We start from the raw sequence: 72,089 nt of genomic DNA on the forward strand, positions 1-72,089 counted from the left end.
AATAATTAATAAATAAAATGGTTAAGGCATTGCCCTGAAAAAGACATGTGTCACACGCCAATCACTATGCTTGCATTGTGATTGGCGTGTAATAGAGTCCCAGACTCAGTTTTTGATATTTTAGTTATTTAATAAATTTAATAATCAAAATTGTTTAATGTTTTGAATTTTGAATTTAATGCAATTATAAAACAATCTGGTAGAAATTGTTTCTAAAGACATCCAAGTTGAGACTCATATTTTTCACAGAGAGAAATTTTATCGTATCTTTTTTCCAAGCCTGAAAACCAATCTCTTAGAACTAATTCCAAGATCTCATATATTAAGTACATCTTGTAAATCACTAAAAATCCCACCATTACTCTACGTGCCCACACATATCTTGAGGTGTAGAGAACATGTTGGAAGATTTTGTTTTGAGTACCTGCAGGTTGCTAGGATTATATGTTTGTTATTTAATACTAACAGATTGCAAGAACTCTTTATAGACTTCAACTGGTATGTTCTTCTTCTTTACATGTGTTTTGATTAATGTATGTATATTAACGGATCTCTTATTTAAAGTTTTTTTTTTTTTTTAAATCTCCTTGGCCCATCACCCCGTGCATTTTGCTATGCACATGCTAACACATGTTACCAATAAGCAATAGCTAATGGTCACGTCGCTCGCCAGTGGCTCTCGCCGCCTGAGCCACTCTTAGCATAAATATGTAACCATCCTACTCACCCAAAGGACATGCTGTATTTCCCTATTTGAAGGGTACAAAATCCCTGAAATCCTTCTAGTTTATAGGGAATTATCCATCGAGTGTATGAAGTATTAGCCTTCGAGTGTATCTGGAATTAGGCAGATCAAGAAACGACATGCCACCATCAGCACTTCCCATCTCTGTAGCTATATATACTACAATTCAAAATGAAAAAAAGGGTTAGAAGTTGTTCACCCTCAGGAAAGCCTTCACTCTCCATTATTGCAACTACCTCAAGTACATAAACTTATTTAAGTGTAAATATTCTAGTTGATTCAAAGTTTATCATCAATACAACTGACTAAAGTGGACGTATGCCATAATTTTGGGGTCGAACCACTAAAAATATGTAACGCCCTGGATAACCAAGACTGTTACACTATGTATTTTAAAATAGTGCAAGACTTGCTAATCAAGTCGTTTGAACATAAATGTGATTCTAAAGTCAACTAAAAGGTTAGGGTTAAAATATTTTGATCATAAATGGTTAAATTTCATTATTACAAATGTTTTCTACATGGGACACAAAAAAACAGGGTTTATGTGGTAAATACAACTCTTAAAACCTGATACAACAAAAGCTAGTCCAATGGAAAAATAAAATTTAGAGCTCTATCCCTGTAACTTTCCCTCGGCCGTGGCGGTCGAGCAGCTGACGATGTACACTACGCCCCCAGAGCTCTCCAACTCATGGTTGGTCCAGTTTCCCTTTACCTTTACCTGCACCACGTAGCACCTGTGAGCCAAGGCTCAGCAAGGAAACCATACACAACAAACACATATAGCAGCAGTAGCATTCAATCAACTTTAATTCAACTAATTCAATTATTCAGCAGAGTACAAGCATTAAGCTAAACAATAGTAAACAAGTATTTTCAAGCATACATCTCAATCAATAATACAATTGTTTAGGTGTCGGCGCCCTTAGGCCTAGTCCTCTGTTTGCCTAGCTGACCCAGACTCGCTTAGGTTGATTTGTGTTCAGTACGCTTATCATCAACCCCGGCACCCTTAGGTCGTACTTTCATATAATGCATAACAACCATATAATCACATAATACATACATTCAATTACATGGAAACTCAGTCCCATTCACAACCACATGGGTGCAGTTTTCTTACCTCGAATCATGAACGATAAAGAAAGAGCAGTCTCGAGCACGATCCTTAGTTCTGAGCCTTAACAATAATCTTAGTCACAAATAACTATGGATAATTATCAATCCCTAATTCAAATATATGTTTTGTAAACAAATACTAGCCTTCGGGACCTCGAATTCTACTAAACCGGGTAGTAGAATTCGTCCTGAGCGCTTAGGTTGAATCCCCGAGCCTCCTCGAGCCTAAACCTTGGTTTCCCTTAATTTCCCATTTAGGGTTGTGACTTGCCCTTAAGAGTCACGACCTACCCCTTAAATAGAGGCCAGGCACTCCCCACTGGAGGACACGGGCCGTGACTAATACCCCCTGGGTTGCGGTGCGCTTGGTGCATCAAAGGCACTCCAATCTCTTCAAGCATGCAGGCCGCAACACTTGAAGAATAGGGCCGCGACTCGAGGCCCCAAACCCAGAAATTCCACCTTTTTCTTCCAGCGTTTCCCTCGAGTCCAAGCCTTAAAATTCAACCCAAACCTTAGCTAAACTCATAATTCAACCCAGAATTCTTATCCCTATATCCTAAACATCATATCCATTCTTATAAACAATTCTTACTCTCCTTAACACCCAAAATCAGCCTTAAAAATCATTCTCATGCAGGCTCTAAGCCCATCATTATTTCAACAGAATTCAATCATCATAGGTTATATTTTTACCTGAATCAATAGCTTGAATTCCCCAGCTAAACTCTGTCCACTTCTAGCCTTAACTCCTTAGGTTTTCCCAGCCCAAACTCAGCTCAATTCCCAGCTTGGTCTCCTTCAATTCTCCAAAATTACTTAGGTTTTAGAGAGAGTGGGAGTGAGAACGTGTTGGGGAAAAGGAGAGGGGAAGAGAGTGTTATGAGAGTTAGGAAATTTCTTGTGAGTTTTGTCATTCTTAGTTACAACTAGGTGCATTACCCTTAACCCAAAAAGACTAATTTGCCCCTTGAACTTACTCAGCCATCTAATGATTTCTAAGGGTAAGACAGTCATTTTCCCAATTCCCGCTAATTCCTCAAGTGTTCCTACCATTTACCAATTAATCCTGTCGTGTCCAAATAATTACGAAATACTTATTCATTATTAAATAAATCCCAAAATATTCTCTAAATTTCCAAAATACCACTAGGCTCCCCTAAGCCGGGTATTAAACCCCACTGTGACTATTTCGCTAATCTGCTCACTAGGATCGTCTCGAGCCATAAACTATAAATATATCCACATAATAATGTGGTCTCAACCATTTATCACATATAGTCACATTTATGCCCTTAACGGGCCAAAATTATGGATATGCCCTTATAAATAGTAAAGGGCCCACATGCATATTTAATAATCATAAACATGCATATAATATATTCACATAATCATATAAATCATTCATGTCACATACTCACGCATTTAACTAATTAAACACACATATATCCAATTATGCCCTCCCGGCACGCTATTAAAATTTTTTGGTCATTACAACTATCCCCTCCTACTGAGAATTTCGTCCTCGAAATTTACCTGAATAAATCAGGATACTAATCTCGCATCGCTGACTCAAGCTCCTAGGATACTCATAAACATGCATATAATATATTCACATAATCATATAAATCATGCATGTCACATACTCATGCATTTAACTAATTAAGCACACATATATCCAATTATGCCCACCCGGCACGCTAATCAAGGCAATAAACCCTATTAGAATTTTTGGGTCATTACAACCATCCCCTCCTACTGAGAATTTCATCCTTGAAATTTACCTGAATAAATCAGGATACTAATCTCGCATCGCTGACTCAAGCTCCTAGGTCGCTTCCTCGACCTTGCTATTCCTCCACAATATTTTGACTAGAGGAATCGTCTTGTTCCTCAGAACCTTATCTTTTCTATCTAGAATCTGTACTGGTCGCTCCTCATACGATACATCTATATGTAATTCCAGATCCTCATATCTCAACACACGAGTCGTATCTGTGACGTAATTCTAAAGCATAGAGATGTGGAAGACATCGTGAAATCCTGATAACGATTGTGGCAGGGCCAATCTATAGGCTACCTGCCTGATCCTCTCTAGGATCTCAAAAGGTCCTTTAAATCTAGGGCTCAGCTTGGCATTTTCCCCAAACCTCTTCACCTTTCGCAATGGTGAAACTCGCAGAAACACATGGTCCCCTACCTGAAACTCCACGTGCCTACGCTTAGGATTAGCGTAGCTTTTCTGTCTGCTCTGCGAAGCGAGCATTCGAGCTCGGATCTTCTCAATAGCTTCATTTGTCTTTTGAACCATCTCCAGTCACAAATACTTTCTCTCACCCATCTCATCCCAATGAATGGGCGATCTACATCTCCTTCCATACAACATCTCGTATGGAGCTACTCCAATCGTTGATTGATAACTATTGTTGTATCAAAACTCAATCAATGGAAGATACTTACTCCAAGACCCCTCAAAGTCTATCACAAATGCTCTAAGCACGTCTTCCAATACCTGAATTGTTCTCTTAGACTACCCATCTGTCTGAGGATGAAAGGTTGTATTGAACTTCAACTCAGTCCCCATAGCCTTCTGCAAACCACCCCAAAACTTGGAGGTAAAAGATGGGATCCCGGTCCGATACTATACATTTAGGAACCCCATGGAAACGTACAATCTCCCTCACATACAACTCTAGGTACTGGTCCACAGTATAGGTCATCCTCATAGGTAGAAAGTGAGCTGACTTGGTGTATCTGTCTACTATAACCAAACCCAGTCATGCAACCCCACTGTCCTCAGTAAACCTCCTATGAAATCTATGGTAATGTCTTCCCATTTCCACTAGGGAATAGTTAAAGGCTATAGCATCCCCGCTTGTCGCTGATGCTTAGCCTTCACCTGCTGACAGGTTAAACTCTTGGCCACGTATTCAACTACGTCCGTCTTCATCCCATGCCACCAATATAAAGTCTGTAGATCTTGATACATCTCCATGGTGTCTTGATGAAATGAGTATGGTGTAGTATGGGATTCATTAAGTATATCTTATCTAATACCCATATCCATTAGAACACAGATCCGATCTTTGTACCGTAATACACCTATCTCTAAAATCGAATAACCCTTAGCCACTCCAGCTAGGACATTCCCTCTAACCTCCTGCAACTGCACATCATCAAACTGACCCTCTCTTATCCTCTCTAGGATGGTAGATTGTAAAGTAATATTGGCCAATCGGCCCACAACTAGTTCTATCCACGCCCTGGTCATCTTTTCTGCCAATTCCTTCAATAACTGGTTCGAACTAAATAGCTGTCCTGGGCCTCTCCGGCTCAACGCATCTGCCACTACATTGACTTTCCCTGGGTGGTAAAGGATGTCATAGTCATAGTCCTTCACCAATTATAGCCAACGTCTCTATCTCATGTTCAAGTCCTTTTGGGTGAAGAAATACTTTAAACTCTTATGATCGGTGTATATCTCTCACTTCTCTCCATACAAGTAATGTCGCCAAACTTTCAGTGTGAATACCACCGCTGCCAATTCCAATTAAGGGGTAGGATACCACTGCTCATACTCCTTCAGTTGTCGCAACGCATAAGCAATAACTTTCTCATTCTTCATCAACATGCATCCCAATCCCAGTCTCGATGTGTCACACTACACTACAAACTTCCCTCCCTTCGAAGGAAGACTCAACACAGGAGCAATAATCAGTCCCCTCTTCACTTTCTAGAAGCTACTCTCACACTGGTCTGACCAGGTGAACTTCAAATTCTTCTGTGTCAATTTTGTCATCGATGTGCAATCTTCAAAAACCCTTCCACGAACTACCTGTAATAACCTGCTAATCCAAGGAAGCTTCTAACTTTCGAAGCGTTCCTTGGCCTCGGCCAATCCCTAACTTCCTTTACCTTGGCTGGTTCTACCTTAATCCCATCTCCACTAACAATATGTCCAAGTAATGTCACTTCTGGTAGCTAGAACTCACACTTTTTAAACTTGTCATACAACTAATGCTCACTCAATCTCTATAATACTTGTCGGAGATGTTGTTCATTCTCTACGTCTAAACTAGAGTAAACTAAGATGTCGTCGATAAAGATAATCACAAACTGATCCAAGAAGTTCTTGAACATCATGTTCATTAGATCCATAAATGCTGCTAGGGCATTGGTCAAACCTAACGACATGACCAAGAACTCATAATGCCCATACTTTGTATGGAAGGCCATCTTCGGAATATCCTCATCCTTGATCCTCAGCTGGTATTAATAAGAATGAAGATCAATCTTCGAGAATATCGTCTTTCCCTATAGTTGATCGAACAGGTCATTGATCCTTGGTAAGGGGTACTTGTTCTTGGTGGTTAACTTGTTCAACTCCCTATAGTTTATACACATTCCCAGGGTCCCATCCTTCTTCTTCACAAATAAAACTGGAGCACCCCATGGCGAGAAGCTAGGTATGATAAACCCCAAATCTAGAAGCTCTTGCAACTATGTCTTCAACTCTTTTAGGTCTGCCAGAGCCATTCTCTATGGCACCCTCGACACTGGCTCCATACCCGATGCTAACTCGATGACGAACTGAATCTCCCTGTGTGGCGATAGTCCTGGTAAATCCTTAGGAAACACATCCAAGAACTCACATACCAATCTAGTTTCTTCTGGCCTCGCTAGCATAACTCTAGTGGTATCCACCACACTAGCTAGAAAACCTATACAACCTCCTTGTAATAGGTCCCTAGCCCTCAGTGTTGATATCATAGGAATACAGGGTCCATGCATAGCAACCACAAAGACAAGGGGGTCCTCACCCTCAGGCTTAAAAGTTATCATCTTCTTCCTGCAATCTGTAGCGGCCCAATATCTGACTAATAAATCAATTCCAAAAATCATATCAAAATCATCCATACTTAACTCAATCAAATCTACTAATAGTTCCCTACTATCTATCATCACTGGCAGTGGTCTAATCAATCTCCTAGAAACTACCAGCTCCCCAATAGGTAGTATACTCCCAAATCTCGCGGTATAGTACTCACTAGGTCTACACAATCTATCAATAGCTTTACTTGACACAAAGGAATGTGTAGCACCAGAGTCAATCAGTATAATATATGAAAAGCCAGCGCTAGAAAGCTGACCTGTCACTACTAAGGGACTAGCCTCAGCCCTTGCTTGCGTCAAGGTGAACACTCGAGCTGGAGTCAAGTTGTCCACCTTCCCTGGTTCCTCCTTCTTCAGTGTCGGGCAATATTTCTTGAGGTGTCCAACCACCCCGCACAGGTAACAAGCCTTGGCCCAGCATTCGCCCAAATGGCGCTTCCTGCACCTCGTCCACTGTGGATAACTCCTCCATGCCTCACTGCCTCCCTGGTGGCCACCCTGGAAACCCCGACCCCTCCTATCATGACCACCAGTGGTCGAGGTGTCAAGGGTCTTCCTCTTGTGTTCACTGGGTCCTCTGCCCTTACCTAACCCTGTATATGGAGGCACTGCCCTACAAACATCCCGTCTCATAGTGTTGTCCCTCCAGAACTTGTTCTCTGGCTCCTCAGCATTAAGAGCCTTCTCATTAGCCTGAGCACAAGTCATCTCTCTGGATACTGATGTGATCCTCACATCTCGGGCTATCATAGCATAAAGGCCATGAACGAACCTGTCCTCTCTGGCTACATCTATAGGCACTAAGTCCGGTTCAAACTTTGCTAGCCCATCAAACTTCAAGGCATACTCAGTAAATGCCATGCTGCCCTATACCAATCCCATGAACTCATTCACCTTTCCTGCCCTAATGGCAATGTTGTAATACTTTTAGTTGAACAAATCTCTGAACCCATCCCAGCTCAAAGTAGAAACATCTCGAGTCTGTGATGCCACCTCCCACCAAATATGGGCATCCTCTTTAAGCATATAGGTGGCACAGGCCACCCTGTCATTACCTTCCGCCATCATAAAGTCCAGGATGGAGGTGTTCATACTCATCCACTATTCAGCCTTCAGTGGATCTGGACCTCCTTCAAAGATTGGAGGATGTTGTCTCCTGAATCATTCATGAAGCAACTCCCTCCTGTTCCCAACCTCAGGTGGCTATACAGCTGGTGGCACAACAGGTGGCACAATAGGCGCAGCACTCCTTGACGGAACCTGCTGTCTCAAAAGATGAATATGCTCTTCCTGACTCTGTAGCTTGGCTTGCATATCAGTAAGTATCTACTGTCAGTTCTCAGGGACTGGCGGAGGGTTCTGACCCTGCTCATCATCTCTAGACTTAACTCCTGTGCCGGCTTGTAACGACCCAAAATCGCTAATAAGGCTTAAGGGCCTTGATTAGTGTGCCTGGAGGGCATAATGGAAATTATGTGTGATTTTATGAGTTTAATGCATGGTTATGATTTAAAGCATGTTATATGACTAATTGAACACTGAGATGCATGACTACGTGGTTAGTATGCATGTTAGGTGAAATAATTACGCATGTGGACCCCGTTTGCTTGATAGGGGTAAATTGGTAATTTTAGCCCGCTGAGGGCATATATGTGATAATTATATTTTGTGAATTGTACCACGTGAGTGTGGTGTTATTATTGTGATGCACGTCCCGAGACGGTCCTAGAGAGCTAGTTAACTCAAGAGTCGCAATGGGATTTCTATACCCGGCTCGGGAGGAGCCCAGGGGTACCTCGGGAATTTTATGGCTAAGTTGAGATTTAGCGGGTAATGGTTATTGGAGATTTAGTAACCTGGGTAACCATTAGTTACTGCTGAGAGTAACAAGTTCTAGGTAGAAAATGGTAGAAATGAAATAGAAGTAAAAGGACTTAAGTGCCCTTGAGGTTTAGTTGGGAAATGATAGGCAAGGAGGGGTAAAATGGTCATTTGGCTGGGAATTTGATTTATGGCAGCTGGGTTATATGGGGTACACGGTTTGGGGCTTGGTCATTGATTGGTTTTGCTAAAAATAAAGAGAAGAAAAGCTAAAGAGAAGGAAAGTTAGGGCAATGAGAAGAAGAAGAAGAAGAAGAGAAGTGAAGGAGCTGAAATTTGGAGACTTAGGAGATGAATCAAGGGAGCTTAGGATGGGATTCTCTACTTAAGGTAAGGATTTATGCATATTTAAGTTTGATTATGTTTAGAATTGTGAAACTTAAAGCTTGAGTTAAGTTTTTTAAAGTTTGAGTTTGAAGTTGCTGATTTTTACAATCTAAGGGTGGATTGTTGGATATGTTTGTGTTTTGAGCTTGAATCTAGTGTTTATGGGTTGTTAGATGGTTTATATGAGGTTTTGATTTGATTTTGGGGTTGAGGTATTTTTTTGGGGTGATTTGGAGAGGTTGAAGCTCGGGAAAAACGCATGGGAAAACCCAGAAAATCTGGGTTCGCGTATGAGCGTCGCGGCCCTGTTCTTGGGCGCCGCGGTGCGAGGTTGCATCAGGAGGATGTCAGGCTGCTGGGCACCGCGGCCCTTGAGGGGAGTGCCGCGGCCCTAGGCCATTTTGGCAGGCAAAAATTCTGGTTTTTAGGGCTTTTGCCCGGGGACTCAGGGGATGGTTCCGATGTATCGTTTTAGGGAAATAGAGGTTCCGAGAGTGCGGGATTGGTCCCGAGAAGTGGTTTTGGGTTGATTAGTATTGAGGGATGTTTCTTGTGTGTTGTGACAAGGTTATTGGTGAGGCTCGTGCTAGAAGACCGTGCTCGCGGCTTTAGTGCATCAGGAGGCTCGGAATACAGGTAAGAAAATCGTAACACCCGAGATTAGGGCATGGCCCCACTGTGTGATTGCAGGGCATGGCCCCATATTGTATTATGGGCATATGTTTAACCTTAAATGAATCATGATGTGTGTGAATGATTATTCGAATGTAATTTATGTGTGATTATAATGAAATGAACGGCAAGGGCCGAGTGCGGCGTAGGCCGGGTACGGCCGTGGGGCCGAAAGGAACACACAGCACATGGGATGCTTATATTCAGGGTGGGACCCAAGGGATACATGGGTTATCCTCGCGGTGAGAACCGAAACCCCAGGCTTTGGTAAGGCCTCTGGGGCGGCATGGCCGTGCTTGTTTATTATGATGGTTTTCCTATTTATCAGTGAATTATGCCAGGTATATGAATTGCATATGTTATGTATTATTTGGGTTTTCTTGCTGGGCTTCGGCTCACGGGTGCTCCGTGTGGCAGGTAGAAGCAAGGACTGAGTCAACCAACCATGAGTACGGAGAGCGTGAAGCGACGCGTACATGTTTGGCTTGCCCGACTGCTTTGGTTGGGGGTTTATTCGAAAATGGCTGTAATAATCTATGACTTTATGATTTCTCAACTGTAACCTTATTTCAAGATGTAATTAGTTTTCAAACCTTATTTTGGGATCCCAATTGTTTAATAATAGAAGTTTTAATGAAACGACGCATTTTCAAAGATTACAGCCTTAACTTTTAATTAGTCACACTTTTGCTTCAAAACCTCGGTTAGCGAGTTCATTGCACACTGTTTTGTCTTAAAAACTCACTTTGTAACGGCTCTAAGGAAGTAGGGCGTTACAACTTGGTATCAGAGCGAGCCAAGGTTTATTGGTTCTAGAGATCGACCGAACATGTACGCTCGTTGTCAGTGACAAGCTCGACTCAGGGTTGGTTGGTATGATTGATTAACATGTCTGAATGTATGTTTGAATGCCCTGCTTGCCTGCTTATCTATTTGGAGCATGATGAATGAAATGACATATGCATGAGATGCTGTTGGGCTGGGCCCTTGATTATTGCATGTTGGGATTGATGCATGCTGAATAATATTATTATGCATATGGATGAATATTGGCATAATGGTTTACATATTGAGTTTATGTGGCTGATTGTCTGAATTGAATTCGTTTGTTATATCCGTATATTTGCTTGTCTGAAGCATGTTGAGATTTGGGTATGCTTGGTGATGATAAAATTTGGTAGCTAAATGTATATCATTGTGGATTTGACCTAGTATATGCTTGTGGGTGCATTTTATTGGTGGATATTTGGATCTAGTTGTGGGTTGGTTCAGGGTATGAACCACAGAGTTCAGGAGTTGGTCAGTTTTGACAGATGAACTCGAGTTGTTTGTTCCTAGAAGGGTTTGGGGACCCGATATTGTGTTGAGAGGGGGATTCTAGATATAAGTTGGAGTTGAGATCTCTAGTTATCCCTGAAAGCAGCAGCAAAGGGGTCACTAGTGTGTGAGTAAGCTGTGCAGTTTGTTAGTTGAGATGGGATAGAAGAACAGCGGATTCTCTGGGGAGATGGCTGATTTAGATGTTTTAACAGTAAGGTTACCAGTGATGGTTTACTGTGAGGTATGGACAGAAAGGGGCATTAAATGAAAGGCTTAAAGGGTGTTAACCTCGGGTTTTGATGAGAGTTTGAGTTGACAAGGAATTTATCAATAGATGAGCAGAGTTAATTCCACCCTGGTTAAGAGGATGAGAGATCCTGATTAGAGGGTTGTGTTAAATGTTGAGGCAGGGAGATGCCTGGAAAGGGGTACTCAGGCTGAGGTACTGGCTTAATGGGTTGGGAAGAACCTAGATGATGAATTGTTAGAGGTTATAAAGACGTGATTTGAACTGTGGAGACTGGTGGACTTATAAGTTCAGTTTGGACTGATAAAGTAACAACAGTGTAGAGCAATGGGTTTGGTGAATTGGATAATTCATTTTGGGAATTTATACTGACGGATGTATCCGTAAATGGTGGCGACCCGTTTAAGGATGGAACTCGGGGATAGTCCAGGGCATTTGGGCCGCTCTGATGTAAGGACTTATCGTCTGCATGTGGATGGCGGAGAGGGCCATATTGTTCGAGGAACTGATGGTTGAGGTATAGAGCATGAGTGCTAGAGCCGCAAGGGCAGTGTTTCCTTTGACGGAGTTAGTAAAGAGAGAATTGTGATAGTCAAGTTGATAGAACCCCGGATAGTTCTTTGGCTTCTGGTTTTGCCAGAAAGGGGAAAAGGTCTGGCCGATAAGATGGTACTCGTGTTGATAGAACGCAGCGAGGTCAGATTCTCAATTTTGAGGTAGAAGGACCCCAGACAGTGCTTGGGCACCTGATTTGAGATTGGAAAGAAGCCTGATGGAAGAGGTAGTTATCAAGTTGGTGACAGGAACTATGGAGGTTATTGTGTATGCATAAGGGAAAGGATGCCACCTGGGAGGAGGTCAGGTGGGGGCGTGACTTCTGCGTAGAATGACTTGAGATGTTAGGATGGATTTCCCATGGTGAGGGAAACAGAGAACTGGAATGCGTCGATACATTACAAGTTCGAGGCTGAGTCCTCAAGGATGAGTATTTAACTGACGAGCTTATGCTTTGGGCATGTAACGAACTGGAAGGGCACGGTGTTGAGAATGTTCCGAGAGGGAGATGGACATAGAGAGGTTGCCTCAAAGGTGCTATTCGGGAGGCTGATGATAGTAATACTTATTAAGAAGAAATTTGAAACTCTGGCAGATGGATTGTAGAGGATATCATCTGGAGTATGTGAATGAGACTGAGTGGAGCAGAGCTGACCAGTGGGAAAGCTATGTGGGTATGTAAAGAGAGATTCGGGGGTACTTCAAGGTCGGACTACAGATAGGATTGGTTTAAGGAATGTTGTAAAAGACGGTTTTGGCTGACAGAAAATCTATTGAAGCAACGAGGGAATTCAACCTTGGGGTAGCCAGAGTGTTATACTGCGGGGATTGTTAGCATCGTCGGGTTAGAACGAAAAGTACAATGTTGGATACAAGATAGGACGATGTCTCCAAGAGTTGATCTATGACCTGGTTATTACCGGTTGGAAACCGAGGATAGAGACATTTCGGGGAATTGTCTAGTTTGCACCGGGTAGGGTGTGAGGAGTTGGTAACAAAGATTCTAGAATGGTTCAAGCTACAACAGCACAGGTAAGTTCTTTAGGCAGAGAATGCATGAACGGTATGGACAAGTCCCCTTCAAGCTCACGAGCAGTGCATGTGGATTACTCCCAGATGGAAATGGTGAGCAACTGATTATTATGCTGAAGACATTTGTACCCAGAAGGCAGAGTCTCAGGTAAGGTTCTACGGAGTGTTAGATGGGTGTCGTCAGGAGTTCTCAGATTAGAGCTACAAGAAGAAAGGACAGGTAAGAGAAGAATTGATCTGAAGCCGCAAAGAAGCTAATGAAGAACGTCTGAAGAATTGAAGGCATAACAAGACTGGTAAGCGCGTCATCTATTGCACAAGCATCTCCGGGGACAACTACATCAGAGACGAGGAGAACAGTAAAACTTGAGGTTAGACGGACTGAGTGGTGTCACATCAGAAAGAAATTCAGAGGATAAGGTAAGAGTTGATTGATACCTAGTGAGGCCGGATTATGTGTGTGTTATGGTTAAGTAAAGAGTGATTACATAAAGGACCTGATCTATGATGAGGGTATGGAAATGTGGGAGTGCATCACGATTGGGCACGCCCAAGAATAATTGACGCGAGGATGGGTTGAACCTTGCAGGAGGCGACTGAATGGATCATGGTTGATACTCTTAGAACGTTAAGTCGACTGTTGTGCATGGCATAAGGTACTTAAGTCTTGGGTATTAGTAAGAAAGGTTAACGTTGAGACACAGATGTGGTGAAAAGTAATAGAAGGATGATCAGTGTTTGAAATCCTCGATTGAAAGAGGGGAGATATAATTGGAGGCGGGACTCCTAACTGAGGGGCATGTGTAAGTCAAGGAATAACGCCACAGATTGTAATGGAGGATACAAGGCAACGACTGAGAATTAGCGTAACATTGGCAGGTATGGTTAGCTGGTGGGTGTCACTGAGCTATGGAATCCGAAGCGTCGGCTTTGGTTGAAGCAGGGAAGAACCCTGCTAAGGTGGTACAAGTTAGGATACCAAGAATGGATGAAGGATCCAATTAGATTTGGTTCGTGAATGAGAATTCTGAATGGATATCATTCCACCTCCTAGGGTACGTTGTACCGGGAGGGTCGAGCGGGTGACAGAACCTAGTGTTTTCCTTTGGACCCTGAGGGGTTAGGTGATGTGGTGGTGCATCGTGGGGATAGACCACAATAGACCTTAAGTAAGGTGGTTGGACATGAAAAGTTTTAATTCAGTTGTTTGAGTTAGTGTTGTTGGGGCAAGTGAACTGGTTTCGGGATAGAACATCGATGACATTTAATTGAGACCCTATAATATTGTAAATGATTGGAATGGATTTAGAGAACGAAAAGAACAGAGTGGGAACCTGGAACTACCAGTTGATTGCAAGTGGGGTGGCAGTCTAAAAGTTTATCGGATATCTTAAAGAATTGAGTGCTGAGTAGGCGAATACTTGGGGTATTAAGGGAAGTGTAATCCCTGGTAAGTTAGTCGTGGTGGCAGTTGCTGGCGTCTTGTTAAAGTAACACGACATAGGACATGGTAAGAGACAAAAGATAATGAATACTACAGTTTGGCTTTAGTTCAGAGAGAAAGCCAAGAAGGTCGTCGAAACTTCTTAAGGCAGGAGTGTTTGCCTATTTGAAAGAATAAAGAGCTGGTAAATTGCTAAGTTATGAGGAAATAAAGTTCCGGGAAGAAAGAGTTGCATCTCTGCGTGGTAACAGACGAGGATCTGTAAGGTGTTCAGAGAAAGAAGGGAGAGTTCTGACTCTTAATTCAGCGTAAGCTGAAGTTGTACTAAGGGTTAGGCCAGCGGGGCCTACAAGTTGATCCCACCTAGTAGAGGTGATGACTTTTGAGTATCTCTGGAATCAGGAATAAGACAATGAATTGGTCATTGTAATCTAGGCAGACCCTGGGCTTCGGCAGGGTTGCAGGGTTAACAAGGGGCTATCGAGAGCATGGCTATTGGACAAGATCTTGAGGGGCAAGATTGTTACTCTTGTGAGAGGGTCATTGAAAAGTAAAGTAAAGGCGGTGGGCCTTGGAAATTATGGTCAAAGTTGCGGGTTACTGACTGATGGGTTTGGATAAATTTCGAGGACGAAATTTTTATGAGGAGGGGATAGTTGTAACGACCCAAAATCGCTAATAAGGCTTAAGGGCCTTGATTAGTGTGCCTGGAGGGCATAATGGAAATTATGTGTGATTTTATGAGTTTAATGCATGGTTATGATTTAAAGCATGTTATATGACTAATTGAACATTGAGATGCATGACTACGTGGTTAGTATGCATGTTAGGTGAAATAATTACGCATGTGGACCCCGTTTGCTTGATAGGGGTAAATTGGTAATTTTAGCCCGCTGAGGGCATATATGTGATAATTGTATTTTGTGAATTGTACCACGTGAGTGCGGTGTTATTATTGTGATGCACGTGCCGAGACGGTCCTAGAGAGCTAGTTAACTCAAGAGTCGCAATGGGATTTCTATACCCGGCTCGGGAGGAGCCCAGGGGTACCTCGGGAATTTTATGGCTAAGTTGAGATTTAGCGGGTAATGGTTATTGGAGATTTAGTAACCTGGGTAACCATTAGTTACTGCTGAGAGTAACAAGTTCTAGGTAGAAAATGGTAGAAATGAAATAGAAGTAAAAGGACTTAAGTGCCCTTGAGGTTTAGTTGGGAAAGGATAGGCAAGGAGGGGTAAAATGGTCATTTGGCTGGGAATTTGATTTATGGAAGCTGGGTTATATGGGGTACACGGTTTGGGGCTTGGTCATTGATTGGTTTTGCTAAAAATAAATAGAAGAAAAGCTAAAGAGAAGGAAAGTTAGGGCAATGAGACGAAGAAGAAGAAGAAGAGAAGTGAAGGAGCTGAAATTTGGAGACTTAGGAGATGGATCAAGGGAGCTTAGGATGGGATTCTCTACTTAAGGTAAGGATTTATGCATATTTAAGTTTGATTATGTTTAGAATTGTGAAACTTAAAGCTTGAGTTAAGTTTTTTAAAGTTTGAGTTTGAAGTTGCTGATTTTTACAATCTAAGGGTGGATTGTTGGATATGTTTGTGTTTTGAGCTTGAATCTAGTGTTTATAGGTTGTTAGATGGTTTATATGAGGTTTTGATTTGATTTTGGGGTTGAGGTATTTGTTTGGGGTGATTTGGAGAGGTTGAAGCTCGGGAAAAACGCATGGGAAAACCCAGAAAATCTGGGTTCGCGTATGAGCGCCGCGACCCTGTTCTTGGGCGCTGCGGCGCGAGGTTGCATCAGGAGGAGGTCAGGCTGCTGGGCGCCGCAACCCTTGAGGGGAGTTCCGCAGCCCTAGGCCATTTTGGCAGGCAAAAATTCTGGTTTTTAGGGCTTTTGCCCGGGGACTCAGGGGATGGTTCCGATGTATCGTTTTAGGGAAATAGAGGTTCCGAGAGTGCGGGATTGGTCCCGAGAAATGGTTTTGGGTTGATTAGTATTGAGGGATGTTTCTTGTGTGTTGTAACTAGGTTATTGGTGAGGCTCGTGCTAGAAGACCGTGCTCGCGGCTTTAGTGCATCAGGAGGCTCGGAATACAGGTAAGAAAACCGTAACACCCGAGATTAGGGCATGGCCCCATTGTGTGATTGCAGGGCATGGCCCCATATTGTATTATGTGCATATGTTTAACCTTAAATGAATCATGATGTGTGTGAATGATTATTCGAATGTACTATATGTGTGATTATAATGAAATGAACGGCAAGGGCCGAGTGCGGCGTAGGCTGGGTACGGCCGTGGGGCCGAAAGGAACACACAGCACATGGGATGCTTATATTCAGGGTGGGACCCAAGGGATACATGAGTTATCCTCGCGGTGAGAACCGAAACCCCAGGCTTTGGTAAGGCCTCTGGGGCGGCATGGCCGTGCTTGTTTATTATGATGGTTTTCCTATTTATCAGTGAATTATGCCAGCTATATGAATTGCATATGTTATGTATTATTTGGGTTTTCTTGCTGGGCTTCGGCTCACGGGTGCTCCGTGTGGCAGGTAGAAGCAAGGACTGAGTCAACCAACCATGAGTACGGAGAGCGTGAAGCGACGCGTACATGTTTGGCCTGCCCGACTGCTTTGGTTGGGGGTTTATTCGAAAATGGCTGTAATAATCTATGACTTTATGATTTCTCAACTGTAACCTTATTTCAAGATGTAATTAGTTTTCAAACCTTATTTTGGGATCCCAATTGTTTAATAATAGAAGTTTTAATGAAACGACGCATTTTCAAAGATTACAGCCTTAACTTTTAATTAGTCACACTTTTGTTTCAAAACCTCGGTTAGCGAGTTCATTGCACACTGTTTTGTCTTAAAAACTCACTTTGTAACGGCTCTAAGGAAGTAGGGCGTTACACGGCTAGTCGTATTGATCACCTTGGACACATATCTATCCAAGTTTATCTGCGATCAATGACTCGGTAGTCAGGCAATGATGATAGGTTAACATTCTTTCCATGGTCCAATATTGAAACTCAACCAACAATATGCAGTCAAGATGCAAACAAGCATTTAAACATTTGTTCACATGCAATAGCAATGCTACTAAGCATGCCTTAACATATTCCCAATAGTAGTCAAGGGCCAGGCCCTATCAGTATATCTCATGCTGCCTATTAATCATACAAATAAAGCATTTATATTTCATTTCAACATTCAAGCATATAATCACATATATGGTTACCAAACCGTGAGTCGAGCTTTTCTTTAGCAGTGAGTGTACATGCCTAGCCAGTCTTCAGGAACTCTTAAACCTAGACCTCTCTGATACCAAGTTGTAATGCCCTCGATAACCAAGATTGTTAAACTATGTATTTTAAAATAGGGCAAGACTTGCTAATCAAGTCATTTGAACATAAATGTGATTCTAAAGTCAACTAATAGGTTAGGGTTAAAAGATTTTGATCATAAATGATTAATTTTATTAAAACAAATGTTTGCTACATGGGATCCAAAAAAAAACAAGGTTTATGTGGTAAACACAACTCTTAAAAACTCATACAACAAAAGCCAGTCTAATGGAAAAATACAATTTAGAGCTCTGTCCCTAAAACTTTCCTCGGCTGTGGCGATTGAGGAGCTGACAATGTACACTCCACCCCCAAAGCTCTCTAACTCATGGTTGGTCCAGTTTCCCTTTGCCTTTACCTGCAAAACGTAGTACCCGTGAGCCAATGATCAACAAGGAAACCATAAACAACAAACACATATAGTAGCAGTAGCATTCAATCAACTTTAATCCAACTAATTCAATTATTCAGCAAAGTACAAGCATTAAGCTAAACAACGGTAAACAAGTATTTTCAAGCATACATCTCAATCAGTAATACAACTGTTTAGGTATCGCTACCCTTAGGCCGAGTCCTCTATCTATTTATCTAGCTGACCCTGGCTCGCTTAAGTTGAGCTACGTTCAGTACGCTTATCATCAGCCCCGACACCCTTTGGCCATACTTTCATATAATGCATAACAACCATGTAATCATAGAATACATACGTTCAATTATAGGGAAACTCAGTCCCGTTCACAACCACATGGGTGCAGTTTTCTTACCTTGAATCCCGAGCAATAAATAAAGAGCGGTCCCGAGCATGATCCTCAGTCTTGAGCCTTAACGACAATCCTAGTCACAAATAACCATGGATAATTATTAATCCCTAATTCAAATAAATTTTTTGGAAACAAATGCTAGCATCCGGGACCTCGAATTCTACTCATCCGGGTAGTAATTCATCCTAAGCACTTAGGTTGAATCCCCAAGCCTACTCGAGCCTAAAACCTTTGTTTTCCTTAATTTCCCATTTAGGGATGCGACATGCCCTAAATGTCTACGTCCCACCTCTTAAACAGAGGCCAGGCCCACCCTGCTGGAGTACACGGGCCGCAACTTTCACCCCTAGGTCGTGGCGTGCCTAGTCAAATAGAGGCACCCCAGCCTTTTCAAGCACGCAGGCCGCGACGCCTAAAGAATAGGGCCGCGACCCGAGGCCCCAAACCCTGAAATTCCACCATTTTTCCATCGCTTCTCTCGAGTCCAAGCCTTAAAATTCAACCCAAATGATAAGGGTATTTTGGATATTATATATTTTATCCTTTCACATTTAAATAATGTTCCTTTAAAGTGTTTTTAGGTGTTCTTAGCTTTGTTTTCCGAGTTTTTTTATTTTTAAGTCATAAAATATTTTATAAGGTATTATTGATGAATTTTATACAATTTTGTGGTTAAAAATGAAGGTGCAATGATAGGACTTGAGAAAATGAAGTTTTGAACGAGATTGAAGTGTTTTCAAAGTCCCTAAACCCTAGGATTGAGCCTAAGTTGGAGATTATGAAGAAAAAAATATGAGCAGAAAATGACCAGTGGCCGCGCCCACCAGCATTTACTAGCCACGGCCTGGGAGACAGGGAGTATTGGCTGCGGCAATCATGATCTCCTGGTCGCGGCCACTGCGCGAACATGGCCCAGAATATGACCCGTGGCCGCGGCCATCAAGAATCACTGGCCGCAGCCGTGCGATGAATTTTTCTTTAAAAATTAATTTTTAAATAAAATTTTTAAGGGGCTATAAAAGGGATTAGGGTTAACTTATATGATAACTTTGGGATTGCAATTTTTAGAGGCTAGAGCAGCAGAGGAGGAGGAAAAAAACATCATCATCTATATTCTTCAAGCTAGTTTTTTTTTCTTCTCAAAACTCTTTTATTTTCATTGAATATTTATGTTTATGAATATCAATATGATTATGGAGTAGTTTTCTTTATAGTTTAGGGTTATTTCAAAACCTTAGACATGAGATCTTGAATGCATTGATGAATTTTATTCCTTTTATTCCCTTATATTAAATTGCTTCTATTTTTCTATTTGAATGTCATGGATCTTGTAAAATCTTGTTTAGATGGCCACTAATTAAGGTTTTGCATTGTTCTACTATCATCTTAGGATTTCTATTCACCTAATAGTTTAGGATTCTAAGTAAAGTGATAAATTGCAATTAAGGTATTGCGATGGGTATTTTAATTGTGATGATAAATAGAACCTAGGTTAAATGAATTGCATGCTTAATGAATTTTTTGCCTAGATTAACCTGTTTCCACAAAGTGTAATGCTTTTACTAGGTTAAATAGATTGCATGCTTAATGGGTTTATTGCTGGGTAAAAAGGGTTAATTAAGAGCGCTTAGCTTTAATTAATTATATTAGGGAAACTGGGATAATTGGCTGCTTAAGTGTTATCTGTGGGGTTAATAGTTTAATTGGGAATGGGGAATATTATTCATCATTGTTGATAGATTTATTGTTGAAGGTGGAGAGTAATTCTTGACTATTTCTTTAATATCGTTATATCCTTAGTTAGTCAATCATTGATATTTATTTCATTTTATGTTTTCAGCTATTAAAACTAAAACCCCTTTTTAATTTCAATCTACTATTATTTTGAATAATATTTGATCATAGCCCTCGTGGGTTCGACCCTTATTTACCGCTATACTGAAGTAGCTGGTGTAAGTTAATAATAAAAAATATATATTTAAATTTGATACGGCATACGACGCGCATCAAATTTTTGGCACTGTTGCCGGGGAATATTGTAAGTCATTTTTATTATTCGATTTAATTAACTACATACTCACTAGTTTGATTTTTTTGATTGTAGGTGTATATGTCTGACAACGATACTCAAGAAAGACTACAAGCCATAAAAAATTATCTTGAGACATCGTCGTCCCGCTCTTCAAGGACTATCACTGACAATCCACTCTTTCAACCTTCAAAGAGAGTCAATCCAGTACAAATACCATTACCATCTAACGACGATTCTGACTCGGAAACATCAGTTAAGTTTCAGATGGCGCAAGAAAGGACGTTGAAAGAGTTGGCAGCGCCGAATCTAGACCATCTGTAACGCCCTGGATAACCAAGACCGTTACACTGTGTGTTTGAAATAGTGCAAGACTTGCTAATCAAGTCATTTGAATCAAAATGTATAACTAATGACATAAACAAGTTAGGTTAAAAAGAATTTTGGTTATAAACGATTGAATTTTACTAAAATACATGTTTGATACATGGGATCCCAAAACAGGGTTTAAATAATGTAAATACAAAATTCTTGCTAACAAATAGATAACCAAGCCACTCTAATGGAAAAATTTACGATTTAGGTTCTCGTCCCTGTACAATCCCTTGACCGTGGTGGCCGAGTAGCTGACAATGTACACCTCGCCCCCAGAGCTCTCCAACCCATGGCCAACTAGCATTACCTGCACCACGTAGCACCCGTGAGCCGAGGCCCAGCAAGAAAACATAACATCATAACATAACAGTAATAGTAGCTAAACAGTTTGTTGAGCATAATCCAAATAATTACAAGGCATTAATTAGTTACCAGCAAATCATAAAATACACTCAAGGCAGCACACTGGTCAATAACCAATAATTCAACTTTAGATACTCATCAAGTCATACACCATAATCAACAGTAGAGCCTATGTCAAGCAATAACTAGGGTTAATGCCCGCAGGCCGCACCCTCTGTTTAATTCACTGTCTTTGGCTCGCTTAGGCCAAGCCCAGTGACATACTCACTGACTTCGGCCAGCTTAACCGAGCTCAGTTATTAATAAGCTGTCCTCAGATACCAGTGTCCGAGCCACGCCATGTCCGCAAGTATTGATTTCGGCACCCTTAGGCCGCTTATCACATGTCTCAGTGCCATAATACCACCCCATGACATTCATATAATTATAGGGAACTCTTAGTCCCAACATATTCACATAGCAACATAATCAAATATAGGGAACACTTAGTCCCATCCTATCCACCTACATAGGTGCAGTTTTCTTACCTTAATTCCAAATGCTTTAATTAAGAAGGACGACCCCCGAGCACGATCCGTTCCCCGAGCCCTAGCTTATCACCAAGTCACAACCAAGATAATGGATTCCATTAATATTCAAATAAAGATCGCCGAGTATAACACTAACTTTCGAGACATCAAATTCCACCAAGCACGGTGGGGAATTCGTTCCCGAGCACTCAGGCTAGATTCCTGAGCTGAAAAACCCCAAATGTTCAAGTACACACCTAAGGGCTGCGGCCCCTGAAGCCTAGCCGCAGCCCTACCCTAAAATAGAACCAAGGCCACCCCTGGAAGAAGACACGCACCGCGGCCCTTGCCTTAGGCGCCGCGGCGCTCACCCTTAGTCGAGCCCTCCTGGCTCATCTTCATCCTAAGGCCGCAGCGCTCTAGAACAGAGCCGCGGCCCTTTCATTCCAGCCCAGAATTTCCACTATTTCCAACCTCTAAACCTTACCCAAAATCATCCCAAAGCTCCCTATTTCAATATCAATCATTCCCAACTTTTTTAAGACAACTTTAACAGCATAATTCAACAGGAAACCCATCCTAAAACTCATTGCAATTCATGTTTCAATCTCTGAAACTCAAGAACTTCAAACAATAAAACCAACCATACAAAACTCAAATTTAAGCTTCTAAATCATAAATTAAAGTTTACCTCTTCAGCTGAACCCCTTCTCTAAGCAGAATCCCAGCTAGTTCCCAAGTTTCTAGCTTCAATTCAACCTTAAACATCAAAATTACAATTATCTTACTACTCAGAAAAACTCAGAGTTTCTAACCTCAAGAAAACAGTTTGATTCTCACCTTGGCTTTGATTAAATGTTCCTTGGATAATCCTTGAGCTAAGCTTTTAAATCCCCACTGAAACCCTCTGAGATCCCAGCCCAAATCCTCCAAATTTCCTCTGTTTTCCTTGTGTTTTTCCTAGTTTCCTTGAGAGAGAAAAAGAGTCGGTCTAATCTTCTTTTTCCACCAGATTCTGTTTTAACTAAGTCTATCCTTTATCACGTTAAGTCAATCTTGAGGCTCGGGGTGCCAGAAACGTCCCCGAAGGCAAAATGGTAGAATTCCCCAATATTCCTGCCTAGACTTCCTAACCTCAAATACATCTCCATATATTTATTTTCATAACCCGATAGTCTAAATAACTGTCTGATGCCTATAATACCCCTGACTTATCCAAAGTCAACTATTAAACCCCGTTGTGACTTTCTTGCTACTTGCTCTCTAGGATCGCCTCATGCCAAAAGCTACAAACACGCACATATATACATATATATATCTACCTATCCACATAATAATGTGGTCTCAACAATTTATCACACACAATCACATTTATGCCCTAACGGGCCAAAATAACGATTAAGCCCTTACCAGCCAAACAGGGCCCGCTTGCTTATCCAGTAACGATATTCATACTTTCTTACCATTAATTCTCTTAACCTCCAGTTATGCCCTCCCGGCACACTAATCAAGGCCCTTATACCTTATTAGTAATTTTTGGGTCGTTACACCATCAACCTCTGTGTATTCAATATCCGGCATTGGACGTTAACTTTGAACTCAAATCGGGCCTCATACATTTATTACCATCTTTGCATGGGCTACCAGGAGAGGACCCAAATAAGCATCTGACTGAATTTCACATAGTCTGTTCTAGTATGAAACCAGCTTTAGTAACGGAAGAGCAGATTAAATTAAGAGCATTTCCATTTTCTTTGAAGGATGGTGCAAAGGAATGGCTCTATTACCTTCCTCCTAGAACTGTTAATACCTGGAATGAAATGAAGACATTGTTCTTGGAGCGTTACTTCCCCGCATCTAAGGTTGGTAGAATAAGGAAGGAAATCTGTGGCATTCGCCAACAGACTGGGAGTCATTATATGAGTATTGGGAGAGATTAAAGAGGCTATGTGCTAGCTTCCCCCACCACCAAATAAGTGAACAAATCCTAATCCAATAATTTTATGAAGGAGTATTTCCATTGGATAGGAGCATCATTGATGCAGCAAGTGGGGGAGCACTGGTGGACAAGACTCCTGCTGCAGCTAGGAGCTGAATTTCTAATATGGCAGCTAATTCTCAACAGTTTGGAGTTCTTCAAGAAGTTTCAGTTAAGGGATTAAATGAGACAAACTCTAAAGTAGAACAGCAACTGGCGCAATTAACTAGTATGGTTCAACAAATGGCTTTAGGTCATCAAGTGAGACCTTGTGGCATATGTCAGTTGGTGGGGCATTCTACTGATGCATGTCTCACACTTCAAGAGGATATCAATGAGCATGTAAATGCAATGGGGGGATTCCCAGGGCAACCTAGGCAAAGGTATGACCCTTATGCTATAACTTATAATGAAGGATGGAAGGAGCATCCTAATCTTCGATATGGGAATCAACAACAAACTGTACCAACTAGACCACCAAGATTTCCTTATCAACAAAGGCAACAACAAACTTATACACCTCAGCCTCAACAATCTATTACCTCACAAGCTCAAGACCCTTCAATGGCAGATATGCTAAAACAGTTAATAGCCTCCAATATGCAAACTCAAGCACTTCTTCAAGGCGCTCATGTGTCCCTGAAAAATTTAGAGAATTCTATGGGTCAAATTGCCACTTCATTAAGTCAAAATGAACCACAGAATCAAAGAAAATTACCTTCACAGCCTGTACGAAACCCAAGGGAAAATGCTAATGCCATCACACTACGAGATGGCAAGACCTATGATCCACCCACTATTCCATCAAATTCAAATGATGCATCATTACCTCCTACCCAATCTTCCCAACAAGACAACGATGAAACCCCAACCACATCACCCAACCTTAAACCCACTATTTCCCCTTATGTCACTACTCCTCCATTTCCTAGTCGTTTGAGAAAGACCAAGAAGGATGAAGCTGAACAGGAAATATTGGAGACTTTTTGCAAGGTTGAGGTAAATATTCCCTTACTTGATGTTATTAAACAAGTACCTCGATATGCAAAGTTTTTAAAGGATTTATGCACCAATAAGAGGAAGTTAAAAGGGAATGAAAAGGTGAGTGTGGGGCAAAATGTTTCGGCGGTTCTTCAAAAGAAACTTCCACCAAAGTGTAAGGATCCTGACATTTTCACTATTCCTTGCACTATTGGAAATAAAAGAATTGAAAGATGTATGTTAGATTTGGGTGCTTCAATGAATGTAATGTCGTACTCTATTTATGCCTCTTTGAATTTGGGACCACTAGAAGAAACGGGGGTGATCATACAATTAGCGGATCGTTCTAATGCCTATCCAAGGGGAGTAGTAGAGGATGTATTGGTTAAAGTTAATGAATTGGTTTTTCTGGCAGACTTTTACATTCTTGATATGGAAGATGACTCAATTTCGTGTTCTACACCAGTATTATTGGGAAGGCCATTCTTAAAGACAGCTAGAACTAAGATAGATGTTCATAAGGGAACTTTGACCATGGAATTTGATGGTGAGGTGATTCGATTTAATATTTTTGAGGCTATGCGGTATCCAAGTGATGTTCATTCATTTTCTTCAATCGATATTCTAGATTCTTTATCACAAAGAATTCTGGATTCACATGGAGATGATGGGTTAGATATTGTTTTGAGGGAACCAATAGATATGAAAGAAGATTTTGTCACTACTGAAGTAAAGGAGACAGTGGCTGCACTTAATAGTGGTGGAGAGGTTTCTAAAGCGGTGTCGTTCTTAAAGTTGCCTATTTCTCATGAGCAACTTCAACCATCTGTTAAATCACCACCCAAGCTTGAATTAAAACCACTACCAAAGCATCTCAAATATGTCTACTTGGGTGAGAAAGAGACATTACCAGTTATTATCACCACAAAACTTACCCAAGTACAAGAGGATCGTTTAATAAGGGTACTTTGGGAATATAAAACGACCATAGGGTGGACCATAGCAGATATCAAGGGAATAAGCACAACTATGTGTATGCACCATATTCTCCTTGAAGATGGATCCAAGCCTTCTAGAGAAGCTCAAAGAAGGTTAAATCAACCTATGATGGAGGTAGTTAAGAAGGAGATACTGAAGCTTTTAAGTGTGGGTGTGATTTACCCTATTTCAGATAGCAAGTGGGTGAGTCCAGTTCAAGTCGTTCAAGTGGGTGTGATCAGGCATCACTGTGGTAAAGAATGATGAGTATGAGTTGGTACCTACAAGAGTCCAAACAAGGTGGAGAGTTTGTATTGATTATAGAAAGTTGAACATTGCAACTAGGAAAGACCACTTCCCTTTGCCATTCATCGATCAAATGCTTGAAAGATTAGCGGGACATACTTATTATTGTTTTCTTGATGGTTATTCAGGTTACAATCAGATTGTTATTGCTCCTGAAGACCAAGAGAAGACCGCATTTACATGCCCATTTGGCACATTTGCTTTTCGTAGAATGCCATTTCGGTTGTGTAATGCTCCCGCTACTTTTCAACGATGTATGGTTAGTATTTTCTCAGATTACATAGAAAACATCATAGAAGTGTTTATGGATGATTTCAGTGTCTATGGTGATTCTTTTGATAAGTGCCTCCACAATTTAACTTTAGTTATTAAATGATGTATTGACACTAATCTTGTATTGAATTGGGAGAAGTGTCACTTTATGGTGCAGCAAGGTATTGTTTTGGGGCATGTTATTTCAGAAAAAGGGATTGGAGTGGGCAAGGCAAAAATTGATCTCATTCGTGCAATTCCACCATTGTCAAGTGTGAAAGAAATAAGATCCTTTCTTGGTCATGCAGGCTTCTATAGGCAGTTTATAAAGGATTTCTCAAAGATTGCTTCTCCTTTATGCAATCTTCTTCAAAAGGATGTGGCATTTGAATTTAATGATAAATGTTTGTTTGCATTCAATAAATTAAAGGAATCCTTAACATCAACACCTATTATTCAGCCACCAAACTGGGATTTTCCCTTTGAAATAATGTGTGACGCTAGTGATTATCCAATAGGAGCGGTTCTTGGGCAAAGAGTTGGTAAAGTGCCTGATGTTATATACTATGCCTCTCGAACTCTTAATGATGCTCAGTTAAATTACTCTACTACCGAGAAAGAGTTTTTAGCGGTTATCTTTTCTCTAGAAATTTTTTGGTCTTATTTGATTGGAACTAAAGTTATTGTTTACATTGACCATGCAACTCTTAAATATTTACTAGCTAAGAAAGAAGCGAAGCCCAGACTTATTTGGTGGATTTTACTTCTGCAAGAATTTGATCTTGAAATAAAAGATAAGAGAGGATCAGAAAATTTGGTGGCTGATCATTTAAGTAGACTTATTCGGGATGAAGATAATTTGCAATTAAATGAAAAATTTCCTGATGAGCAGCTCCTAGCTCTTAAAGAAGTTATTCCATGGTTTGTTGATATTGTTAATTATTTAGCCACTAAAGAGTTACCAGGAGACCTTACACAAGCTCAAAAGAACAAGATTAAGCATGATGCTAAGTTTTATATTTGGGATGAGCCTTATTTATGGAAACATTGCGCTGATCAAGTCATTTGAAGGTGTGTTCCCGATTCTAAATTTCAATCTATTCTTGCTTTCTCACATTCTCATGCTTGTGGAGGTCATTTTGGACCAAAAAGAACAAACCATAAAGTATTTGACAGTGGTTTCTACTGGCCTACCATCTTTAGAGATTCATATGCATATTGTAAGGCATGTGACCATTGTCAGTGAGTTGGTAATATTACTTCTAGGGATCAAATGCCCCAAACTCCAATACTTATTATTGAGATTTTTGATGTATGGGGCATTGATTTTATGGGACCGTTTCCATCATCATTCGATTTTGAGTATATTCTATTAGCGGTTGATTACGTGTCTAAGTGGGTGGAAGCAAAAGCAACTAAAGCGGATAATTCTAAAACAGTGGTTGAGTTCATTCGATCGAATATTTTTGTGAGATTTGGTACACAAAGGGAAATAATTAGTGATCGGGGTACTCACTTTTGCAATAAAATGATTGAAACCTTATTTCGGCGTTATCAAGTGACTCATAAGGTAACCACTGCTTACCATCCACAAGCAAATGGCCAAGTCGAGGTATCGAATAGAGAAGTCAAGTCTATTCTTGAAAAGACAGTGAATCCAAATAGAAAGGATTGGAGTATAAGATTAGATGATGCTCTTTGGGCGTATCGCACAGCTTATAAGACACCTCTTGGTATGTCTACGTATCGGTTGGTGTATGGAAAACCTTGTCATTTATCGGTTGAATTGGAGCATAAAACTTGGTGGGCTGTGAAAAAGTGTAACATGGAGATGGACAATGCAGGCCAGCAAAGAATGCTACAATTACAAGAGCTGGAGGAAATTCGTAATGATGCTTATGAAAGCTCTAAGATTTACAAAGAAAAGACCAAAGCCTTTCATGATCGAAATATAATTATTCAGAAAACATTTGATGCAGGACAAAAAGTATTATTGTATCATTCTCGCCTCAAACTATTTCCAGGTAAGTTGAAGTCCCGATGGGTTGGACCATTCATAGTGGTACATCACTATCCTCATGGAGCGGTAGAAATTTAAAGTCAACCAACGGGAAAAATACTCAAGGTAAATGGCCAAAGATTGAAGCATTATTATGAGTCTTTCGAGGAGGAACAAGCTACTGTGATTCACCTCTTCGATCCGGAATATATTGATGAGGTATGAAAAGGTTATACGTCGAGCTAGCAACGTTAAACTTAGCTAAATTCTATGTATTTTATTTTAATTTTTTTTTTATTTTTTTATTTTATTCTATTGAACTTAGTTTTAATTTTAATTTTGAACATTTAAAAAAATTAATAAAAAATTTTAAAAAAAAGTGGCCGCGGCCAGCCCTATTCCAGGTCGTGACCTGGAGAACCGAGAGTAGTGGCCGCAGCCACCAATAAGCTCAAGTCACGGCCACTTTAAGTTTTCAGAAAAAAAAAAAAATTCAAGATTTTTTTTTTCATTATTTTCCACTCCCCACACATACAAAGACCAAAAACCGAAAAATCACTCATTTTTACATATAATTTTATTATTTCTCTCTCATTTTCACTCCAATTATTCCCCAAAAATCATTAAATTCTATCATCAATCTTCAATCTTTTTACAACTTTTCACACATTCTCATCAAAATCCTCATTGTCTACACAAATTTCCTTTCAAAACCTTAAGTCCCATAAATTTTAAATTTGACAATTGAGATTAATCAACAAGTTTCAAGGTGCTTCATTGATACTATCAAGCATTCAGAGACTTTCTATAGTCAATTACAAGTAAGTACCTTCTCTTGATTCTTTGATTATTGGGTTTTGAGTATTCAAGAATATGATTTTCGGTATTTTGTATTAATTGATTTTTGGTGGATGAAATGTTTATATATTGTGATAATTGGCTTAGATTAAGTGATTATGTTGTTATATTAGTAATAATTTCAAATTTTGGGAAGATTGAAACACTACAACATACTTTTTCACTATTGGTTAGTCTTTGCGTACTAAGTGTTTGATGAAAAGTTCTTAGAGGAGTATGTTTCAGTTTTAAGGGGAATTAATTGAATATTTTTTAAGAGGAAGTATTTATTGGTTTAAAAGAAATTTGTTGGGAATAATTAGAGGATTTTGACTTTATATTTTTGGGGTATTTTGAATTATTCTTTTAGTTCTTAATTATTTGTGTTTAAGGAAGGTTATTTTTGAGTCTTGAACTGAAGAATGGCTCCAAAGAGATTTCGAAAGAATACTAAAGGTGTTTTCTCATCTGAGGTTCAATTTGATGCCACCAAATTTATTTCTGAGGAGGCATTCAAATGCTATCAAGATGCGGTAGTGAAATAGAAAAGGATGATTGAAGAGAGGGGGTTTGATATGGAGATTCATCATGGGTATCCATCTATTGCGGAACAGATTGAGAAAAGACATTGGGCGAAATTTTGTTCACAACCTGATGCTGCAGTAATCCTTATTGTCAGAGAGTTTTATGCTAATGGAATTTCTCAATTTACAGCTATGGCTACAGTGCGAGGAGTTAATGTGAACTTCTCAAGTGCAGCCATAAATCAATTTTATGGGCTTCCTAGCATTGACAATGATGAGTACAGCCAAATCGTTGATAATTCTGACTTTAATGAGATTATCCAATTTCTGTGTAAGCCAAATACCCAATGGAAGTTAACTGAAACAGGTCATCCTATTAAATTTAAGAGAGAGGCGATGGGAGTTATTGAAAAAGCATGGCATAAGTTTATTAATGCAAAATTATTTCCCACTAAACATGTCAGTGATGTGAGTGTGGATACTGCTATACTTCTATATGCTATCTTGAAGGGGAAAACAATTGATGTGGGGCGCATTATTAAGTCTTCCATTCAGAGCAGTTTCAGAAATGTTTCTAAGGGGTTCTATCATCCCCATCTCATTACCGCCATGTGTGCTCAAGCTAGTGTAAAATGGGATCCCTCAGAGCCTTTGTTGCAACCCATGCATATACTGAATAGATCCTCCATCCCTCGCTTTAAGGTCACTGGCATTGCAGGGGCTAGCTCATCTTCTCATACTCAGACTAGACCACCGCCATCTATAAAAAATATGACCTTGGCAAACCGTATGACACTTGTAGAGGAATATCTGTACACTACATCTCAAGAGTTGCATGCTCACCGTACTGAATTCCAAGCACATCAGCAACGCATGATTGAGTGGGCTAGTTATCAAGATGTTTGTTTCAGGATGAATGCCATCCACCTTGGCTTGGACATGACAAACTATCCACCTGCACCACAATGGATTCAACTGTATCCACCACCTATTCCCATGAAGCAAGATGATGAAAACGAGGAGGAAGCTGAAGATGATCAAGGAGATGCCTAATTAATAAACATTCACTTCGGTTGAGGGAGTTTTTCTTTATCTTTTTCTTTCTTTTCTTTCATTTTATTTGCATTGATGACAATGTTTCCTATAAGTGTGGGGGAAGGGAACAACTGAAATTAAACTATTTTGATTTTATTTTTATGATGTTTCTGTAGTTATTGCTTTGATTTTTTATTTTATTGTCATTTTTAGTTTTTTTTGTTTAGGTTGTCATAAGCATGGCATGATTATGTTGGAAGTTATTTGTCAATGATTAAATTTTTTGATTGAAATGAGACTAGTTTCATAGGAAATTGATGAATTCTGCATGAATTGTGTGCTTAACTCTTGTCTAGTTTTTACTTAAGCTTGATCTTAGACTTTTAAACATAATGTGTTCAATTAGATTTACTTTTTCACTATTGTTTGGAGATATTTATGCATGCTATTACTTATATATAGTTTCGACCACTCTAGAAACCATTGATTGATTGTTTGAGGCGAAATCCTAAGTACACATGATTAGGAAGATGATTAAGGCATGTTCTTTGGATCGTTTGAGCCTTTCAAGCTTACCTATGAAATTGAATATCCTAATTTCCCATTTTTGAGCCGTAATACCTAATTTTTTTTTATAAGCCAATATCTAAACCTTTTGCAACTTAAATTTTTCATCCTTTTTGTGACCCATTACACCATAGTTTTATATGATTGTTTGATTTGGTGGGTTGGGTTATGGATTGTAAGAAGGGGAAGTTGTATTGGTTTGTTGGATTATAGTGTGAAAGTATATGATCTACTATTTCTTCCAATGAGTTGAATCAAAAAGGAAAAAAAAAAATCTGCATTGAGAAATATGAAGAAAAAAAAAGTATTGCAAAAGTATAAGTGTGGGGGAAGTAGTAAGATCGATATGAAAGAAAAAATGAAAATATATATATATGTATTTTCTTGAATTGTATGGGAAATTTGTGGGAAGATCTAGAGAATAGAAAAATATATAGGCTATGGTGCGATTTAAGCTTAAATATTCCTTTTTCATCTACCTTCAACCTTAGCCTTACATTACATGCTTTTAAAGACCTTATGATTCTTGATTATGTGTGTTTACATTAGTGGAGAACAATTGGTTAATGTGTATGGAGTGGATGTTTTTCATGAAAATATTATTATCTATGAGACTTTAAAACATATTATGGCATGTATAAATGGATTCAAATGTTTGTGTTTTGAATGTAGAGTTCGGATTTTTCTTATAAGTCATATTGGTTGATCAATCTTTGAGACAACTAACACTTTCAACAAATCATTGCTTATGTTTTATTTGCTTAGTTTTTAGTTTTTATTAGTGATTTTGCTAAGGGACTAGCAAAGTTTAAGTGGGGGAATTTGATAAGGGTATTTGGGATATTATATATTTTATCCTTTCGCATTTAAATAATGTTCCTTTAAAGTGTTTTTAAGTGTTCTTAGCTTTGTTTTATGAGTTTTTTTATTTTTAAGTCATAAAATATTTTATAAGATATTATTGATGAATTTATACAATTTTGTGGTTAAAAATGAAGGTGCAATGATAGGACTCGAAAAAATGAAGTTTTGAACGAGATTGAAGTGTTTCCGAAGTCCCTAAACCCGAGGATTGAGCCTAAGTTGGAGATTATGAAGAAAAAAATATGAGCAGAAAATGACCAGTGGCTGTGGCCACCAGCATTTACTGGACGCGGCCTGTGAGACAGGGAGTATTGGTCGAGGCCATCATGATCCCCTGGCCGCGGCCTCTGCGTGAACATGGCCCAGAATATGACCCGTGGCCACGGCCATCAAGAATCACTGGCCGCGGCCGTGGGACGAATTTTTCTTTAAAATTTAATTTTTAAATGTAATTTTTAAGGGGCTATAAGAGGGATTAGGGTTAACTTATATGATAACTTTGGGATTGCGATTTTTAGAGGCTAGAGCAGCAGAGGAGGAGGAAAAAAACATCATCATCTATATTCTTCAATCTAGTTTTTCTTTCTTCTCAAAACTCTTTTATTTTCATTGAATGTTTATGTTTATGAATATGAATATGATTATGGAGTAGTTTTCTTTATAGTTAAGGGTTATTTCAAAACCTTAGACATGAGATCTTGAATGCATTGATGAATTTTATTCCTTTTATTCCCTTATATTAAATTGCTTCTATTTTTCTATTTGAATGTCCTGGATCTTGTAAAATCTTGTTTAGATGGCCTCTAATTAAGGTTTTGCATTGTTCTACTATCATCTTAGGATTTCTATTCACCTAATAGTTTAGGATTCTAAGTAAAGTGATAAATTACAATTAAGGTATTGTGACGGGTATTTTAATTGTGATGAGAAATAGAACCTAGGTTAAATGAATTGCATGCTTAATGAATTTGTTGCCTAGATTAACCTGTTTCCACAAAGTGTAATGCTTTTACTAGGTTAAATAGATTGCATGCTTAATGGGTTTATTGCTTGGTAAAAAGGGTTAATTAAGAGAGCTTAGCTTTAATTAATTATATTAGGGAAACTGGGATAATTGACTGCTTAAGTGTTATCTGCGAGGTTAATAGTTTAATTGGGAATAGGGAATATTATTCATCATTGTTGATAGATTTATTGTTAAAGGTGGAGAGTAATTCTTGACTATTTCTTTAATATCGTTATATCCTTAGTTAGTCAATCGTTGATATTTATTTCATTTTATGTTTTCAGCTATTAAAACTAAAACCCCTTTTTAATTTCAATCTAGTATTATTTTGAATAATAATTTGATCACAGTCCTCGTGGGTTCTACCCTTATTTACCGCTATACTGAAGTAGCTGGTGTAAGTGAATAATAAAATATATATATTTAAATTTGATACGGCATACGACACACATCACCAAACCTTAGCCAAACTCAGAATTGAACCCCAAATTCTTATTCCTATAACCTAAACATCATATCCAATCTTATAAACTATTCTTACTCTCCTTAACACCCAAAATCAGCCTTAAAAATCATTCTCATGCATGCTCCTAGCTCATAATCATTTCAACAAAATTCAATAATCATAGGTTAGATTTTTACCTAAATCGATAGCTTGAATTCCCCAGCTAAACTCTGTCCACTTCTAGCCTTAACCCCTTAGGTTTTCCCAGCCCAAACTCAGCTCAATTCCCAGCTTGGTCTCCTTCAATTCTTCAAATTTACTTAGGTTTTCGAAAGAGTGAGAGTGAGAACGTGTGGGGGAAGAGGAGAGGGAAAGAGAGTGTTATGAGAGTTAGGAAATTTCTGGTGAGTTCTGTCATTCCTAGAATCAGCTAGGTTTATTACCCTTAACCCAAAAAGACTAATTTGCCCCTTGAACTTACTCAGCCCTCTAATGATTTCTAAGGGTAAAACGGTCATTTTCCTTATTCCCGCTAATAGCTCAAGTGTTCCTACCATTTACCAATTCATCCCATTGTGTCCAAATAATTACCAAATACTTATTCATTATTCTATAAATCCCAAAATATTCTCTAAATTCCCAAAATACCCCTAGGCTCCCTCGAGCCGGGTATTAAACCCCTCTGTGACTATTTTGCTAATCCGCTCACTAGGATCGTCTCGAGCCATAAACTAAAAATATATCCACATAATAATGTGGTCTCAGCCATTTATCACATATAGTCACATTTATGCCCTTAACGGGACAAAATTACAGATATGCCCTTCTAAACAGTAAAGAGCCCACATGCATATTTAATACTCATAAACATGCATATAATATATTCGTATAATCATATAAATCATGCATGCCACATAGTCACGCATTTAACTAATTAAACACACATATATCCAATTATGCCCTCCTGACACGTTAATTAAGGCACTAAACCCTAGTAGCATTTTTTGATCGTTACACAATATGTGTCTCCTACATTTATTACTGCATTTATTTCTCTGTCTTTGGCTCATTATTCATGAAAAATATTCCACTTAAGCAATTTACACACTAAACAACTCTTTATTTATTACTTTGCATAAATTGACCAAAAAAGCCAGTCAACAGATTACTTTAGTAGTAACATGTGATTATGGTAACTTAATATAAGATAAGTATAATTGTATATGTAGAGTCAAGATCAACCCAGAGACGTATGTGGTCCAAACACTAATTCAATTTTCTTTTTAGATATATATTAATGTGAATTTTTTTTAAAATATCTCGTATGCGGGTTGGGTCGAATTACCCACTAGCCCATTGGGTTTGCCCCTGCCTCACCCCAATTATTAACCGGGGTGAGGAGGGTTTCTTCATGGGTCGGGGCGACCCGCCCCATTGACAACCCAAATCCTCTTCTGTCGATGATGTCTCATCCGTCTTTCCTTTTCTTTGGATTTTTGAACGTATGTACTCCTCTGCAAACCTAAGCCTTCACAAATCAGCTTACTCCATGAACCCAGCCTTTCATCACTCTTCCTCAGAATTGGGTTGCACTGATCTTTATCTTCTAGTTCGTCTCATCGTTTATCTCTTTCGCTCGTGCTCCAAATCAGATTTATTTTTTTTCTCCTCCTCAAGCTTATTACAGCTCTTGGATTATTTATTTCATCTCCATGATATTGCATATCTTCAGTTGTACTCATTAGTTTCTTAGTTAAATTTATTTTATGTGTGTTAGTTATTATTCAATTGTTGTAGTTTCATTTTGGTATATATGATATTGCATTTTTCTAAATTTTATTGATTTAGGTTCTTGGATATGATTTTTTATTGTACTTGTATATATACACAAAGGTGTAAATGTTTACTATTTCAACAAATTAATTTTCCACTTTACTTTTGTTTAGATCAAATATTTCTATTGGTTTTGGTAATTTCGTTTGATGGATCTGGGTTTTACCATTCTTGCATTCGATAGTTGTATATTGGATTTGCTTGATTTTTTATTTAATTTCTTCAAATTGGGGTTCTCTTTCAAAATAGGTTTATCTTAAGTCTAGACCTATTACTGTTTTTTTTCTTTATTCTTTTAGCTTATGAGCTGTATTTTTGCAAGTGAATTAGTTTGTGTTTAAAAGTTGTTCTGAGGTTTTGATACTTGTTAATGTTTTAGCTATTTTTTCTTTGGGTTAACATGTTTTAGAATTTTAATCTAATAGAATTATGAATAGGTTTCTTGATAGCTTGCTTATTTACTTATCTTTGTTTGTTTTTTGTTGTACATATGTCATATCGGCCTTTCAAACAGAAGTACTTACTTTTTTGGTGGGATGACTATGGGCTCAAGCTTGATTTGTGCCATGTTTGGCTTGTCATGAGCCTTTCTAGGCTTCTATTTGTGCATTCTTAGACTTATCTTGTGCCCTATTTTTGGGTTATCTCGTGCCATAATTTGGCTTATCTTGTGCCTTTTTAGGTTTGTATTGTGCCTTTTTAGGCCGTTCTTGTGTGTTCTTAGGATTTTCTTGTAACATTATTGGTCTCTAACTACTTAGGGTCCAACCAAAGGAAAAAAAATACTAAATTCCAAAAAGACTTTCTTATTTATTTTATTTTTGAGAAATTACTTATCTTTATTTTTTTCTGATATAGGTCTCTTATTGCCCTTTCAAACAAAAGTACTTGCTCTTTCGGTGGGACGAAATCGGGCTCAAGCTATAGGTCTTCTAGTCCAAATTTTTTCTCCAATTCATAGTTCTGGCTTTGGCATTGGATAATATTTATGTATACCAATATGATATAGGAGTTTGTTGACCACAAAATGTGCCAACAAAACGAAGTCAAATAAATGATGTCAAAGTAAGAGCTGAACTAGAAAATAATAAACAACACCTTAACTTATAGTGGTTTGGCCCCGAGAATCGGTAATAACCTACGTTCACTTGTACTTTTATTACTATAGAAGGTCCCAAACATATGATTAGATGAGCTAGAATCTACTGAGTTTCATGTGCTTGAGAGAATACAAGAATTAGTCTATAAAAGTCTCACAGCCTTCCTCTAGAATTTTTCATGCGTCCCCTTTAATGATTCACTAAGCTTCAATTCATAGGCTTAGAAATTTACAAAATGGGTTGTGGGCCTCCCTTGAATTGTGTCACAAACTATAATAAAATAATTGAATAATTAATAGAGTTACACTTTAAGTAGAAATATCCCTATAATCACAGCTTCATAAGACTTCTTCAGAGACAGTTTACCAACTCTAGTTGAGTAGATATTGACCAGCCTGGTCGATGGTTCTTGTTCCCTTGTTGACTGCTACTTTGACTAAAGTATGTCCAACTGTATGATAAATCTTCTTGTGATTCTCTGTTAGCTAGTCAAGTATCGACTAGACTCTTGTCTATTGCACCATTGTTTAACTTCCACATGTCTCAAATTCTTGCCATGTCATCACGCTAGTTTTTGGGTAAAATATTTGCCCCCGAAGTTTATTATGATGCGAATAGCATAAAATAAACTTATTCGAGTAACCATTTTATACGATCAGTCCCTTTTAACATGTCTTGTTGAATGTACTTCCTATTGTCTTCGAAAGGTAAATAATCATAATGACACACTTTCTAAGGAGGAAACTCACGACGTCATAACTTCCCACACACAAAAGGTGTTGTTGACATCATACATTTACTCGAGTATATAGGGCTATTTTACTTTGCCTTTTCATTCTTACCTTTTCTTTCTCTCTCCTCAAGAACAAAAGTTTTTTTCAGCAAAAACTTCATTAGTTCGTGATCAATCTGAGGCTTTCTCATGCAATCTCTTCGCCAATCTTCAATCCAAGTATGTTCTCGTACTTTGATCTTCTATCTTTTTCCATTTTTCTTCAAGAATAATGAACATTTTGGTGTGATATTTGAAATACGAAACACTGTCAAAACCCTAGTGTTCTTGATTTTTTCTCAAGTTTTTGTTGAATTTGTTGGTGATTTGAGATTACAAAACTAGTAAAGTAATTTTTAGGCAATCTAGACACGATAGGTAGAGTTTGTAGGCGTAGAATCATTGATTTGGGCACAAAATTTGGGTTAAAACTTTATTTTTACCTTTGTTCTGAAAACTTGATTTTTCCCGGCTATTATGAAGATGAAAAGTATTCTCGAAAAAACTTTTCATTTTCACTTTTTGATCTAAAACTTTTCTGGTCGTATACTCAATTAAGTTTGTCTTTAAATGCCACTGGTTTGGAAAACTCTTGGGTGTATCTACAAGCAACCTTTATTTAATTTATGTTGGTCATAGAATCTCACTTCCCATTCTTCTTCTCAGATATTCATGCACGGTCACTATTGAAGTGAGAGGCCAATAGACAAAGAACTCTTATCATTTTTGTTTGAAGACACCGAGCAACCAACTCTTCCTCCTCTTTCTCAAATTCCACCTCATGAGGCCAAAACAAATCCTTCCTCTACTAGATCCCTGACCCACATGACTAGAGTTAAACAAACTGCTAGAAGAAACCAGAAGGATCCTCAGGCTAGTCTGATAGCGCCTATGGGGACGCATCTAAAGCTGCCGAGGGAGATGTTCCCGAAGTGCTCCTTTCTCATGCACACGTTATCCTTGGTACCAAAAAGGAGGAGATCCCTTGATACGTCATTCCAGCCAACTAGCTTGCAGAAAAGGTTGTGGTTGGTATCTTAAAGAAGTACAGACTTGCTTGGATTACTTTATACAGACTTACCCCCGACTAGCACGCCAATGTCCCTAGGGGTGCTTTCAATTCCTGGTCGAGGCACAACATTGAGGCCGATGTCACCCAGCCTCTTCATAAATTTTCTGGAGGGGTGGCCAATAATTTTAAGAGAACGCCCTTCCTGATTACCCCCAACATATATAGAATGTTATCGTCATTGTATATCCTCTACCATTTGAGGAAGTGGAAAGTTCCCTCTCCCCATGAGATCAGCTACTTGTTCGATCTTAATCTAACTCAAAGCAGAACAACACGAGTTTCTTCCATTTCTATCATCAAGATAGCTCGAGAACTTTCTTGACCAATACCACTTACAAGTCCAACGTAGGGAAGTACCTAGGGAATATTTCTTAACGACGAACTTGATCGCTAATTACTCGACCTTCACTTGGGGAGATAATTCTCTTCTTATTATTTTTCATTAACACACTCCTATTCGTTTTATTATTAGTACCTTTTCTTTTATTTAGGCATGTGGCATCGACCATGCCCCACCAAGGCCATGATGGAGCGAGTTGACTTCCTTGCCAGCATGACATCAGAAGAGAAAATCTCAAATACTTGGTTACTGTAGCTCATGTCTAATTGGTCAGTCTTTTCCAATCCCATAACCTTGGGAATGATTCGACCATGGTGAGTGACACCACAGATGACACTAATGATCAGGCTACTTTCGAGCAGCCTCAGGTTATCTCGCAACCCTTAAGGCCTCGAGCAACAAGCACAAACATAAGAGAGCCTGATGAGGAGCGACGACCAGCCTTTGTTCCTCCTGGACATGGCAAGGGCATGCAAAAAATGCTAGAGAGGCCTGGTCGAGATGCATTTTCCTCTTCGAAGGATGAAAACGGTAATGATTTCTCTTATGAATTACTTAGTTCACTTCCCCTACCAACTAACCTATTCGATAGGGCTGGTAGATTTATTCAATCGACTATTTGCTTTAACGTAGAATTTTTTGAGACATACGACTCCTTAGTTATCAGTAGGAGTAGCTTAGATAATGTAACAGAAACGCATGTAGTTCGAGTATTATTGCTAGCTATTTTATGTTTACATTCTTTGTTGTACTTTTCAGTTTTCTCATATTAACTCGTTATTCCCATGCATATATGTCTGAGGCTTTCGACATCTATTCCTCTGGGAAAGCTACTACTGGGTCTTAATGACCAGCTAGGAAGGAAGCACGAGGTTCAAGCAATGTTCTCCCTAAAATACAAAAAGTCATTGAGACTGTTCCTCTAACCAGGGAGTCCACGCCACCACCATCCAGAGGGACCACTCCCTCATCTTCCCCTCTACAAGCCTCAGTTGTAACGTCGTCCTAATCAATGATTGTTACATATGTATGATTATTAAGAAATTATTATTTTAATGATAAAATAAGAGAAATATAAGACTTATTCTTCACCAAAATCTGATAGGAGCATGACATTTATCACAATTTTATTTATTTGTGGATTAGGTTGATATTTAGACAATTAAATAGATTTTTCGTAACTTTAGGATACTGTAACTTCCTACCTGTTTTTGACCCAGTTATATTAGGAATTTCAAAAAATAGTATTTCTTAAAAGTTGTAGATAATTTAATGAGCTTTCTAACGGTATAAAGAGAGTCCAAATCTGAGTTCTACAGCTCCAGATATATTGATTTTACTGAAGGAGAGTTTAGAGTTACGAGATTTAGGGAGTTAGAAGTTAGGATTCTATTTGTTTTTATCAAGCTTTGAATCCTTAAATCTCTCTGAAAATTTGAACAATTCCTAAGCCTTTGGCTGAAGGATATTCAAATATTTTCAATTAAATTTATTATTTTTATTCAAAGCCAAAAAGAAGATTTTTATTCCTAGAACTCTATAAATAGGACCTAGAACCAAGCATTTTTCATTCATTCATCAAGCTAAGTTCAGAGGCTGCAAGTTGCTAGGTTATTATGAGAGTGTAAACACTTGAGTTGGGAATTATAAGCTTAATCATTATAAGCTTAATAAACACTTGGGAAGTAAGGTTATAGTGTATTTCGGTTTCGAGGCATAGTTCGGTCATAGAAGCATTCAAGGTATTCCTAATTCTAGTTCCTTTCTGTATTGATTCTTATAGTTCTTCTCTACTCAAATCCTAACTCAGTCTTTTCTATTCTTAGGCATCTAAGTTCTTCGAACTTAAGGTTTTCATTGGTAAGTATCGTTTCGATGGTGTAGTTTATTCTTTTCATCTCTTTTCTTTAGTATACTCACCTCTATATTATGGTTTTTAGGAGTGTTCCAAAATCCCGACTTTGTTCTCATCATCCCGGTATATTGGTAAGGAAAATAGGATAGGATTTATGTGCTCTATGTTTTATATGTTATCTTATGGTTTTTATGTTATGAAATATGTTATGATATGTATGTTTGTAGACTTGGGCATATGACCCATATGACTAACAAGCCCCAAATAGATTATGGGCATATGACCTGCTTAGCTAGTAGGACCCCAAATAGATTATGGGCATATGACCTGCTTAGCTAGTAGGACCCCACTAATCTAATGGGCATATGACTTGTTTAGTCTATGGGACCCCAAGTAATAATGGCCATTATAGTATGTATGTGATATATGTGTTATGGTATTTTTTTTTATATTGCACTATGAATTTTTATGTATATGGCTATATGTTAGATTTTCCTTGCTGGGCATTAGGCTCATTCCTTTTTGTTTATATGTGCAGGAAAATAGGTCTTAGTGGCGGGGAAGGTTCTTGGAAGCTTAGAGAATGTGTATTGAGGCAGAATGGATTCAAAGAGCTAAGAGTTTCGATTCGAGGATGTAGTTTTGTTTTTATGGATTTTACATGTATTTTTACGCATCTTATTATGTAAATCTCTTTTTAATAATGTCATGTTTTGATTTTAAAAAAATGGGATCCCATATCCTAACTTGAATTTTATGTAAGTTTAACTTTTATCTTTACAAGTTTCTTAATAAAGTAATGGTATTTTCACTTGTAAGTTTTATTAAGGATTAGTATGTATAGTTTTCGTTAATGTTCCAAAAGTCTAGAGTAGTTGGGCCATTACAATCGACCATAGAGTCGACCAACATAATAGCAAGTTGCTGGTTTAGGCCCAAGCCTTTCGACTAGCGCGCAACGCACTTTTGCCGTCCTTGACTAATAAGTCAAGCCCTGATCTAGGAATACAAACCTCAATACAGAAACATATATGGATAATCATGTCCTAACAAAATAAGAACTCATGCATGATAATCACATAACACCTTCGAACAATCATTCTCTCAATACTAATCATACTTATTTAGCGGGGCCTCATGCCCTAACCACGGAATTCATACAATAAACATGAAACACTTAAGTAAGTATCAACCAACATGTGACATAATAGCTTAAACATACATATCCTTAGGGCCCAAGCCCTAGTCATGATAACTGATAACAGTCGGGCCAAGCCCTAATCACATATAACATGTATTGGGTGCAGTTTTCTTACCTCAGGTCCGATTATAGCGTAAATAAGAACGACCCTCGAGCGTGATCCCGGTTTCGAGCCCCTAGCGATAACCTAGTCAAAACCATAATATAGTATTCCATCAATAATGAGCAAATAAAGGCTTCGGGATCAAGTCCTAGCCTCCGGGGCCTCGAGTTCCACTAAACCGGGTAGTGTAATCGATCCTGAGCCCTAAGGAAAACGTTCCCATTATTAAAAACTCCCCAAGGACAAAAATGCCCAGGTGAGCCGAGAGCTGACCCTGAGGGTCACGACGCACTCTTCCTACCCGAGAGCCGGGACCTATCAAAGGGATGCGGGCCGCAACTTGCCCTTGAGGGTCACGATGCACCACCCAGACAGAGACCTCCCAAGGACCTGGGTTCAAGCTGAGTCGCGGCCCCTCAAGAAAAAATTCGCGACTTGGCCCCACGAAACCAAAATTTTCACACTTTCCAGCAGCCAAATTCGATCCAAACTAACCCAATTTCACCCCAAAACCATAATTCAAACCCCACAACAGTTCTATCATCTTCGCAGCAACAAAACCCAACAAAAATCCAGTCTTAAAACTCATCAAAACACCAATTCAATTCTTAAGCTAAAAGTTCAAGAACACTCTCTAAAACAGCCAAGGAAACAAATAATTTAATGAAAAAAAACATAATCTAGAGCTTACCTCAACTGGAAGTTAATCTCTCATCCTGCTGTAACAAAACTAATCCCCTCAAATTTAGGCTTCAATCTCCAAGTTTCAGCTAGGAATTTTGCTTAATTCTTCAAAGGTTAGCTTAAGAAAGTTTTTTTGAGAGAAAGAGAGTGAAGGAGAGAGAAAGAGTCGGTCAGTAAGCTTCTAAGTGTTTTTGTGTTTTGTTTCCTAAGGCTTAAGTGACTTAAGCTAATCTTGAGGCTCGGGGTACCAAAAATGTCTCTGAGGGAAAAATCTTAAAATTCCTTAGTATTTTCTCCTTAACTCCAAATATATCTCCAATTATTCATTTCCATTACCCGATAACCCATCTAAATGACTAATACCCAAGATACCCTATACTCGCACGCTAACTTGCTCCCCAGGATCGCCTCGTGCCGAGTAACTCAAATAAACTCACATAATAATGTGGTCTCACACATATATCACATATATGCACATAAATATACAATTATGCACGCAACGGGCCAAATTATCAAGATTGCCCTTCTAATAATAAGCGGGCCCACATGCATATTTAATATCCCTAAACATGCGCAGCTAGATGCATAATCATATAATCCACATAATTACAATTAAATATAACAAATAAGTAGATAACTGCATATATTACCATCCTGACCCCCTGATCAAGGCCCTAAGCCTTATTAGGCAATTTTGGGATGTTACATCAGCCTTCGATCCAGCAGACACATCATCGGTACATGAGCTTCTTAATAATGCCTATAGCTCGACGGTCGACAAGGTCACTAAGGTAGTCTGGCATAGGCTAAGTAAACAAGCCTTTTCCATTCTGTCTGGTCTTGGACCGATGAGGACCTCGGCTGGAGCTTTAACAAGTTCATAAGTGTAAGTACTATTCTTTTTTTTTCAATACACTTTTTTTGTCAAATGCTTTTGTTAAGATCTCCTTGATGTTTCTTGGTCACAAACACTCCTCACTTTTAACCATCGCTGGAGGCAAGTCGAAGATTTAATGGTGGAAGGTAGGGGTTGTCTGTGGAGAATAGTAAGCTGGTTGAGGAAAACAAAAAGCTGCTGGGAGAGAAAGAGTCATTTGAAACAGATAAGAAAAAAATTATATGATGAACTAAAAGTGGTGTAAGACTCGGTGGGGAAATACAAGAATCTTGCCCAGGCCAACAAACATTAGGTCCTTCAACTCGAGAAAGATCTTTTGAAGAGTCACGATGAGGCGAAAGGCCTAGAAACTCAGGTTAATGAGTTGAAGGAGAGGGTGTCTACCCTCGAGTAGGAGAATGCGAGAAACCTGGAGCGGTTCAAAGAAGTTGTGTTTAACTTCTTTTATATTTTTTGGAAGAGCAATTAAAATGCCAACTTTGATTATCTTCCAGAACTTGTGAAGGAAGTGGATATATAAACAAATGCATTGCTTGACTCTCCGAGGAAAACAATCCCCCATCACCCTTCAAAGAGGCATCTCTTGTCAATGGTCTTTAGGCTGAGGACAATCCTAATGCTGAAGTTGATCAACCTCCTCCAATTGTTTGACAATTTTCTATTAAAGTTTGTAATATATATTTTTTGCAACATTCGAGCAGTTATGTTCGTAATGTTGAGACAATACACTTTTGTTTAAGCAGTTTTATTGTACCCTAAAAATATGAGCTCAATTGTCTTGCTTGGGGTATAGCTGGAAAGTAATAAATAAAGGTTACAAGACTTTGGAGATGTTTCGTTAACTCCAGACTAAATAGCTCGAGGTTGTGTCCTTAAGTCTAGGACAGCCCAAGATCCTACAGATCGTTTGAAATGCCAATGACAGAGATTGAGGTGTTCAATGTCCTGATCACCCTTATCAAGCCCTATTATTATGTCAAGTCATCCTGCTCCAATTATATCCAATTGAGAGTGGCATCTAGCTTAAGGAGGTTCAAGGACACGCAAATGGAAGAATCCCAACATACTCGGATGCCTAATATGCTCAATAAGTGCATATAATCGTTATATACATTTATTGGTCAATGTAAATTGCAATATGATTAATTAGGGTATTCACGTATCCATTTATTTGGGAAGTTACCCAATTCTATATGTTACCTTTTATTGTACGATTACCCAATATTATCCATCACAATTCCCTATAAATACAAGGGAATATGACAATAAAAGGGATCGACATCTTGTATGCCAAAACTCTGCTGAAATTGTCATGAACAATATCTTCAAGAGTTCCTAAACAAGAATAAGAGTGACTCATGGACTAGGTGGATTTTAACCACTAAACCACATTAAAAATTTGAGAGTTTATATTTACAGTTTATTAACAAGCTTAATCTCTCTAATCATATTTCTTAATCCCCTGTTGGAAAAAAATTGCATCAACAAGATCCTTTTAGATTTCACATACATCCTAGTAGTTCTACATGTGATGTTAAGACACTTATATTAGTATTTTAATATTTTCATATTAATAAACCTGCTCGTATGACTAAACCTAGCATAACACTTTATATTGTTAAAAATATTGAAAAAATATTCTAAGTGTTTTGATATGCTTTCATTTATTTATTCTCATGTGTTTACATATTATAGTATGCTTTGCCTGTTCCTCATGTCCTGTATGCCCCTCAAGTGATTGAGGTGCTTGGTCACTTGCCATAGACCAATGCTGTTCGAACATTTTTGCTCGTAATTACTAAAATAATCAGTTAACTTAAAATATAGCAAGACAACACATTAGAGAGCAAATACTTGTAAAATATACAATAATTAGCAAGAATAATTGGCTGCACACAATTTTGTTTATGATCTCATAAAAATGGAATAAACATGTCAGCATGAGTGACCAAAATTGGCCTTACATTATAAGCGACCAGTTAAAAATTAATAGGCCCTTGCTCAAAAACTTGTAAATAAAAAGCAATTAAATATAAGCCACTCTTTAAGAAGCAGTGTTTATTGATAATACTTGCGTAGGTGCTCTCTGTTCCAATATCGAGGAATTAAATCGCCATTGAGTTGAGCAAGTTTGTAAGTTCTTATTTGGAGGATTTCGTCAACTTTATAAGTGCCCTCCCAGTTTGGTCCAAGTACTCCAGGAGCTTGGTCGTGAGTATTTAGAAAAACTCTTATGAGAACTAAATCGCCAACATCAAATTTTCTATCGTGCTCTCTAGAGTTAAAGTATTGAGCAACCTTATGTTGATGAGCTGCTACTAGCAATTAGGATAGTTCTCGTCATTCTTCGATCCGATCTAATGATTTTGCAAGTAGTTGATGGTTATCATTCTTCTCATATGTAATCCTTTGATTAGATGGTCGATCTAATTCAACTGGTAACATTGCTTTATACCCATATGCTAGGGAAAATAGAGTATGGCCAGTTGATGTTTGATGGGTTATTCTATACGACCAAAGTACTTCGGGTAGCTCTTCTGGTCATGCCCTCTTCACTTGTTCAAGTTTTTTTATTTAGTGTATCTTTTAGAGTCTTGCTAATAGCTTCAATTTTCCCATTGGATTGCGAATGAACGACAGAAGAGAAGCTTTTAGTAATGGCACGATGCTCACAGAAATTTGTAAACAAGTCGCTGTCAAATTGTGTTCCATTATTTAACACTATCTTTTTTGGCAGACCATAACAACAAATGATATTTTTAACCACAAAATAGAGCCTTTTTTTATGTTATAGTTGCAAGTGGCTTGGCTTCTGTCCATTTATCTAAGTATTCAATAGCCACGAGCGCACACTTGACACCTCCTTTCCTTATTGGTAATGCATCCATTTTAATTAGTTTGGTGTTGTTCGAGGAATTTTGGAAAACTTTTGACACTTGTCACACTTTCTAACATATTCCATTGCGTCCTCATTCATTGTCAGTAAGAAAAATCCTTGTCTAAGTATCTTTTTAGACAGACTTTCCCTCCCAGCATGGTCACCACAGAACCCTTCATGTACTTCTTGCAATAGTTCTTTTTCTTTTTCTTTGGTGACACATTGTAAAAGTGTTAATGAGTACCCCCTTCGATACAAAATCCCATCCATTGAATGTATCGAGAAACCTGACTTATTAGTTTTCTTGACTTGTTTCGATCAGTGGGCAAGAGGCCCTGCTCGAGATATTATATAATGGGGGTCATCCATGTATCCATTACTTGGATAACCATTGTGGAGTCTATTTCATTTATGCTAGAAGCTACTTGATGTTTGACCGAGACTATATTTAGCGTATCTGTGTCCCTTGCACTTGCCAGTTTTGACAAAGCATATGCATTTAAATTCTTGTTGCGAGGTACCTGTTGTATAATATACTTATCAAATTGTGCCTATAGGTCCTTAGTTTTGTTTAAGTAAGCGACCATTTTCAATCCCCGTGCTTGGTAGTGTCCTAGGATTTGGTTCGCCACCAACTGTGAATCACTATAGATTTCGAGTGACAGCGCATTGACGTCCTTTGCTAATTGTAAGCTAACGAACAATGCCTTATATTATGCTTCGTTATTTAAGACAACATACCTGAATCATAGTGCACAATAAAAGTGATTTTCTTCTAGAGTTATTATGATTATTCATTCCCTAGAGTTGTGTCTGTTAGATGAACCATCTAAGAACAACTTCCAGACGGGTGGCTCTTTTCCTGATTTTTCCATTGTTGGGTTCTGCTCTCTAGCAGGTAACGTTGTACACTCAACAAAAAAATCTGCAAAGTTCTGCCCTTTTATAGCTGCTCATGGTTGATAGGTAGTCTTGAATTGGCTTAGTTCTACAACCCATTTTGGTAGACGACCAGCTACTTCCGGCTTTTGCATAACTTGCCTCAGTGGCTGGTCGGTGAATACTGTGATGGGATGAGCTTGGAAATATGGTCTAATCTTTCTTGATGTGAGAAAAAGGTAGTATGCTAACTTCTCTATTTCTTGATACCTCAATTCTGCTTCTATCAATCGTTTCCTTATGTATTATATTGGGTGTTGCACTTTATCTTCTTCCCTGATCAATATAGCACTAGCAGCATGCTCAGTGACTGCTAGATAGATGTATAGAATTTCTTTGTCAATTAGCTTGGATAGAATAGGAGGTTGTGCCATGTGTTTTTTAATGGCCTGAAATGCCTTCTCGCATTCTTCCATCCAATTAAACTTCTTACTACCCCTTAACAAATTAAAGAAAGGGATACACTTGTCTGTCGATTTTGAAATAAATCTGCTAAGGGCAGCCACTCTTTCTGTTAGACTCCAAACATCTTTAATACTAGTTGGTGACTTCATATCGATCAGTGCTTCAATTTTTTTGGGTTTGAATCGATCCCTCGTGCATTAACTATGAACCTGAGGAATTTTCATGAACTAATTCCAAAGGAACACTTTTGAGGATTTAGTTTTATCTGGTATTTCTTCAAAACACTAAAGCATTCCTCCAGGTCTTTGACATGCCCTCTAGCTTTCGTTGATTTTACTAACATATCATCAACATATACCTCTATGTTATGGCCTATTTGGTCTTTAAACATCTGTTTGACCCCGTTGATATAGGGAACCAACATTTTTTAAGCCAAAGGCCATCACCTTATAGCAGTATAGTCCAGTATCTGTTTGAAAGCTGGTGTGTTCCTCATCTTGGGGATGCATAATAATCTAGTTATAATAATAGTATGTGTCCATGAAGGACAACGTCTCATGCTCTGCTGTTGCATCGACCAACTGGTCGACACTTGGCAAAGGGAAACAATCTTTTTGACAGGCTTTATTTAGGTCTGTAAAATCCACGAAATCCTCCATTTACCATTTGGTATGGGGACAAGCATTGGATTGGAGACCCATGACGGATAAAATGGTACCCAAAAGAATCCATTTTCTTTCACTCTTACAACTTCTTCTTTTAAGGCTTTCGACCTATCCTTGTCGAGCAGCCTCATTTTTTTCTGTATAGGTGGAAACTTTTTATCTATATTAAGAGCATGAATTATCAAGACTGGGCTAATTCCGATCATGTGTTAGGATTAATGCCCTAAAAGCATGTAAATATATTTTATTGGTTTTAAATAAAAGTACAATTTTATTATATTTGAATGTTATAATTATTATTTGAATTAATTATATATTAATATCAAGAAAATTCTATATTCATTCATGATAATATGATCTTGTATTAGTACGAGAAAATTAAGATCATATATAATGAACAAAATAGTAAGTAACATATTAAAGTAAGAAATCTTTATTGAATGGCTACTAGTATGGTTTGGTAAGCATACGAGATGCAAGTAATCTAGATTCAGATTATTGATGTGGATAGACATCTTAGTAAAGGTGTTGTATATAATAGAGATTATATATGATAGGACCGGTGAGAATTAGTTATCTTTATAAACTTGTCGTTTGACGTAAAGATTTAATTCTTATCATAATAGATGATCATTTTTAGATCAGTCTAAATCCTGAGTATTCATGAACTCCTGTTTATGTTTATTGGATCTTTTCATTCACTCGTTAAGGTTTCTTAGAATAATAAGGCTAATGACTTTTGTTTTGGAGATTCAATATCATGGATGGCTGGGAACATGAATTACAATAATGGAATCCATTCTTTCCTAAGGGATCGAATATTGGTTCCCTTAAGGGTTGATTCTGGAACTGAATAGTTATTGAGCTCAAATCTATAATTAGATTATAGATTAATTCTTTTGTAGTGAATTAATGGTACTTAAGAATCAAGAGGTAATTAAAAGGGTAAAACGGTAATTTTGGCCAGCTCTAATTAACGAACCAATAATGAAGGACAGATCTACATATATTGATTATATCAATGGACTACTAGAGAAAACTCTATAAAAATAATTCTATAAATACTTAGATTGCAATTCCATATTTATAGTGGAGTAATCATGGGTTTAATAAATAAGATTATTAGATTAAAGAGTTTAATTAATAATTTGGTTTATTGGAGCATCGTATTATAGGTCCATGGTCCCTAGATCACATCTGTCCTACACTGTCAATGGTAAGGATGTCAAAAGAAAGATTTGTAAAGAGAAATGACTAAATTGCAAAGGAATTAATTTTCCAGGACAATGAAATAATTATGTGATAACTATGGGTAATTGATTAATTGTGAATTAATTAATTAATTAACTATATAGTTTTATTTTGAAAAACTATAGGTTAAAATTAATATTAATCTTGTTTGGATTAATATAAAGAGAGAAAATAATAAATTTCATATTTATAATATGATATTTATTTATTTATTTTAAAATTGATATTTTAAGATAAAGTAAATTTTGAATTAACTGATATTAATGTTGGGATAAATATATTGTCTTAAATATTGATTAAACAGACAAATGAGAAAATAAGGGAAACCTGAATAAGACTTCGGTGACACACACTGCATTGTATAGTGTGTACTGCTTAGCATCAGTGATTTAATCCATGGGATTTGAATTTTGAATTTCAAATAATTTTGTTTAATCAGTTATTTAGTTCTCCTTTTTAAATATGATTTAAATAAATAATTAAATGAAAATATCTACTCAGTTTTATTTTCAATTATATTTTAATTAAATAAAGATTATTTAATTAGATTTAATATCCTTATAAGTCTGATAGTACGTGACTTTCAGAATAAGACTTGATTATTATTTTGAAAATTAAAAAGATAGACTCTCTCTCTAAAGTGATAGTTTTCTCTAAAACCTTAAAACTATTCTAAATCTTCTCTCTATCCAAACTCTCTAGATCTTATGTGTTGAGTACATCTAGGGAGTCACATAAATCAACCTTTTGAATCCTACGTGACCACACACGTCCTTGTGTGTTTAAGGATTTGTTTGGAAGATCAGGGTGTGAGATCTTAGAACACTGGATAGGAAGATCATTGATTTATACAAAAAGACTCAAGGACACCGATAGGCTACAAGTGGTAATCCCTACTCTAGTTGTATGTGATTTAATATTTATATGTGTGTGATCCTAACTGGTATTAATATTTATTAAAATGGGCCCATATACTCCGCTGCGTACTTTTGATTTGATCATTGAATACCAGCAATTGGTACCAGAGCAATCTATACATATAAATATTAAATACTGTGTGGGTTTCTTGCATTTGTTATATGTATGCTGATATATATATATTGAATGGATGGATAAGTTTTTTGAATGTATGGTTGAATGAGGGATCGTTAATTATATGGTGCTATTGGGTTAGGAATTTTATTTTTATAAATTTATTTGAGAAATATATATTTAAAAATATGTACACAAAGATGAGGAAGAACTCAAGCCATGCACCTAAGAGGCACACGGGTCGAGCCCTTGCTCACCCACGCGCACGCCTAGGCCCGACCCTCCTGCAGCCGCGCGCTAGACACAGCCCCAACCCCACAGCTCCATGCGTGCAGCCCTGTGGCTCCCTGTGCGCGCCATGCACCCGCCTGCCTCTGCGCCTGCTGCGCTCGTGCACTACGCCCCTGGCCGAGCCCCTGCACACCCCTAAGCCTTTGGCTCTCCTTGTGCCGCCGACCTTAGGGCACCATCTTTGTGCCCAAAACCCTAATTCCTAAGTTGTTGAAAATATCTTTTATTTAATTAATTTTAAATTATTTGAATTTAAAAGTTTAATTATCTTATTTTATTTTATTAGAAAATAAAATATCTTTTAGTTGGTTAAGATATTTTAATATCTTAAGTTTAAATAATTATTTGAATTTGATTCTTTAATTATTTAAATTTAACAAAATTAAAAAGATGACAAAAATGGTTATTTAATTAGAAAATTTTATTTCTAATTAATAATTTGGGCAAAACATAGTTCCTAAAGATTATCAAGAAAGCCTAAAGGAGAAGAGGAGCATTCTTGGAGAGCCTTGAAAGCTACATAGGCTTAGATTGCAATTTTATTTCTTTTGTCAAAGGGTTATAAATCTTAGAAATACCCATTAGTACCACGTTCATCATTTATTGTTTATTTATTTATATACTGTATTTATTTAAATAAGTATTCATTGATGTTTGATTGATAACATGATCATGCATTAGTCAATTACATGTCATTCATGAAACCCCACACAGTTTCTCATTAATCATGCATCTTTTAAAAACATGATTATCAAGGATTGTCCTATTTGTTTATATGAACTGTTTTTGGAGAAACCAATTGGATGTAAACTACTAAGTATTAAATTAGTTAAAACTTGGTAACTCACACCATAATAAAGGAAATAGATTTATAGGCCTTTAAGAAAACCAAATTTATGTAAAAAGCATTTTTAGTAAAGTTAGATGAATATAATGGGTAATTATTTAGATCCCATTAATCATAGAAACATGTTTTTGTTATAATTATAAATTTTGTAATTAATTACATTCATAGGGTTATTAATAAACTAGCAATTAATTTGGAATTAATTATAAATTTTGTAATTAATTACATTCATAGGGTTATTAATAAAACACATTTAATCTGAAATAGTAAGTGGGAGAATGTGAGCATCTCAATGTGACCTATGGTCTCCATTATTAGTACAACACCGTGAGATATAAATAAGGCCTCAAGGCAACTTTGTTTCCATCCCCCTAAGGAAGGTTTCTAGACATATAAATACCAAGGTTGGCTTCTTACGAAGATAGGAAGAAGTGATGTATTTTAGGCTTGACCGATCCTAAGGCGGCACTCTATAAGTTAAGTCATCAATTCTAAAATAATGGGTTACACTTACAAAGATGTAATTAAACTTTTGCGGTGGATAATTACATCTTGACCAAACCACCGGCACTTTATATTTAAAAGATAAAATAAAGAGTTATTTTAAGTTTTAAATTATAAAGATAAGATTATCTTATAAGCTATCTAAATTTAACTTGATTGACCCTAAGGCAGCACTTTATTTGGTGGGTAGTTTCATCATGGAAAAATAAATGTTAATTTATGTGTTTTAATTGTTGCATTCATGCATCATGTTTACTTTCCAAAACATTGATATTATTTTTCAAATGATAATATTATTGTATTTTATTTTAGTTAAAATATCTCAAAACAACTGCAATGTAGTGGTTGAACTTAATGATGAAAATATAGTATTTTGGAGACATGATATGGATATATTATTATTAAGAGAGAATTTGATGGTGGCTTTTAAACCACCACCAATCGATGAACCACCAATAGATGCTTCAGTGATTGATTAGTTTGATTACGCCAAGTGGTTAAGAATAAAACATTTGACTAGGTATTATTTACTCCAATCAGTGAATATAGAAACCAAAAATACTCTACAAAGCCTTAAATTTGGATATGATATATGGGCGGCCATCCATGCTACGTATGGATAAATATATGATAAGTGATTTTATGAGAATTAAATCCTATCGGCAAAGTGTGAAATAATCACTGCATTTATGAAGAATAAGAAAGGTAAATATGATTTATCTGTTCTTCTAACTAAGATTTGTCATTCTGAGCTCTTAACTCAAGGTCCACTAACGATGTTTATTCTTCTATGTAGATGGATGAATCTAACGGTTCAAGAAGTTTGTTGATGAAGCTCATGAAGTTGAAAAGAGGAAATGCATCTAGTTCAAGAAAGCATTAAAGAAAGTCCATTTATTTAAAATTCTTTAGTTTTGTTAAAAGAAAACTTTATTGTTGTTTGAACATGGTTTAGTTCTTTTTTTTAGTTATTTTGGAATTTTATTACATGTAATGACTTTAGAATATTTTATTTATAATTTCATTATTCTTAATTTTTTTCATTAGACATGCAATTGAATATTCAGACTTTATCACTTTCATTAAAATGAACTAATGCTTAATAATTCAGAATTATTTAAAGTTGCAAAACCGCAAGGAAACAAAAGACAAAAAGTTTCAAACGAGGATGACCCATATCTTTGACATCTTAGACTTGGTCATATAAGTCTAGATAGGATAAACCAATTAACAAAAGATGTACCTTTGAGAGAACTAAGAGTTGGAACTCTTCTGGTTTGTGAATCTTGTCTAGAAGGAAAAATGACCAAACGTCATTTCTCAGCGAAAGGCAATTGAGCCAAAGAACCTTTGGAGCTTGTACGCAGCAATGTATGTGCTCCAATCAATGTACAAGCAAGAGGTAGGTAAGAGTATTTTGTCAATTTTATTGACGATTACTCAAGATATGGTCATACTTACCTAATGCTTAGGAAATCTGAAACCTTTGGTAAGTTTCAAGAATTCAAAGCTGAGGCTGAGAAGCAATTAGGTAAGACTATAAAGACACTTCAATCTGATCGATGTGGAGAATATTTGGATTTAGAATTCAAAGATTTCTTACTGGAGCATAGTATTCTATCCCAACTCACAGCACTCGGAACGCCACATCAAAATGGTGTTTCTGAAAGAAGAAACAATACCTTGTTGGAAATGGCTAGGTCTATGTTAAGCTACTCTTCACTTCCTCTCTCATTCTGGGGATATGCACTCCAAACAGCGACGTACATTTTGAATGTAGTCCCATCTAAGGCCATTAGCAAAACGCCACTGGAACTGTGGAACAGAAACAAACCTAGTTTGCACCATTTTCGCATTTGAGGTTGTCCTGCTCGTATTCTTAGACCTAAATCAGGGAAACTTGAATCAAGGAAAGAATTGTGCATTTTTTTTGGCTACGCTCCAGAAACAAGATGTAACACCCTGGATAGCCAAAACCATTACACTGTGTCTTTATAAAGGTGCAAGACTTGCTAATCAAGTCATTTTGTTAGAAACGTGTTACTGAAACTAAAATTGAACTAGGGTTAAAAGATTTTGGTTTCAAAAGTGATATTTCTTATAATCAAACATTTTCTTTACATGGGATCCCAGAAGTACTAAAATTAAAAGACAATTTACAAAATTTCAGGATTAAGATACAATTACTAGCCACTCTAAGGCAAAACAGACAATTAGGCTTTTCTCTTCCTGTACCACTCCTCGGTCGCGGCGGCCGATTAGCTGACTATGTACATTCAGCTCCAAAGATCTCCATCTCAAGACCGGTCCACTTTGCCCTTGCCTTTACATGCACCACGTAGCACCCGTGAGCCAAGGCCTAGCAAGAAAACACAATAACAGAGCATAATCATCATGCAATATAACCAGGTAACTCATGCAGTATAAACATATACTCAACAGTCCAAACATTCACATTATTCAAGTATTCAACATACCTAGTACATCATTTTATATTAACAATCAATTACACATGATAACCAGGGTTAATGCCCTTAGGCAGCACCTTCTATTTATTCCACTAACTCTGGCCCGCTTAAACCGAGCTCAGTGAATATTAAGCTGTCCTCAACTACCAGGGGCCGAGCCGTGCCCTGTGCACAAGTATTATTTACGGCACCCTTAGGTCGTTTATCACATGTCCCATGGCATAATACCATCTATGACATCATACAGATATAGGGAGCTCTTAGTCCCATCACAAACACATAACCAGGTGTAGTTTTCTTACCTTTAGATTCCGATAGCTTTGTTCAATTCGATTCTCAAGCACGATCCCGTCAGAGCCCTAGCGTACACCTATTCACCGTCACAAGTTAGAACCAACTCCAAACTTCAATTCCAAAACCTAGCCTCAGAACCAATCCCGAGCCCTCGGGAAGCCCTAATTCCACCAAACGGGGTGGTGGAATCAAACCCCGAGCCCCCGGGCAAAAACCCTATGAAATAACCCAAAAACCCCTTTCTGGGAACAGGGTAGCGCTACAACGCCCTGAAGTGGGCGCTACAGCGCTACAAACAGAGCCATCAGGCTCCCAGAAGCCCAAGCCTAGCGTTGTAGCGCCCTAAATCTAGTGCTAGTCACAGCTAGACCACACTAAAGTTTTCCCCTTCGAACTTCCTCAAGCCAAAACCCTCCAAAACTCAACCAAACCTCAACCAAACTTCAAAACAAGCCTCCCAACATCTCCAACTCATCCCAAAAAAACTAATCACAAGTAATTCAATCACATGCACCCCAAAATACAAAAATCACCATGGCTGAACTTAGAGCTCAAAAACCCAACAGAACAGCAGAAATCATAGAACTTAGTGCTAGGTTTTCTTACCTTTGGTGGATGAATTCAGCCTGGGTTATCCTCCTCACTTCCTTAGCCTGCATCTCCTCAAATTCTTTAGCTTAATTCCATAGAATTCCCACAGAAACTCAGTTTAGAAAAACCAATTCAATACCAAACCAAGAACTTAATATCAACCTCAAAACCTTACCTCAAATGATGAATAACCCTTGCTAACTCTTCAACCCAAACCATGGATCCTAGCTTCAAGCACAAACTCTCCTTGAGTTACAACTTCAAATTCCTTCAAGAAATGGGAAAGAGATCTCCAATCAAGAGAGAGAGAAAGATAGACTCCTGTTTTTCCCTTTTTTTTTCCTTTCCTTCTTCTTTTCTTTCGTTTCTTCAGACTTCCAATACTTTCTACACAATCCACTAAGGCATAGAAAAATATGACCCTTATTTTTTATTCTAAACACCAAAAGAACATATTGCCCTCCCACTTAAAACTAAGCTTTTAAACCTCCTAACGACATTTTAGCCATTACACTCCATTCCCGCTAATTCCTCGAATGTCTCTAACATTTACCGCTTACTTCCTGACACCTAACTAATCACCAATTATATTCCTCAACATCAAAATAGTCTCCAATATATTCCTTAAATTCCTAGAAATACCTCCAGGCTCGCCCTGAGCCGGGTATAAATCCCCGCCGTGACTTTTTCGCTAAACTGCTCACTAGGATTGCCTCGAGTCACAGATTACAAATATATCCACAAATAATGTGGTCTAAAAAATTTATCACATTTATTTACATTTATGCCCTCAACAGGCTAAAATTACGAATATGCCCTTCTAACCTAATCGGGGCCTACATGCATACTAATACACATAGCCATGCATCACAGATATTCAAATAATCATATAACATGCTTTTAATCATTAAATCACATATAATCCAGTTATGCCCTCCTGGCACACTAATCAAGGCCCTTAAGCCTTATTAGTAAATTTGGGTCGTTACACAAGAGGTGGTTATTTCTATAGTCCTAAAGATCAAAAGGCATTTGTTTTCATAAATGTGGCATTCCTTGAACATGATTATATGAATAACTATAAACCTTGGAGTAAGTTAGTATTGGGGGAATTCACAGCTAATAAGATTCCATCACAATCATCTTCATCATTAAATGATAAACAACAAACCAAGGAAACCATGATTCCTGAAAAAAGAAAACCCGGTGTAATGTCATAGTGGGAGGATTGTGAGACAACCTATTTGCTACGAACATAAGGCACATGTCCTTGTTTCTGATACAGACAAGGACGACCCATTAACCTTTGAAGAAGCAATGGATGATCCTGAACAGGAAAAATGGCAAGAAGCCATGAACCAAGAAATGGAATCGACGTATTCCAATTCTGTATGGGAACTTGTGGATCCACCTGAAGATGTCAGGCCCATAGGGTGTAAGTGGATATATAAGAAGAAAAGAGGTGTAAATCGGAAATTAGAGACTTTCAAAGCAAGGCTTGTAGCCAAAGGTTACACTTAGAGAGAAGGTGTTGATGGTGAATAAAAAATTTCTCATGTGGCCATGCTCAAATCCATTCGTATCCTCTTATCCATAGCGGCTGCCAATAATTATGAGATATGGAAAATGGATGTCAAGACATCATTTCTGAATGGCTATCTTGATGAAAGTATCTATATGGTACAACCATAAGGGTTCATAAAGAAAGGGGAAGATCAAAAGGTGTGCAAGTTGCTAAGATCCATTTATGGATTAAAGCAGGCATCTAGATCTTGGAATATCACTTTTGTTGAAACAATTAAAATATATGGCTTAGAACAGAGTGTCGATGAAGCATGTGTGTATAAATACATCAATGGAAAAATGGTGGTTTTCTTAGTTCTTTACGTTGGTGATATTTTGCTCATTGGGAATAATGTAGAGACATTGTCAAACGTGAAGAAGTGGTTAGCAAAAAAGTTCCAAATGAAAGATTTGGGCGAGGCGAGCTATGTTATGGGAATCCAAATCCTAAGGGATAGGAAGAACGAGCTCTTGGCACTTTCTCAGGCTAATTATATAGATAAGGTGCTTGAAAGATTCTCTATGGAGAATTACAAGGAAGGTCAATTACCGACCAGACATGGAATTGCTCTCTCCAAGGAGCAATGTCCCAAGACACCTCAGGAGGAAGAGGATATGAGAAAGTATCCCTATGCTTCAGTAGTTGGGAGTCTGATGTATGCTATGTTGTGTACTCGACCCGACATATGTTATGCAGTTGGGATTGTAAGTCGTTATCAATCAAATCCTGGTTTGGAAAACTGGATTGCAGTGAAGCACATTCTCAAGTATCATAGGAGAGCAATTGGCTATATGTTGGTATATTCAAGGGGTGAGCTAAACCCTACTGGATACACTGATTCTGATTTCCAATCAAATAAAGACAAATGAATATTGACATTTGGTTCAGTGTTCAATATTGGTGGAGGAGTTGTTGTCAGGAGAAGTATTAAACAATCTAGCATAGCTGATTCAACCATGGATGCTAAATACATAGTGACTTGTGAAGTAGCTAAGGATGGGGTTTGGTTGAGGAAGTTCTCCACTGATCTTGAAGTTGTTCCATATATGGATAAGCCACTAATCCTTTACTGTGACAACAATGAAGCAGTGGCTAATTCAAAAGAACTAAGAGGCCACAAGAGAGGGAAGCATATAGAAAGGAAATACCATCTGGTAAGAGAGATTGTACACCAAGGTGATGTGATTGTTATGAAGATAGCGTCAGAACAAAACCTGGCTGACCCTTTACCAAAACACTTCTTGCAAAGTCTTTCATGGGTCACGTGTGTAATATGGGATTAAGGGAGATGCCTCACTTTCTTTCAGGGCAAGTGGGAGATTGTTAGGATTAATTCCCTAAAATCATGTAAATACATTTTATTGGTTGTAAATAAAATTAAAATTTTATTATATTTGAATGTTATAATTATTGTTTGAATTAATTATATATTAACATCAAGAAAATTCAATTTATTGATTATATCAATGGACTATAAGAGAAAACTCTATATATAATTCTATAAATACTTAGAGTGCAGTTTCATATTTAGAGTGGAGTAATAATGGAATTAATAATGGAGTAATAATTGAATTAATATTGATTATTAGATTAAAGAGTTTAATTAATAATCTGGTTTATTGAAGCTTCGTATTATAGGTTCATCGTCCCTAGATCACCTCTGTTAAGGGTAAGGATGTCAAAAGAAAGATTTGTAAAGAGAAATGACTAAATTGCAAAAGAATTAATTTTCTAGGGCAATGAAATAATTATGGGTAATTTATTAATTGTGAATTAATTAATTATTTAACTATATAGTTTTTATTTTGAAAAACTATAGGTTAAAATTAATATTAATCTTGCTTGGATTAATATAAAGAGAGAAAATAATAAATATCATATTTATAATATGATATTTATTTATTTAATTTTAAACTGATATTTTAAGATAAAGTTAATTTTGAATTAACTTATATTTATGTTGGGATAATATATTGTCTTAAAGATTGATTAAACAAACAAATGAGAAAATCAGGAAAACCTGAATAAGCCTTGGGCGACACACACTGCATTTTACAGTGTGTGGCTCCTAGCATTAGTGATTTAATCCTTGGGATTTGAATTTTGAATTTAAAATAATTTTGTTTAATTATTTATTCAATTGTTCTTTTTAAATATGATTTAAATAAATAATTAAACGAAACTATCTAATCTGTTTTAATTTGAATTATATTTTAATTAAATAAGAATTATTTAATTAGATTAAATATCTTTATAAGTCTGATAGTAAGTGACTTTCAGAATAAGGCTTGATTATTATTTTGAAAAATAACAAGATACACTTTTTCTCTCTCTCTAAAGCAATATTTTTCTCTAAAACTTGAAAACTATTCTAAACCTTCTCTCTATGAAAACTCTCTAGATCTCATGTGTTGAGTACATCTAGGGAGTCACATAAATCAACCTTTTGAATCCTACGTGCCCACACACATCCTTGTGTGTTTGAGGATTGGTCTGGAAGATCAGGTTGTGAGATTTCAGAACACTGGATAGGAAGATCGTTAATTTATACAAAAAGACTCAAAGACACTTGATAGGCTACAAGAGGTAATCTCTCATCTATTTGTTTGTGATTTAATATTTATATATGTGTATGATCTTGTCTGGTATTAATATTTATTAAAATGGGGCCATATATTCCGCTGCATACCTTTGATTTGATCATTTAATACCAGCATCATGTCCTTATGCGACTTGGCAAAGATGTCTTAGTTTATTTTTAAGAACTCCACGAGTTCTTCTTGTATATTTTTTTTTCTAATTTTTTACTGACCTTGACTATTCTGGTCAAATTTTCTTCATCCAACTGGACCTCCTTGAGGTCCTACTTCTTCGACACAATCCCCAAAGCAAGGATCTATCTCTCCTTCCTCGGTTTGGGTGACACCCTATTTGGTGACTTGATCACCCGATTGGGCTTTTAAAGTCTCAGTATTACAAAGTACTTATAATTTTTCTCCTTCTAGGCTGATCGAGTGTATCATACTGGTGCTCTCTCCTCCCCTTTCTGCCTTGGTAATTGAGGAGTTATAGCACTCCTAGGCTTCTCTTTGATTTCCAAACACACATCCTACTTCTAAATCTGTAGGAAACTTCATGACAAAAGGCCATACTGATGTGACAGCTTCGAGATAGACCAGTTTGGGTCTTCCAATTACTGCATTTTAGGCTGAAGGACAGTCGACTACGATAAACGTTGCCAAAATTGTCCTATTTGTCAGAGCTATTCCTGTAGCAACTAGTAATCTAATTGACCCTGCTGGTGTGAGCCTGTAACACCATGGTTAGCCAAGACTGTTACACTGTGTATTTTAAATAGTGCTTAACTCACAAAATGAGTCATTAGGCTATAAACGTGCATCTAAATGTGATTAATGGTCCAGGCTTAGAAATTTAGATTAAAAAGAATGGACATTTAATTAAAACGTTAAGTTGAACATGGTATCCCATAACAAACGTTTTAAAAGTTGTTTACAGTTCCAAAAAGGTCATTGCAACTAAAAAGTTACAACTTGCTGACCTAAGAGCAAAAATAGAGTTTAACCTTAGTTCCTCTAAGAAACCTTGGCCATGGTGGTCAAGCGTCCGCATATGTACACGTCACCACCTAAGCTCTCCAATTCATGGTTGGTCCAAGTTTATTTCCCCTTACCAACACCACATAACACCCGTGAGCCAAGGCCCAACAAGAAAACTTAAACATGGTTATAAGCAGTTAAGAATACATTACCAAATCATAATAAGCATGCCTAGCAGTGATAACCCTACTCATGCATGCATACCATTCAAATAAATGACTACAGCGTCATATGGGGCCAAGCGCCTCCAATAAATGATTAACTGAATCATATCGGGGCCGGTTTCCCAAGTACACGATTAATTACTCGCACTGGGGCTCAACGCCCTAGGATCTGGGACTAATAAGACACCTCGGGGCCCATTGACCTATCCTCTGTATAACCAGCCTTGGAGCTGGCCCAGCGTACTTGGTGCTTTAGTTTTCTATGACCATTGGGTCGAACAAGCGTATAATGCGCTCCTGGTTAGATCTAACCACATCGACTAGCGCTCTGTGCACTATTGCCGCCCTTGACTCATAAGTCAATTCTTTTCGACTAGCGCTCAACACTATTGCCATCTTTGACTAATAATGTAATGCTCTTCGACCAACGCTCAACGCTATTGCCATCCTTGACTCATATGTCAAGCCTTTCGCAATTATATAATGCTAACAGGCATTCATCATATTACAAATAGCCATATACAGAAAATTCATCATATAATAAATAGCCTAAAAATGGGCTTTGCTAAAACAGATATAGTGTTGGGGTGCCAAGGATAGCACTAGGGTGCCATCCATGTGAGAGAGCCCCCGTTTGGCTTCCCCTGCCTAGCATTGGGGCGCCCAAAAGTGGCGTTGGGGCGCTAACCCTACAACCCAGAATTCTCTGGTTTTCCCCTACATTTTCCCCTGAGTTCAAGTTACCAAAACATCAACTAAACACAATCCAAACTCACAAATTAACCTCAGAATTTCATCAATACACCAATTTCAACAAAACTCGAGTTCATACAAAACAACCCAAAATGGTCGATCTACATTTCCTACCATACAACATCTCATAAGGAGCCACCCCAATGGTCGATTGATAGTTGTTATTGTAGGAAAACTCTATCAAAGGCAAATACTTACTCCAAGACCCATCAAAGTCCAGCACACATGCTCGCAGCATGTCCTCTAATATCTGAATCGTCATCTCAGATTGTCCACCTGTCCGAGGATGATAAGTCATACTGAACTTCAGTTGCGTACCCATGGCCTTCTGAAAACTTCCCCAAAACTTGGAAGTAAATGCGGGGTCCTGATCTGACACGATCAACCTCGGTGCTCCATGAAGGTGCACTATCTCTCTCACATAGAGATCTACATACTGGTCAAATGTATAAGTTGTCCTCACTGGTAAGAAATGAGCTGATTTGGTGTATCGATCCACGAAAAACCACACCGAATCATGTTGACCCATCGTGATGTCGTCCCATTTCCACTCTGGGATGTCTAGAGGTTGTAATAGTACTTTTGGTCTCTGATGCTCAGCATTGACCTATTGACATGTCAAGCACTTAGTCACATATTTGGCCACATTCCTCTTCATCACAGGCCCCCAATATAGCGATCTCACATCCTGATATATCTTCGTGGTGCCTGGATGCAAAGAGTAAGGGGTAGAATGTGATTCATCCAAAATCTCCTGTCTAATAATAGTGTCCATCGGAACATAGATCCGACCCTTGTATCTAAGCAAGCCTATATCTGACACTTTATAGTCCCTAGACACTCCAGCTAGGAAGCCCCCTCTAATATTTGTCAGTTGTGGATCACCTAATTGACCTTCCTTTATTCTTTCCAACAGTGTAGACTATAGCTTAATGTTGGCCAACTAACCCACCAGCAACTTTATACCAGCTATGCTCATATCCTCTGCCAACTCTCTAGATATATGTCTCGCATTGTATATCTATCCTTGACCCTTCTGGCTTAAGGCATCTGCCACTACGTTGGCCTTCCCTAGGTGATACATGATTTCACAATCATAATCCTTCACCAACTCCAGCCAACGCCTCTGTCTCATGTTCAGATCTTTCTGTGTGAAAAAGTACTTCACGCTCTTGCGGTCAGTATAAATCTCACACTTCTCCCCATAAAGGTAATGGCTCCATACCTTTAATGTGAAGACCACTGCTGCCAACTCTAGATCATGAGTGGGGTACCTCTATTCATACTCTTTCAACTGACGTGATGCATAGCCAATCACTTTTCCCGACAGCATAAGAACACAACCCAAACCCTAATGTGAGGCATAATAGTATATCATGAACTTCTCTTGATCTATCGGAAGACTCAAAACTGGAGTTGTGATCAATCGCTGCTTCAACTCTTGGAAGTTGTTCTCACACCAATCTGACCACACAAACTTCTGATTCTTGCGTGTCAGCTCGGTCAAGGAAGTAGCAATCCTTGAGAACTCTTCCAAAAAATGTCTGTAATACCCTGCCAATCCAAGAAAGCTCCTAATCTCTGAGGCGTTCCTTGGCCTTGGCTAATATCTGACTGCCTCAATCATGGCTGGGTCCACCTTGATCCCATCCCTATCGACGAAATGACCAAGGAAAGTTACCTGAGGTAACCAGAACTCACATTTCTTGAACTTTGTAAACAGTCTATGTTTCCTCAGCCTCTGTAGAACCAACCTGAGATCCTGCTCATGTTTTGCCTATGACTGAGAATAAACCAAAATATCGTCGATGAAGATGATCACAAACCATCCTAGGTAATCTTTGAACACCCTATTCATCAAATTCATAAAAGCAGGTGGGGTATTAGTCAACCCAAAGGACATGACTAAGAACTCATAATGCCCATATCTAGTATGAAAGACAGTCTTTGATATATTTCCCTCGTTGATCCTCAGCTGGTGATAACCAGATCAAAGATCTATCTTTGAGAATACCATCTTACCCTGCAACTGATCAAATAAGTCATCTATCATTGGCAAAGGATACTTGTTCTTAATTGTTAACTTGTTCAGTTTCCTGTATTCAATGCACATCCTCAGAGAACCATTTTTCTTCTTTATAAACAAGACCAGTGCACCCCATGGTGAGAAACTGGGTCTAATAAAACCCAACTCTAACAGCTCCTACAGATGTACCTTTAGTTCTTTTAACTTTGCTGGGGCCATCCTTTATGGTGCCCTAGACACTGGCTTTGTCCCTGGTGCCAATTCAATAACAAATTCTATCTCTCTGTGTGGCGGCAACCCTGGAAAATCCTCTGGAAACACATCAAAAAATTCACAGACTAATCTAGTCTCCTCTAGTCCCACAGGCACCACATGAGTAGTATCTACCACAATGACTAATAATCCTATGCAACCACCTTGCAATAGATCTATAGCCCTCAATACAGATATCATAGGTACACAGGGTCCGTGCATAGTGCCAACAAATACAAAAGGATCCTCACCTTTAGGCTCAAAGGTTACAATTTTCATTCTGCAATCTATGGTTGCCCCATGCTTCACTAACCAATCCCTACCTAGAATCATGTCAAAGTTGGTCATAACCAACTCTATCAAATCAACTGACAATTCTCTACCCTCAACTGTCACTGGCAATGATCTGACCCATCTCCTGGATACTAATAACTCCCCAGTCGGGAATAAGGTCCTGCACCCCACAACATAATAATCACATGGTCTACACAGTCTATCAATAATTCTACTTGCAACACAAGAGTGGGCCTTTGCCCTGTGTAGCACTAGAATCAATTAAATCATTATAAGGGGTTCCAACACTAAAAAGTTGACCTGTGACTACTGAGGAACAAGCCTCAGCTTCTGCTTGTGTCAATGCGAACACTTGAGCTGGGGTCGAGCTATCTGCCTTTCTTAGCTCTTCCTTTCTTGCCTTTGGGCAGTCTTTCTTTAAGTATCCCACTATCCCGCACTAAAAGTGGGCCTTTGCCCGACACTCCCTTATATGGTGCCTCTTACATATGACACAATCTAGTAAAGTCCTCCAGCCCTCATTGTCGCCTTGGTGGCCTATCGGAATACCACGTGGTCTCATGTCAGGACCTAGAGCTGGAAAGGCATCAAGAGCTTGATCTCTGGGGCCTCCTCCCCTACCAAAACTCATAAATGTAGGTCCCGCCCTCCTAATATCTCTCCCGTCCGCGTTCTCACGCCAGATCTTGTTTTTTGCGCTCTCAGTTGTGAGCCCTTCTTAACAACATGTGCATAGGTAGTTACCCCTGGCACATTGATAATGAAAAAATCCCGTGCTATCATAGGTTGTAGCCCCTGGAGAAACCTCTCCCTTCTAGTTCCATTAGTGGGCACCAGTTCTCCGGCAAACTTTGCCAATCTATCAAACTTCAAGGCATATTCGGTCACTAATGAATTGCCCTGTAGTAACTCGCTGAACTTTTCATCCTTTGCAGCCCTGATGGCATCATTATAATACTTTTCATCAAACAAGGTTGGAAACACTTCCTAATCAAGGGCATTTACATTTCTATTATGGGTTATCACTTCCCACCAAATTCGGGCATCCTCCCGAAGCATATATGTGGCACAGGCCACCCTCTCATTACCAACCACCCTCATAAAGTCTAGAATGGTGGTCAGAATGCTCATCCACTGTTCGGCCTTAGTCGGATCTGCACTACCCTAAAAAACTAGAGGGTGTTGTTTACTAAACCTTTCATAAAGAGGTTCCCATTTATTCCCAGCCTCTGGTAAAATGTTCCCTACAAGAACCTGTTACTGTCTTAGGAAGCGGATCTCTTCTTCCTGCCTCCATACCCTGGCTTTCAACTCAGCAAGCACTTCCTGCTAGTTCTCAGGAGCTGGCGGAGGGGTGTGACCATGATTGTCATTATTCTAACAATGTCTGTCATTCTGGCCCTGATCTTCCTAGCCAACTGACGACTCTATCTTCCTTGGAAGCATACTTCCAAGTTTATACCATGCTGCAATAATCAATTATGCCAGTTAGGTAGTGATAACTAAACCTCTTGCGGCCTCACGTTCCAAGACCAAACAAATAATTATTCACATTCAACAGTCATGCTAATAAGCACGTTATGATATTCATAATCAATAGTGATGATGATAAGCATTTCTTCAACATTTAACATTGCTTATAAGCATTTACTAGAATTTATAACCAAATAACAATGTTAATAAACATTTTCTGGCATACATGTATCTACGACAGCGCTAATGAGTGTGTCCTGACCTACATGTCCATATAACAATGCTAATAAGCATTTCTTTTGCATTCACAGAAAATATCAGTACAGATAAGCACATCATTTTATATCATGCAGTAGTCAAGGGCCAGGCCTTATCAAAATATCCCATGCTACCAAATAAGGCAGGCAAATAAGGAATTTATATCCTATTAAAGCAGTTAAACACATAACCATATAAATAGCTACCAAACCTTGAGTCGAGCTTGTCTTTAGTGGCGAGTGTACATGCCCAGCCTATCTTTAGGAACCTGTAACCTTGGCATGCTCTGATACCAATTTGTAACGTCCTAGTTTGCCAAGACCATTACACTGTGTATTTTAAATAGCGCTTAACTCGCTAAATGAGTCATTAGGCCATAAATGTTCATCCAAATGTGATTAATGGTACAGAGTTAAAAATTTAGGTTAAAAGGAATGGACATTTCATTAAAACGTTAAGTTGTACATGGGATCCCATAATAAATGTTTACAAAGTTGTTTACAGTTCCAAAAATGCCATTACAACTCAAAAGTTACAATCCGCCGACCTAAGCGAAAAAATTAGGGTTTAACCCTAATTCCTCTGAGAAACCTTGGCCTTGGTGATCAAGCGGCCATATATGTACACGTTGCCACCTAAGTTCTCCAACTCATGGCTGGTCTAGCTTTCCTTTCCCCTTTCCTACACCACATAGCACCCTTGAGCCAAGGACCAGCAAGAAAACTTAAACATGCTTATAAGCATTTAATAATACATTATCAAATCATAATAAGCATGCCTAGCAGTAATAACCCTACTCGTGCATGCATACCCTTCAAATAAATTATTACAATGTCATATGGGGCCAACCACCCTAAATAAATAATTAACCAAATCATATCGGGGACTGTTGCCCAAGTACATGATTAATAAATCACACCCTCAACGCCCTAGGATCTGGGACTAATAAGTCACCCAGGGGCCCATTGCCCTATCCTCTGTATAACCAACCTTGGAGCTGGCCCAGTGTACCTGGCATTTTAGTTTTCTATGACCATTAGGGTGGACAAGCATTTAAATCTCTCTTGATTAGATCTAACCATATCGACTAGCACTCTATGCGCTATTGCCGTCCTTGACTCATAAGTCATTGCTTTTCGACCAGCTCTATTGTCTTTCTTGAGTGATAAGTCAATGATTTTCGACCAGCGCTCAGCGCTATTGCCATCCTTGACTCATAAGTCAAGTCTTTCTCAATTATATAATGCTAACAGGCATTCATCATATAACAAATATCCATATATATAACATTCAACATGCTTAATCAATAATTCATAGGCATAATCATAATCTTGCGCATTTACAAGCGTCCAAACCTTAATCAAATCTATATTCAGCGAAGCCCTAATCATGTACATCACATATTGGGTGCAGTTTTCTTACCTTTGGTCCGAGCACAAGTTCTATATAAACGACCCTTGAGCACGATCCTGTCCCGAGCTGTAACGCCCTACTTCCTTAGAGTCGTTACTAAGTGAATTTAAAATGTGCATTTAACTTGCTAATCAAGAATTTAGGTCAAAAGTGTAACTAAATGGTAATAAAATCACATAATTTGAAAATGTAATCATTCATTAAAAATTATAAAGCGTTTAACATTTGGGATCCCAAAATATTGTTTATAAATATTTACAACTCAAAAATATGATTAAAGTTGACTAAACGACAAAATATGATTTAGTACAAAACATCTTCCAAAATACCCCTGGCCATGGCAGCCAGGCAGGTCGAACATGTACACATCGCTTCACGCTCTCCGTACTCATGGTTGGTCGACATTCTCCTTCCTCTTACCTGCACCACAGAGCACCCGTGAGCCGAAGCCCAGCAAGAAAACTCCACACAAATCAATAACATATGCATATTAATTACTTAGCATATAACAAATCCGCCAATAGGCTAACCACATACGACCATCCCGTCCCAGGCGCTTTACCAGGCCCTGGGTTCGCGGTCTACAGTGTGAGGATATCCTAGGTATCCTTTAGGGTCTCACCCTAGCAACTCGCACTCCGCGTGCTAAACGCTGCTCCCGTCCCTTCGCCGTTCTCGGCCTTCGCCGTTTCCGACCCTCGCCATTCCTAGTTCTTGTCGTTCATTCACATATATGCACACATAGCATAATTAAACAAATACTTAAAAACATATAAACATATTCATTGAGGCTACGCCCTGCAATACAATCATATAGGTTCGAGCCCTCCAACACAAGCTATAGGGCCTTGCCCTGCTCTATGGATACAACAATTTTCTTACCCGTGTCCCGAACTTCTTGAGCACCGAAATTCCGAGCACAGTCCTCTAACCTGAGCCTCACTGAAAACCTCAAGTAGGAATTCGACCCTGTGCTGCTTCCAAGTCTAGTTCCAAGCTCAAATCCACAAATTCCTAAGCTTAATCTTGCCAAAACTTTGAGCCTAGCTTAGTCTCCCAAGTCCTAGCCTTGAATCCCTTGAATTTCTGGCCTATAATCCTTCAAAATCAACCACCTTAGAGAGGGAGAAGGAGAGCATCGAATGGGAGAGAGAGAGTTGAGAGAATTTGGTTCACTTTTCCTTCCTCGGTTTTTGTCTAAGTGTTTCTAGTATTCCCCAGCTCTTAACTGAGCATATCCAATTGCCAAAATGACTTAATTGCCCTTTAAGTTAACCTAAGTCTTCAAATATCACCAAGGGTACTTTAGTCATTTAACACATCCCGCTAAGTCCTCGAGTATACCTAAGAATCCCCATTAATCCCGACATACCAAATTATTAATAAGCTACTAACCATTACTCAATAATTCCCAAACACAAGTTATATTCCCAAAATACCCCTAGGCTCCTCCCGAGCCGGGTATTTGACCCCGTTGTGACTTTCTAGCTATACCGCTCCCTAGGACCGTCTCGGATCGTGCATCTCACTTATATCGCCACTCACACGTGGTATCAAGCATAATATACACAAATATTGCATTTATGCCCTCAACTGGCTAAAATTACAAATACACCCCTAACAACCAAATGGGGCCCACATGCATATTTAATTCACCTAAACATGCATTTCTAATCACATAATCATCAAATTCATATATTAACATAATAAACCATTTATTTCCCTCTAGGCACAATAATCAAGGCCCTAAGCCTTATTAGCAAATTTGGCTCGCTACAACTCTCCCCTGCTAACAGAAATTTCATCCTCGAAATTACTTGAACAACTGGGGATACTGCTCCCGCATATCTGTTTCAAGTTCCCACGTCGCCTCCTCAACCTTGCTGTTTCTCCACAGCACTTTCACCGAGACAATTGTCTTGCTCCGCAAGACTTTATCCTTCCGGTCGAGAATCTGAACCGGCTTCTCCTCATAAGATAAATCCTGATCCAGCTCTAAGTTTTCATAACTCAACATGTGTGTAGAATCTGATACATACTTCCGGAGCATGGACACGTGAAACACATCATGAACCCTTGATAAGGCTGGAGGCATCGCCAATCTGTAAGCTACCTCTCCAACCCATTCCAGAACCTCAAAGGGGCCAACAAATCTGGGGCTCAGCTTGCCCCGAACACCAAACCATTTTACTCCTCTCAAAGGTGAAACCCGAAGGAACACATGGTCACCGACCTGAAACTCTACGCTTCTGCATCTCAAGTCTAAGTAACTCTTATGGCGACTCTAAGAGGCAAGAATTCGAGCTCTAATATTTTCAATCACCTCATTGGTCCTCTGAACCATCTCAGGACCTAAGTACCTTCTCTCACCCATCTTATCCCAATGGATGGGTGATCTACACTTCCTCCCGTATAACATCTCGTATGGAGCCACTCCGATAGTCGCCTGATAACTGTTGTTGTATGAGAACTCAATCAAAGGGAGATACTTACTCCAAGATCCCCCAAAATCCAGCACACAGGCTCATAGCATGTCCTCCAGTATCTGAATTGTCCTCTCAAACTATCCATCTGTCTGAGGATGATAAGCGGTATTAAACCGCAACTGTGTGCCCATAGCCTTCTGCAGACTATCCTAAATCTTGGAAGTGAAGGTAGGGTCCCTGTTAGATACTATCGACATCAGAGCCCCATGAAGTCGGACAATTTCCTTCACATACAACTCGGCATACTGCTCCATAGTATAAGTCGCTCTGACAGGTAGAAAGTGGGCGGACTTGGTATACCTATCCATAATCACCCACACTGAGTCATGCTATCCCATGGTCCTTGGAAAGCCAACTACGAAGTCCATGGTAATATCTTCCCACTTCCACTCTGGAATCCCTAAAGGCTGCAATAACCATGCTGGCCTCTGATGTTCAGCCTTAACCTGTTGACACGTTAAGCACTTGGCCACATAATCCACCACATCCCTTTTCATGCCCGACCACTAATATAAAGCTCTCAAATCTTGGTACATCTTCATCGTACCTATATGTAAGGAATATGGAGTGGTATGCGATTCATCCAAGATCTCTCGTCGGATATCAGAATCCACCGGAACACAGATCTGACCCTTGTACTTCAGTAACCCCATCTTCGAGATAGAAAAGTCCTAAGCCGCTCCGACTAAGATATTTTCTCTATGCCCTCTCAACTGGGAATCTTTCCCCTCCACCTCCTTGATCCTCTCAATGAGTATAGACTGAAGAGTGATGTTGGCTAACTAACCAACGACCAACTCTATACCCACTCTAGTCATCTCCTCAGCTAGCTTATCAGATATCTGTCTTGAACTAAACAACTGTCCTGGGCCCTTCCGACTCAATGCATCAGCCACTACATTAGCCTTCCCAGGATGGTATAGGATATCACAATCATAATCCTTTACCAACTCCAGCCACCATCTTTGGCGCATATTTAGATCCTTCTAAGTAAAGAAGTACTAAAAACTCTTATGGTCGGTGTATATTTTGCACTTCTCACCATACAGATAATGTCTCCAAACCTTAAGTGCAAATACCACCGCTGCCAGCTCCAGATCATGTGTGGGATGTCTTTGCTCATACTCCTTTGACTGTCTCTATGCATAGGTTATCACCTTTCCGGCTTGCATCAACACACACCCTAAACCATGTCTGAAAGCATCACAGTAAACCACAAACTTCTCATTGTTTGCCGGAAGACTCAACACTAGCGCGACGATCAGTTGTCGCTTCAATTCCTTGAAACTATTCTCACACCTGTCCGCCCAAACATACTTAGTCTTCTTCCTTTTCAATTCAGTCAATGGTGTAGCTATCTTGGAATATCCCTCAACAAACCGTCGATAATACCCTGCCAATCCCAGAAAACTCCTAACTTCAGGAACATTGCTTGGTCTAGGAAAATCCCTCACTGCCTCAATCTTACTCGGGTCAACCAGAATCCCCTCTTTACTAACAATATGGCATAAAAATGTGACTTGCGGTAGCCAAAACTCGCACTTGCTGAAATTAGCGTATAACTTATGCTCTCTCAACCGCTACAATACCAAACGTAGATGCTGCTCATGCTCCATCTCTGATGAGAGTACACCGGAATGTCGTCAATAAACACAATCACGAACTTGTCCAAGTAGTCCTTGAAAACCTTGTTCATCATGTCCATAAAAGCTCTTGAGGCATTGGTTAATCCAAAGGACATTTCCAGGAATTCATAGTGTCCGTATCTTGTGCGAAAAGCGGTCTTTGGTATGTCCTCATCTTTGATCCTTAACTGATGGTAACCCGACCAAAGATCAATCTTGGAAAACACTGTCTTTCCCTGTAGCTAGTCAAATAAATCCTCAATCCTAGGCAGTGGGTACTTGTTCTTAATGGTCAGCTTGTTTAGCTCCCTGTATTCAATACACATCCTAAGAGATCCATCCTTCTTCTTGACAAACAACACTGGAGCACCCCATGGTGAGAAAGTCGGTCTGATGAACTCCAAATCCAGTAACTCCTGCAAGTGAATCTTTAACTCCTTCAACTCCGCCGGAGCCATTTTGTATGGTGTCCTAGATACTGGCTCCGCCCCTGGCGCCAACTCTATAACAAACTCAATCTCCCGCTGCGGCGGAAACCCTGGCAGGTTTACTGGAAATAAATCTGGAAACTCACATACCAATATGGCCTCACTCGGTCCAACCGACACCACCCTAGAGGTATCCATAACATTCACTAGGATTCCTATGCAACCTTCCTGCATCAGGTCTCTAGCCTTCAGTGATGAAATCACAGGTACCCGCGGTCCACTGACTGTCCCCACAAATACAAAGGGTACCTCCCCTTCTG

The 72,089-nt window shown here is 38.5% G+C and overlaps 1 protein-coding gene across 1 annotated transcript; it reads left to right on the forward strand.

Moving 5' to 3' along the window:
* The first annotated feature begins 23,725 nt into the window (after positions 1–23,725).
* On the forward strand, positions 23,726–27,185 carry LOC133792316 (uncharacterized). Its single transcript, XM_062230221.1, has 3 exons — positions 23,726–25,811; positions 25,993–26,123; positions 26,277–27,185. The coding sequence occupies exons 1-3, from the start codon at positions 23,726–23,728 to the stop codon at positions 27,183–27,185; spliced, it is 3,126 nt and encodes a 1,041-aa protein (XP_062086205.1).
* Positions 27,186–72,089: the final 44,904 nt, after the last annotated feature.

This window comes from Humulus lupulus, chromosome 7, assembly GCF_963169125.1.
Source record: "Humulus lupulus chromosome 7, drHumLupu1.1, whole genome shotgun sequence".
NCBI classification, from domain to species: Eukaryota; Viridiplantae; Streptophyta; class Magnoliopsida; order Rosales; family Cannabaceae; genus Humulus; species Humulus lupulus.

Coding starts and splice junctions, on each gene's coding strand:
- LOC133792316 (XM_062230221.1), top strand. CDS start 23,726: ATGGCAGCTAATTCTCAACAGTTTGGAGTTCTTCAAGAAGTTTCAGTT. Junction 25,812..25,992: donor TGTGATCAGGCATCACTGTG/GTAAAGAATGAT, acceptor ATGGTTATTCAG/GTTACAATCAGATTGTTATT. Junction 26,124..26,276: donor CTACTTTTCAACGATGTATG/GTTAGTATTTTC, acceptor AATTGGGAGAAG/TGTCACTTTATGGTGCAGCA.